The sequence below is a fragment of the Acomys russatus genome, chromosome X, assembly GCF_903995435.1.
Source record: "Acomys russatus chromosome X, mAcoRus1.1, whole genome shotgun sequence".
In the NCBI taxonomy this organism is placed as follows: Eukaryota; Metazoa; Chordata; class Mammalia; order Rodentia; family Muridae; genus Acomys; species Acomys russatus.
In genome coordinates, this window is record NC_067169.1 from 61,318,590 (window position 1) to 61,390,678 (window position 72,089).

Genomic DNA, 72,089 nt, shown 5'->3' on the forward strand with positions numbered 1-72,089 from the left:
ATTCTGAGTAGTAAACCACTGTCAGGTACATAGACAGCAGAGATTTTTTTCATGATTTTTGTGGGCCTCCTTTTCACCATATTGATTGTTTCCCCTATTGTGCAGAAGATCTTTAGTTTCATGTAATTTTATTTGCCAATTGTTTGCCTTAATTCTTGGCCAAATGGGGTCCTATCCAAATGACTATGTTTTCTTATAAAATTTTCAGTGTTTCAGATTTCAGAATTTGATCCATTCGGTGTTAGTGTTTGTGCAAGCTGATAGATATGGGTCTAAATATTTTTGCCAGCCCAAAATTTTTATTTTTTATGTTTTTCAAACTTTTTACTGATTATCTGTGAATTTCAAATCATGTACTCCAATCCCACTTTTCTCTCCGTTTCCTCATATCTACCCTTTGTCCTTGTACCCTTCTCCCAAAAGAAAATTAAATATAAATATGAATGTGTCTAATTTTAATTTGCATATGGACATCTACTTTTCCAAAGACAATTTTTGAAGATAACTTTCCTTTTTTATGATATTTTTTTTATATCTTTGTCAAATATTAAGTGGTTGAAATATTGGTTCTTCAATTTTGCTCTGTTGGTCTACATGGTCTACATGTCTATTTTTGTGTCAATGCCATATTGGTTCTATTACTATGGCTATGTTATATATCTTAAGATCTGGAATTGTAAACGCTCCAGCATTGTTTTGTTATTTTTCTTGTTTTGGTTTTGGTTTTTTTGTTTGTTTGTTTGTTTTTTTTTTTTGGTCAGGAATGTGTAGGCCAGTCTGGGTCTTTTGTGGTTTCATATGAATTTTAGGATAGCCTTTTTTTTTTCTATTTCTATGAAGAATGAGATGCAGATTTTTGACTGGAATTGTATTGAGCCTGTTTATAGTTTTAGTAGAGTGGCCATTTTTATTATGTTAATTCTACCACTCAATGAGCTTGTGATTGTCTTTCCATTTTCTTGTCTTTTTCTCTTTCTTCATAATGTTTAAAGTTTTCATTGTAGAGGTCATTCTCTTCCTTTGGTGTGTTTATTCCTGGATAATATATTTTCTTTGATGTTAAAATAGGAGTGTGTCCATGATCTCCTTCTGTGTGTGTTTGTTAGTTGTGTATATTAAACCAATTGATCTGTGCAAATTAATTCGGTATCCTGCCACATTCCTAAATTTATTATCGCTAGTTTTTTTTTTTTTAAAGAATTTTGGGATCACTAATGTAAAATATATAACTTGCAAATAGTGATGGTTTGCCTTCTTTCACTATTTGTATCCCTTTAATTTCCTTATATTGCCTTCATTGCCTCAACTAGTATCAGCATCATAATCACCACCATCACCACCACCATCATCATCATCATCATCATCATCATCATCATCATCATGTTTCTTCTTCTCCCTCTCCTTTGCCTTCTTCCCTTCCTCTTCCTTCTGTGCCTTCTTCTTTCATGTTCTTGATTAATTTAAGAAGGACTAGTTGTACGTTTTCTTTGAATATTTAGAAGAATTCTTCTGTGAAATTTTTCTTTTAGCTAGAAGGCTTTGTATTGGTATGTCAATCTTGTTATTTATTATGGTTCTGTTTAGATTGTTGACTTCTTGGTTTAATTTTTGTGCTTTGGATAAATCATCCATTTATTTTATAGTTTTCAGCATATAGTACAGGTTTTTATGTTTCCTTATAATACTCTTAACTTCTTCTGTATTTGTTAAATGTTTCCCTGTTCATTTTGGATTCTGTTAATTTGGATACTCAGGCCTTCTTTGGCTGTCCTGGATTCACTTTGTAGACCAGGCTGGCCTCAAACTCACAGAGATCCACCTGCCTCTGCCTCCCCAAGTGTTGGGATAACAAGAGTGCACCACTGTACCCACCTGAGAAGTTTGTTTCTAGGACCTTTTTGGAGAAATGGGCTATGCCATTGACTTGGATTCTTTTCTCTCATCTATGCCTATAATTTAAATATTTCTTTTTTCATGGTATCCCACATTGTGTCTTTGGGACCTAATATTCAGTCTACTTTAAATACTTAGTTTGTCTGTTAGGTTTCTCAATTATGTCCTTTATTTCAACTTGAGTCTTCTTCTATATTTCTATTTCCTGATTGAATTCCATTCTCAAGTCCTGGATTGTCTCCATTTTTTCTATCAGCCTTTTGTTTGTATTTTTCTTAGGTATCACAAGGGTGTTTATTATCTTTAAATACTTTTTCTTTGATTTCATTGAGCCATTTCTTTGTGTCTCCTTTGAATTCTAGGAAGAGGCTTATGGTTGGTTTTTAAATTTATGTGTCCTGAATGTCATCTAGGTAATTGCAGTGCCAAACATTTCTTTAGCATTAGTAGGATTTGATGAGAACATATTGGCTTTATCTTTTTATATTGCTGTGATTTTTGTGATGTGATCTGGGTATGTGGACTTTTTTAGTTTTAATTTTGTACTAGATGGAGCATATTGTAGGAAAAGAGAAAATGTGTGGGAAGATTAGGTCTAGAGGTTGGAAATTGGGGAGAATTAAGTCATTTGAGCAGTTGAGATTGGGATGGTATATAGTATATGCTTCCTGTTCAATACTGGGAGTGTGGGAGTAAATAGTTGTGAGTAGAAAGGTTGTATGTAACATGGGAAAGCCCTGTGGAAAGGTAGGGAAGATAGTGGCCAAGCCTACAGCTCCTCTGAAGTGAAAGCAGGTAAGGCAAGACTAAGTAGGTGCACTAGTTGTGGGACCCAGGCTAAATCTGCTAGATTTGAGCAAATGTCATGGATTAAAAGGTCAGGGATACTCACCAAGCTAGACCCAGAAGGATTAAGTGGGAAGTATGACTTTATAGTGAGGTGGTTGAGGCTGCTCAAAGAATCCTGTGGGTAGGTTCTGTTTGTATGGTGTGTACTGTATCCCAGATGCTGGCTACAGTGCAGGAGGAGGTGGTTGTCTCTTTTAGTTCTTTATATATTCAGGATATTAATCCTTTATATTAATCTTCTAAAACATATAATTAATCAAGCCTTTTCTCATTCTGTCACTTTGCTCAAATGATGGTATCCTTTGCTGTATAGAAACCTGTAGCTTCATGAGGTCATATTTACTAAGTGTTTGTTCTAATACCTATGCTATCAGTGTCCTGTTAAGAAATTTTTCCCCTGTGACAATGAATTGAAGCTTACTCTTTACTTTCTTTTCTATCAGATTCAGAGATATGTTCTTTTGTTGGGGCTCTTGATATATTTGGAGTTGAGTTTTGCACAGGGTGATAGTTATAGCTCTACTTTCATTCTTCTACATGCAGCTCATCCAATTTGACCAGCACTATTTCTTGAAAATACTATTTTTTCTTCAGTGTATGTTTGCTTCTTTGTGAAAATTGGGTGTCTGTAACTTTGTAGAATTATATCTAGTTCTTCAGTTCAATTCTATAGATCAATATGTCTGTTTTTTAAATGTCAATACCATACTGTTTTTATTACTATAGCTCTGTAACACAGATTGAAATCTGGACTGATGATGCCTCCAACAGTTCTTTTATTATTTAGGATTCTTTTAGATGTCCTGGGGTTTTTATGTTTTCATATGATGTTGGAGATGGTTTTGTTGTTGTTGTTTTGGTTTTTTTCCATTTATGTGAAAAAACATTTTGGTATTTTGATAAAGATTGAATGAATTAGAGGTTGCTTTTGGTGGATAACCATTTTCATAAAAATTAATCATACTGATCTATGAGCAAGGGAGATATTTCAATCTTCTACTACCTTCCTCAGTTTCTTTTTTCATGTCATATTCACATACTTTAATTTATCCCAAAATATTTTTGAGGCTATTGTTAAAGTTGCTATTTCTTTGTTTTTCAGTATGTTTGTCATTTGTATATAGGAAAGCCACTAATCTTTATGCGTGAATTTTGTATCCTGCTAATACGCTGAAAGCATGTTTTAGTTTGTGAAGATTCCTGGTAGGATTTTTAGGGTTTTGTATATACATACAAAGTATGTATTTAAATTATATTATCATCAAATTAGAATATGTAGACTTCATCTTTTCTGATTTGTATCCACTTGATCTCTTTGGTTTTCTTTTTATTTAAATAATTTATTCAGATTGCATCCCAATTGTTATCCCCTCACTTGTATCTTCCCGTTCCCCCTCCCTCCCTCTTTCACCCTATTCCCCTCCCCTAGACCTCTGACAGAAGGGGACCTTCTCCCCCACCATATAATCGCAGCTGATCAGGCCTCATCCAGGCAGCCTGCTTTCCCTTCCTCTGAGTGCCACCAGGCCTCCCCACCAAGGGAAAGTGGTCAGATTGGGGGCACCAGAGTTCAAGTCAGAGTTCAAGTCAGAGTCAGTCCCCACTTTCCACACAACTGTGGAGAATGTCCTGTCTATGGGCTAGGTCTGAATATGGGGTCTTTATTTACTTCGTACATTGTCCTTGGTTGGTACAGCAGTTTGAGCAGACCCCCCACAGGTCCAGACCCTCCAGCCTTGATTGTCTTGTAGGGTTCCAGGACCCTCTAGGTCCTTCTCTCAGGATGATCTCTTCAGGTTCCATCCAATGCCTGCATATTTCAAGATTTCCTTGTTTTTAATAGCTGAGTAATATTCCATAGTGTAAATGTACCACAGTTTCTTTATCCATTCTTCGACTGAGGGACACTTAGGCTCTTTCCATGTTCTGGCTATTATGAATAAGGCTGCTATGAATATGGTTGAGCATATGTCCCTGTTGGGTGGTGGAGCACCTTCTGGGTATATTCCAAGGAGTGGAATCCCAGTATTGTGAGAAAGCGCCATATTGATGTCCAAAATGGTTGTACAAGTTTGCACTCCCACTAGCATGTTCCCCTTTCTCCACATCCTCACTAGCATGTTTTGTCACTTGAGGTTTTGATCTCAAGCTGTACTATAGAACAGCAGTAATTAAAACAGCATGGCACTTCTATGGTTTTCTTGCTTCTCTGAGTACTATTTTGAGTTAGTATGTAGAGAATGTATTCTTACTCTAGTCCTGATTTTACTGGCAGTGTTTTGAGTCTTTCCATTAAGAATGATGTTGGTTGTGGGATTGCAGTTACTATGTCATAGTCACTTCTTGCTATTATTTACTGAAATATTAGAGACATTTTCAGAAAGTTCTTACCTTTGCTTGCCTATGTGTTGAAGTGCCTGCTTCTACTATATATTACTCTAGCAGTTTCAAGGTTTCAAATAAAACTCAAAATGTAGACATGACATATGTTCCAGGTACATATTTCATATGGCACTATTCCTAATATCCAAATTATAGGATTAACCTATATGTTGATCATCAGATGAATGGATAAAAAAGATGTGGTATCGATACACTCATCCATAAGGAAGAATAAGACTATATCATTTGCTGTAAAATGGGTGGAGCTTGTAATAGTCATATTAAGTGAAATAATTCACATTTTCTCATAGGAGGGAAATATATCATGAAAATAAAGTAAAAGAGGACTAATTAATGAGATGGATAATTGAAAACAGGACAGGAGAGGGTGATGCAGTGGATATAGTCAAAGTATTTAAAGAGAAATACCATTTAAATTTGTCACTTTGTACTACTGTATACTAATAAAACATTTTAGAACAGAAAAGAATCAATAAAACAAAATAATCAAAATTAGCAATTGAGAAATTGAAGTTTAATGGCTTTTACTATATACAGTTTGATTGTAGGAGTCAGAGAAATTCTGAGTTTTTGCACTTTTTAGATAAATATGTAGAAGAATATAAATTGCAATTTCTATCAACTTCTGTAATGTGGAAATTTTAATGTTTTTCTTGTTTATTTACCTTATAAACATTATCTTTAATTTGTGAGTCATTTGCATTTTATAATTCTTTTGAGATTGTAAAAAAAGTTTCTTCTAAATATCTTGTTTGAGTCTCCCAGTTATCTTCTGAGAAAGTAGATTTAAAACTTGTATTACCATCAATTCTGAAATATAGGAGATAATATGGAATTTTTCTTAGTATCTGAAAGCCACATTTAGTACATGTTATTTTACTTTCAGACTTGTATTTAATACTGGCTGTATCCTTCTCTCTTGATGAGTCATTGTGATTGAAAGGAACAAAACTTATTTTATACTCGAGGAAGGAAAAATAGACAGGTTGTGGAGATTTAATTCAGTAATCTATTATCACCTTAAAAACATTGAAGGATAAGAAATAGAGTTAATATTTGAAGAAAGAAAAAAGTGAAATAGAAACTGAAAAAAATATCAAGACCTTGACAGAAAATATTTCCATCTCTTGTTTTCTTAAATGCATATGGTCACTTGTGTATACTTCTCTATGTATGACTGTCTTATTTTTCTATAAAGGTTGTTTGTTATACTCCTTTAAGCATATGACAGAATTAGTTTTTACATAGAGACTAAGATTACTAATTTACACTAATTTCATACAACCAGCAGGGAAATTTTTCTGAGTACAAACTCTAAATATCTAACAAAAAGAATCTGGTTATTCTAATTTGAATCAAATGCCAAAGACTGATTTGCATGGTAACATTCTGGTATTGAGAGTGGAGATTAGTTTATAGGAACATAGTTGATGAACAAATATCTCATAATGTGTCTATCATGTGTTCCCTTGTATTTAAATATTAATTCTGAGGTTTTACTCAGAGAGATTGTATAAATCCTATCAAGCACAAGTTTGTAATTAATCAAGCTAACATTTTTCTAGTTTAAATGCTTTAGTATGCTGTGCTTTGTGTTTGACTTAAAAAGCTATAACTTTATGATTTATTTGTTTTTCAGCCAATAACTACAACCATCTTATCATGTGGAACTTCCATACAATATACATCCCTTCCAAACCAAGGAGTATCTGGGAGTTATTCATCTTCACAAAGAGTTAACACTCCAAGGTAAATCTCACTAATAATCAGGTCTACCTATATACAATTTTCATCTAGACTTAAATTTAAAAATATTCTACTCTCAATTTACAGTACACAGTAAGCATGATACTTGATGAATAAATTTTGATATATTGACTAGATGGAAACAAGAAAATTGCATATTAACAAGGAAGTATCCTACTCAGGGAGATAATTATAGGTCCATTGGAAAATAGTTAATGTGAGGGAAAGATGCCAATGAGTTTAAAATATACACACTATTATACTTTTCCACAAAATTCTTAGGGTTGTCTTTTTCTTTATATAGTGAACAAATAGGACTATGTGCTCCATAGTATGTTCTTACAGAAAATTTCAATAGAACCATAAATATCTGAACATGTATTCATGTTTATTTTTCTTTAAGTGATGAAGAAGCAGTTGCACTGGAACATGATAAAGGAAACATATCTGAAACACAAATTCCTGATACAGAAGCATCTGATACTTTAGGGGGTTCTTTTTCTTATAAAACTCTCCAAGACCTAACAATAATTGAAAGTGATACTCCTCTTATAGACTCTGGTTCTGAACAATGTGTGATTGGGTCTGACTCTGACAGAGGAGTTGTCTCAGATTTTGAGTTAGAAGAACTATCTAAAGATTTTGGATCAATAATATGGGGAATGGACTCTGACTCAGAAAGGTCTCCTAGTGATTCAGAGTCTACAGAGCACCTGTTAAAAGGAGAAACTTATCAGCTGGATTCAGTCTTTGGTGAAGACTTGACCAACACTGGAAAACACCTGGTGAGAATTGAACAATGTCAGGTGGAATCAGGATCTCTGAGACATTGGGTGGCTTCGGGCTCAGAAAAGTTACTGGGAGATTCTGACTCTGAAATATACTCTGACTCTGACAATGAAAGGAAGAAAGAAGAAGAAATGCGCCAAATGTCTTCAGATTCTATAAAACGAATGATGGAATCTGAAAATACAATGATGGAGAATGAAAACTTCTGGATGATCCCTGATTCTGAAAGTTATTCAGTGGGCTCATACACAGAAAAAGGTGGAGCATCAGTATCTAAGGTACATCTAACACAAATTGATAAAACAGAAAAACCTAGAATTAAGAGATATGTGATAGACTCTGACTCTGACTCAAGTGAGATGGACTCAGATTCAGAAAGACGTGAGCTAGCTTCAGCAGCTGTTATGTGTTTCATGGATACAAAAACATTTCACCGGAGCACTGCTGGCAACAATTTCCCAAAGGATTCTTGGTCTGAAAGAAGAACAGTGAACTCAGACTCTGAAAACCCTGTGATGTCCTCTGATTCCGTGAAGCACATGAAGAAGGCTGAAACATGCAAAAGTACCTGTAATTTGGGAAGACTCAAGGTGGCCCGCAGGTCTGAGTCTCTACAGCATTGGTTAGATGCTAAAAGAAAAGAGTTAGATTCTGATTATGGTGGACATTTGGATAGCTCTGGAAAGTATCACTGTAAATCTATAGTACCTAGCTTTGGAAAAAGCCAGCATGACCTTCAAACATTTCAGAGCATCACTGAAGAAGATCAAGTAGGCGCCAGCTCTGAAAAACATCAGACACAACCTGGAAATGAAAGAGATAGAAATGAACCTGAAAGTAAAAGACACCTTATAAAGACAGAGAAGAGATTAGACAATAAGGAGTTTCAAATGGATAGGGAAAGAGAAGGATATCTTGTGGAATCTGACCGCCATGATTCAGAAAATGAAGCACACCTGCTTGAAGCACACCGGCTTGGTGCTCGCAGAAAGGATAATCGTCCTCCAGGTAAGTTAAAATGTATGTGGCCTTTGGAAGTATGTATTTTTATAATATTATTAATAACATCATATCATTTCCAAAAATGTCAGTAGTTTTGATAGATTTGGGACTGAAACCACTTAAGAAACCCCATAAGAAATTTAGAGACTAAACATAATCCCAGATTTTTATTTCACTTTTAAAATCAGGGAATATCTTGCTTTAGGAAATTTTTATCTCTATTTTAAAAGGAGGAAAGTTAAAATGCTTATAGAACCAATCTCTATTCTGACAAAAGAAAATAACGTAAAATTTAACTCCCAGCATTCTGGAATACATAAAAGATTTTTCCTGTTTAGTTGTTGTAAAATGCTTTAAAATGTAATATGTTTAGAGTAGTTCATAGCTGTTCTATGTAAAGCATATACTTATAAAGAGTTAACTAAATTGTCTAGGGCAGTGATTGTCAACCTTCCTAATGCTTTGACCCTTTAATATAATTCTCATATTGTGGTGACTCCCAATCATAAAATTATTTTCATTGATACTTCGTAATTGTAATTTTGCAACTGTTATGAATCATATTGTAAGTATCTGATATGCAGTATACCCCCAAAGGGGTCACAACCCACAAGTTGAGAACCACTAGTCTAAGGGCTAGAGAATTATGATATATTATGATAAAATAAACATGAGTAACAGATAAATGAAAACTATCCAGTGAAAGTTATGGAATTGAGGAAAACCTTTATGAGAGAACAAAGGTAATTTGAAAGCTGATGTAGTTAGGCTTCTATACTTAAAACTGGTGTTTTCTCAAATATAGCTGTGAATTTAGGAAGTTTATTATTGAATGTCTTAGGGTTACTATTGCTATGCTAAAATACCATTACTAACGTAACTTATAAAAGGAAGCATTTAACTGTAGTGTACTTAAAATGTCAGGGTGTTAGTCTGTTATCATAGTGAGGAGCTTAGGTAGGCAGGCAGGAATAGTGCTAGATCAGTAGCTCACATCTGATCCAAAGTTTCCAGGGTAAAAGTCACAGCAAATGTAGCCTGATATGGGCTTTTGAAACCTCAGCGCACACACCCCAGTATACATATCCTCCAAAAAGGCCAAACCTACTTCAACAAGGCCACACCTCATAATCCTTCTCAAGCAATCCCCCAACTAGGTACCAACCATCCAAACATGAGCCTATAGAGGCCATTCTCATTGAAACCACAACACTAAGAAAATATGATTTGCTCTGAAACTAATTAGTTAAGTATACTTTCTCTTAGTTTGCTTGCATCTTAATATTTGAAATTGGATAGAAATTATCAAATTTCTTAATAATTAACATAAAGTACGCATTGGTATATGTCCAATCAGAAGATAGAAACACTTTCAAACATTAAAATAATTTTTCTAAATGTTATTACTCACTTTTATTATTTTTTAATACTGAAAATAGTTTTGCATAAGTAATCATATTAACTGCAATATGTCAATAGTTTTCTTAAGTATTAAGTATTCATTAAAATGTATTCTTACATTTAGGAAATGTGACACATTAAAATTCTGGTGCCTCATATTTGACCACATCCCCTGGATGGGGAGGCCTGGTGGCACTCAAAGGAAGGATATCAGGCTACCAAGAAGAGACTTGATGCCCTATGAGCATATACGGGGGGAGGAAATCCCCCTCAGTCACAGTCATAGGGGAGGGGAGTAATGGGAAAATGGGAGGGAGGGAAGAATAGGAGGATACAAGGGATGGGATAACCATTGAGATGTAACAAGAATAAATTAATAAAAAATTTAAAAAATTCTCTCTAAACACAGTTCACAACTTAACCTACAATGCCTCAAATAAAACTGTCAACTCTTATGGTCTAGAAATCTATATAAATTTTGGATTTTGACAAAAGTGTTCTTTAATTTTACAGATACCATGCTCTATCTGTACTGATTGTTGCCTGTTGAATGCTTAATCACAATTTATCTCTCAATTTATGTTGATAATAATAGGCTTTTTGGTTTACTTGGCAAAGGTACCATGCACTTAAAAGTTCAGAAAGGTCTGAGCATGGTGGCACACACTAATTCCCAGTACTCAGGGAGGAAGAGGAAAGCTGGTTGTTATGAGTTCAAGGCCAGCCTGCTCTATAAAGCTAGTCCAGGGCTGCCAAGCCTACATAGAGAAATCCTATCTCAAAAATAAAAACAAAAGCAAAAACAAACAAACAAAACCCCACCAAGTTCAGAAATAGTCAAAAGACAGACTTGTCGGGAGTATCTGGGATTCCTCACTCATTTTTACCTATTATATATTTAAAATATAGACTGATGCAACAAATGTGATTTTAAAACCTACAATTAAATTGAGATTTATAAGTATAAGGAAACGTTTCTTAGTCACTTAGATGTCTTCTCTATCAAAATTTCTGTTCATAAGTTTACTCAGTTTTTATATGTACCTGATATTCCCTTTTTATTAATAAAATATATTACAAAGACAAAAGATTGTTCTTTTGCTACACATACCCTGTTCATTTCCAAGTGAGCAATAATTCTTTTTTTTTTCTGGATACAGGGTTTCTCTGTGTAGCCTTGCCTATTCTGAACTCACTTTGTAGAACAGGCTGACCTCAAACTCACAGAGATCAACCTACCTCTACCTCCCCAAGTGCTAGGATTATAGGTATGTGCCACTGTGCTTGGTGAGCAATAAATCTTAAAGGCAGCCTTTACCTTGTGTGGTCATTCTCATCATAACTGTAAAGAGATGTAAGGAAAAGAGTTTGCTGTATATCCAATACCCAAAACTAAGTCACTATCCTTCTGTGACTATGCATACTAATTAGATTGATTTTTTAAAATATATTTTATTAATTTATTCATATTACGTCTCAATTGTTATCCCATCCCTTGTATCCTCCCATTCCTCCCTCCGTCCCATTTTCCCTACTCCCTTCCCCTATGACTGTGACTGAGAGGGACCTCTATCCCCTGTATATGTTCATAGAGTATCAAGTCTCTTCTTGGTAGCCTGCTTACGTTGATTTTTTTTTTAGCCAACTAGTAACCCTATTATTATTAACTTGCTACAAAGTTTTTAGAGCTATGTTTTTAGTTGTTACATAGAGTTACACATGCCACAACATTTTAAAGTTAATTTTTCATATGATTTTTTTAAGTTTCATGAAATTTTGGAATAGCAATACCACTACAAGTAAGTATATTTTAAAAAGGATATTATAGTATTAAACACGATTTTTATTTCAGAATTATCATTTTATTAGTAATTTGAAAGTAACTCAGTGCATGTAATATGATTCTAGGTTTTTGGAGGCCAGTTACCTTGCCTCCCAAGCTTGAACACGAAAAGAAAACTGAAGAGCAAAAGTCTGTACAGCAGAAAGATAGCAGAGGTGAGTATACTCAATAGAATTTGTCTAAAATTTTAATCATGCTATTTGTTAATATTTGAAAAATGAATTTAGAATCTGGTATTAGTTATAAGATAATAGCCAAATACAATGATTCTGTAGGAGAATTCATTGGACCTAACACATAGTAATACTTAAGTTTATGATTTACTACAAAGAAATTCAACACAACAAAAAGATACATGAAGTATAATCTAGGTACATTATATATATAATCAACCCAGAAACATTTTTGACAACATGTATGTTGTTTGCCTATAATACTGGTTAGATTACCAATGTCTATAATGTATTTTTAATGGTTTGGATATAATTCACTAAGCAAAGTATGAAACTCAGTGATTTTTAATATTTTCACAGATATATGTAACAGTCTACTCAGTTAAATTGAAGCATTTTTATTAGTAAAATGACAACTCTGCAATTATTACCTATGAATCTTTCCCTACTTCACTTTCCCTAAGAAACAACTAATCTATCTGTAAATGTCCCTAACTTACATTTATATGAATTGAATCATGTGATTAATGCCACTTTGTGACAGCATTCAATTAGTATAATGCCTCCTATAGTACAGTGTGTATCATATTAGTCATTATCACATTTTATATATAAACCTATCAATTGATATTCATTTGTATTCATTCAACTTCAGGTACCATAAATAATAAGGCTACTTTAAATATTTTTATAAGATTCTATGAGGATATAAGTTTCATTTCTTGCTGGCAATATGCCTAGAAGTAAAAATGTATCAAACCCCAATTTTTTTTTGTTTAAAGAACTGTCATACTATTTCCAAAGCTTTATATTCTTACCAACACTATATTAAAGTTTTTATTACTCCACATTCACATCATTTCTTAGTATCTTATTTTATTTTCACCACTCTGTGTAAAGTGTAAAGTGGTATCATATTTAAATTTTTATTTATAATTATTATATCAAATAATTTATTTACAATTATTTGAAAACTACCTTTTTATGATGTTTCAGCCATTTATATCATCCTTAAATAAATATAAACTTGGAGTCTGGATCATTTTAATTGGTTTATATAGTTTATTATTGAATTGTAAGACTCCTTGTTACATTAAAAGTATATCTATACAGCTGGGGTCTTGTGAGGCCCAACTCCATCCATTCTACAGAAAGAACTACAGACAACTAAAAAATATTGAAAGCTTTAAAACAGTTTTTCAAAGGAAGGCAAATCACTGTGATTTCAAGGCCAGCTTGGTTTACAAAGCAAGTCCAGGTCAGCCAAGGCTAACACAGAGAAACCCTGGAGAGAGAGGGAGGGGTACAGGGAGTGAGGGAGGATATGGGGGGTAGAGAAATAGAAAGAAATAGTTTTCTCTAGAAAAGGTCACACTAATTGGTTCTCCAATACCGACTGGTCAGTCCTGGAAACATATGCATACAAATAACATTTTATAGATAAACAAGGTGCACTTATGTATTTAGGAACACACATATATAAAAATGATTAAATAAAAAAGAGACAAGGAATTTAAAAGAGAAGAAGGAGGAATACGTGAAAGGATTTGGATTGAGGAAAAGGAAGGGAAAATTATGTAAATATGTTATAATCTCAAAAAATTTTAAAAGTATATGTATAAATTAGGAATATGACATGAGCATACTTTCATATTGTATGAACTATATTTTCTTGGCATCAAAATGAAAATTTAATTTGATAAACATCATTGCTATAGTTATATATTTTCATATTATCTATAATTAATACCAGTTTTCCTTTTTGTTCTTTGTATGTTGAGTCTTATAAGAAAACTTTGCCAATTTCAAGGTTGCAAAACTTTCTACATTTTTTTTTTTTTTTTTACCAAGAGTTGCATAGGATTGAATCTTATATTTAACTGATTAGTCTATTCGGGGTATTTTTTGTATAGTGTGATGTAAGAGAAACTTTCTTTTCCTTTCAAGTGGCTGTACCTGGTCCTAGTATTATTTGCTGATAAGAGTATTCTTTTTCTCTGGAATGGTCTTGACACCTTTGTTAAAAATTTGTTTAAATTAATCCATAATTTTATGTTTAGATTGTAGTTTTTGCCATTTACGCAATCTGCTCATCATTGTAACAACACTACACATCGTTTAAAAAAATACTACTGTGTGGACACCTCAGCACGTCAGAAAGACCCTCTGTGAACCACACTCTCAGGAAACTCTGAGTAAATGTCATGGGACTGAAATTTTGCCAGCAGAATACCATTAAATTAGGAGTGGTGCATTAAGACTACATAGTACTAAAATAGGTAAAAACTTGTTAGGATCTGTCTGATCAGCTGTATGCAGTACACCAGATATTGGGAAGGATTGCTTAGGGACAGAGACAGCATTCACAACTGAATTCCTAAGAAAACACACAAAGGTATGACCATATTCTGGGATGCTGTCTTTGAAACAAAGTCCACAGACTGCCCCAGCATCTGTAATCTTATCTTCTAGTGGAAGACCCAGAAGAAAGAACAGGACTACTGTTGGCAGTGAAATTCATAGAAGCAAGACAAAGTTCTTGAGACAAAACAAAATATGAGAATCTTAAGTCTGAAATCAGCAAATTTTCATATCCTATATCCTCATCCTTAGCTTTCTCCCTTTCATATCTATTCTCTTATATTTATTACCCAGTGTCACTTTATCAGGCTAAGTTGGTACTTTTCTGGCTCTGCACAATATTATTTCACTCTTTACTATTTCATTTTTCCCTCCAAAAACATAGACTTGAGTGATGAGTAGGAACAACCTCCTGAGAAATAGACCCATGATGTTGTCATGTCAGTATCTTCATGCCAGTTACTTTTCAGCCTACTTTTAAACAGAAACTGTCCCTACTATCTCCTATTCTTCATATTATTCCTACTTCTATGTATATTACCAGCCTCAAAACTCATTTATTGTGTCCTTTCAAAGTATTCCCAAGATTGCAGAAATTCTGTTCACAGTCTCTTGTTAATTTTTCTTTGACTTTGCTTAAACATTCCAAGTCCTCTAACTTCTCTTTGTGCCCTGATACTCTGTCCTCCTGCTTATCCATTCTTTTTGTGATGTTCACAATTAGCTATTTGATTTATTAAATTCTCCATTTTCAGCACTTCTGCTTTGGGACTTCTTCAATAACTCTTTATGGAACATCATTTTCATATTATGTATTACTTATTTCATTCAGCTGTTTTTCCTGGATTCTCTTGGAATTTGTTGATGGATTTGTGTCCTCTTTTCTTTATATACTTTTTATTAGTTAATTTCATAATTTTCCTGTACCTCTAAGGTAAAAATCTGTTTCTGGCTAGGTCGTAGGCCCTGGGTAAGAAGCTATTACTATTTTTTGTGCTAAATGGATATTGTATTAAACTGTCTTCTATGTTCTTATCTTCATACCCATTGGTTAGTGCATCTCTAAATCCTCATCAAAAGGATTTTTTTCCATAGATGACAGCATAAAGACTAACAACTTATCAGTGTGCACAGAATAATAGACTGTGGAGTCCTCAGCTCTAACTGGGACTTTATGTCACATTGACTTCCCCCAAGGTTCAGGGATCATTACAGAAGAGGGGATTAAAAAATATAAAAGGCAGAGTGAGTGACTGCCTAACATGAGAGCACAGTTATTCATGTGAACTCAGTGTCTATGACTCCACATGATGCGAAGCTAGCCATACTCCAATAAATGGTCCTATACACATAAACATTCTGACAGTACTAAATGGACTCAGAGGATATTAAGTTTAAAAGACAGAAAATGTACATGAAGTTGGGGGGAATGCTGATGGTATAAAAGATGTATTGCAAGGGAGAGAATTAGAAGTAGGCTTGTTCCAACAAATGATATGATGTATGAATATAAAATATAATACTTATTAATAAGCATATTTTAACAAACGTTACTTTTTAAAATTTAGTCACAATATGTCTCTATTTCATTCTTGTAAGTCCTTTCCAAATTCAATCTGGTCACCTGCCAAGAGCCAAGGAAGCCTTTCTAATAAGTTTAAAGAATGGCTTTACTAAATCTGTTGTTCAGTTTCTTCCATTATGCCTTCTCCAAGTAGGCTCTTCAGGAAAATTATTATTAATAAACCCCCATATGTCTTGTAGGTTTCCAGGACCCTGTGGGTCCTACTATTTCCCCATTCTTTTGTTCCCTGGATGGGGAGACCTGGTGGCACTCAGAGGAAGGATAGCAAGTTACCAAGAAGAAACCCGATATTCTAAGAGCATATATAGGGGGAGGAGGTCTCCCTCAATCACAGACATAGGGGAGGGGAGAAAGGGGGAAGTGGGAGGGAGGGAAGAATGGGAGGAAACGGGGGAAGAGCTAACAATCAAGATGTAATATGAATAAATTAATAAAAAATATTGTTCTGTAAAAAAACCCATATGTCATGACATCAAATGCATAAATAATCTCATGTTATGCTTCTTAATCTTCCCTCGTCTAGTTAGAACAAAATCCCCTCATTAGAAAGCTCTATCTTAAAATTTGTCTCAGGCCATCAGTTCAGGCATAGTGTAACTCCAGCTACTAAGTTTGAGCTAACATGATATCCCTACAGGCTCAGAGCTTATTATAATAGAGTATACACACCAGAAGTATGGTCTCAGAAGGCACATTTGATGCTCTTGGAAGCACATCTCAAACAAAATGTATATTAGTCAGACAATCCAGGTCAACAGGATTCCCACCATGGGATATACTTTGGTAGGATTTTCAGCATAGTCCTCAGTATAGTCTAATTAAGTTAGTTCTGTCTGACTTCAGAACAACTGCCTAAAAAGCTAACAGTTCCAGGTAGTTTTGCTTGACTAGCATACTAGTCAACACCTCAACATCTTACTTTATTTTCCATCTATATGTGTGTAATGTACTGGAATTTAAGCTATCTGTCCCTTAAAATCTCATACTCATTGCTGCCCAGTATGATTTTAGTGTTAGCAGCCAAATAAATTCAAAGAACCTAAAGTACCTCAAACAGTCAGCTAAGGAAGTTTCCCTTCAGAAAGGGGTGGAAATTTACAGAAACTGTTATGAAAAGCAAAGATCATTAGTTCTTTATTAGAAGCTCGTTTGTAAAGCTTATATTCTATTGTTATAAAATTAGTATGTGCCGTTTATGTTTTATTTTCCGTTATGTAGTACTTTAACAAGATCTTTGTCTTGATTGGGTTGTATGCGAATGTAACAAACAGCATTTTTAAAGAATATTTGTATACACCTTAACCAGAAATACAAATCGTGAATCTTTAAAATCCTGAAAAATGGCTTTACATAATATTTTACAGTTCTTACTATGATATGCTGGCTAGCCTAAAAAAGATCAAATCCTTTCTGGGGATAGCTGAATTTAGCAATCAAATTTCTATATTAAGAAGTGAAACCAGCCGACATCAAAGAAGAAGATGAGCATCAAAGAGCCTCCTTACGGATATGGCTTCAAAGGTGGCAAAATAGCCACTGGACAAAATGTCCTCATTCCTGCTACAAACAGAATCTGCCTAAAAATGGGCTACTTAGATGCAGGCAGAGTTGACAGCCGCACTCTTCCAAGTCAGGGTAGGCAAGTCCTCAATAGTTCCTGCCCTGCAAACAAGTCTGGCAGAAAGATTAGGCCAGAAAGCTAAAGATGAGGCTCCAACGTTATAAAGTGTATTGGGTGACTGGTGTACATTTTGGAAGCTGCTAACCCACACTGCTGGTTCACTCAGGAATTTAAGTTTTATTCCTTCTCAAGTCTCAAGTCTCTGAGGGGCATTGGAGGCAAGATAGTATAGTTTTACAACCAAGTTTAGTTGGTTAGGGGACAAATCTGTTTTAGATCAAGATAAAGAAGTTAAGCTATTAGAGTTGAGATAGGATGAATATTGAATATCATTCGGAAAGTTAGACCCAACAAGACTGGAAAAACACTTCAAACAAGACGAATGCAGATGACCAAGTCATTATGAATGTAACATGTATAGAACTCATTATTCTCATGACTGTCACATGGTTCTCCCTGCTGTATGTAGTTTGTTTTATACATGTGTAATAATATAAAAGTATTAAAAAAAAGGGAAACCAGCCAGGTGTTGTGGCGCACACCTTTAATCCCAGCGCTTGGGAGGCAGAGACAGGTGGATCTCTGTGAGTTCAAAGCCACCCTGGTCTACAAAGCGAGTCCAGGACAGCCAAGACTACACAAAGAAACCCTGTCTCAAAAAGCAAAAAAAGCCCCCTACCTCCAAACAACAAAACAAAACAAAAATCAAAAGACAAAAGATGTGAAACCATTAGATAAATAAATGAAATCTGGCTCTTAGTGCATTGCTATATACCACTCTATTCTTGAAACTGGATACAAGGCAACATTAGTGAGACATGCCCCAGAGATAACCCAAACAGAAAAAAAAAATCAGGAGTGATTACATTCCTTGCAGTTTGGTCTGCCTCCATTGTGCAGTATAGGTAAGAATTGTAAGTTAGGAATGCAATCTGTCTCTGTGTTACAAATATAAAAGTTATTAGAATCTTGTTTTCAGACTAATTAAAAGACAAATGCTTTCCTGTGAGCATTTGCACATGACACAGAAACAATGCAGCTCTCATCATGTTTTTTCACTTTGCAGTACAAATAGTTTTCAAATTCTAACACACACAGTGCTGATTCTGAATTATTTTCATTGAGTAGTGTTATTTCTCATAGACACAGCTGAGTATTAGGTGTGTTGAATATAATTAAATAGCAGGTGTATTAGAGTTTCACTGTAGATCCAGGTCAGGTCATACGAAATCAGTAATAATAAGAACAAAATAAAAACAAAATAAAAAACAAAACAAGCCAATAACTTTCTTTTATAAAACCAAAGCCAAGACAGTTTAGAACCAGATAATTTCCAAATCTCAATTACAAATAAGAATTCCAAAATCACTTTTTGTCTTCCAACTTTTAGAGTTCAAATTTACCTGCCCCCAAAGTATTTAAACAAGGTGATAAAATCATCAGATATTACAAATAGACATATGATGTGGCAAGTGCTTGTCTAAAACAGTTTTTACATGAATAAAATTGAAAAATAAAAGATTTTCAGTATATCTACATCAGGAAATTATATGCACTTTTTTGAGGGGGGTTTGTCTTACAAGACAGGGTTTCTCCGTGTAGCCTTTGTTTTCCTGGACTCCCTTTGTAAACCAGGCTGGCATTGAACTCACATAGATCCACCTGCCTCTGTCTCCCCAGCTACTGTGATTAAAAGTGTGCATCAACATGCCCAGCTAACTTTTGTTTGTTTGTTTATATCACTATTTTTTTATGAATTTGAAAAATGTATTTTAATTTATGCATATTACATCCCCATTGTCATCCCCTCAGTTGTATCTTCCCTTTTCTAAGCTCCTGCCCTTTCCCCATTATTCCCCTCCCCTAGACCTCTGATGGAAGGGGCCCTCTTCCCTAACCATATGACCAAACACCCTACCAGGTCTCATTAGAGTAGCCTGCATTCCCTTTCTCTGTGTACCCTCAAGGCCTCCCCTCCAAGGGGAAGTGATCAAATTGGGGGCACCAGAGTTCATGTCAGAGGCAGTCCCTGCTCTCCCCACAACTGTGGAGAATGAGCTGTCCATTGGCTATATCTGAATGGAGGTGGGAGTGAGTAGATTTACTGCATACATTGACCTTGGTTGGTGCAACAGTTTATGCAGGCCCCCTTGGATCCAGATCTGCCCACCTTGATGGTCTCCTTGTGGGGCTTCTGATCTCTCTGGGATCTTCCATTCCCTCAGTCTTCCACACCACTCTCAGCACTTAAGTCAAAGCAGGTATTGATTGATTCTCCAACAAGCTTTATGGCATCATTACACTCAGTGTATCTTGGAGGCAGGCCACCATGGTAGATCTAAGGGTTTGTAGCTGTGCTGATGTTTACCTTTCTCCTATGGTACAAGCAGAGTACCATGACATTAGCCCATAAGAGTGAAGGCTGTAAGATAGGCATCAGCCTGACTTCTCCATGCTCAATTGAGTCATTTAGGTGCTGTCTTTAGCAACTGGACCTTAGAATCAGTTTGTGAAAAAGAAAAAAGCCTTGACAATAGTTGGGTTGTTTGCAGTTTCACACAGGACTCCTTTGGTTAACAGCTTTGTTAGATGAAACCCATTCCTGCTACTAGAAGCTTAACTTGGTGATGGGGTATCCACCTGGGGCTCTGTCTCTCTCATTATTTTGTGAATTCATTTATATTGCCTTCATATATGCATACAGTATATAAAGCTTCTACTAAATTGGGTTTCCATATGGTCCGTCAAATGACCCTTAGTTTTAGCTGTTCCTTTCTCCTTCCTTGGTTTGTTGTTCTGTTCCAGCCATACACCCTGTCTTGTCCATTCACAACTATCTATTCTATTTTTTTCCTCCATAGGCCTAGTTCTTTACTAAACTTCTGTGATTCTATAGATTGTCTTTTGCGTATCAGTGACTTAACAGCTAGCATCTAGTATAAGCAAATACATAATATATTTGACTTTCTGGGTCTGGGTTACTTCACTCTGTATTTTGTTTTCTAGTTCTACCCTCTGACCTGCAGATTTATAGGTTTTATTTTTAATAGATGAGTAATATTCTTTTGTGTAAATGAATCACATTTTCTTTAATTATTCATTTATTAACGGACATCTAGGTTGTTTCCAGCTTCTATTATGAATTAAGCTATTACGAGCATGGTTGAGCAAGTGTCTCTGTAGTGGGATGTCGAGTCCTTTGGGTGTATGCCCAAGAATGACATAGCTAGGTCTTGAGGTAGCTTGATTCCCATCTTTCTGATGAACTGCCACACTTATTTTCAAAACTTCTAGAAAAGTTTGTGTTCCCAACAGCAATGGATGAGTGTTTCCCTTATTCTACAGGCTGAAGAGTCACTTGGTTATTGATCTTAGCCATTCTGATGGGTGTAAGATAGAATTTCAAAGTAGCTTTGAATTGAACTTCCCTAATGGCTAAGGAATTTGAGTATGTATGTGCTTCCCAGCCATTTGAGTTTCCTCTACTGAGAATTCTGTTTAGATCTGTACCTCATTTTTAATTGTGCTGTTCCCTTGATGTCTAGGGGTTTTCTTTTTAGTTCTTTATATATTTTTGATGTTAGCCATCTATCAGATATGTAGTTGGTAACAAAAATATTTCCCATTCTGTAGCCTGCTACTTTGTCTGAATTATGGTATCATGTGCCATTCAGAAGCTTTTCAGTTTCAAGAGGTCTTATTTATTTAACATTGTTTTTAGTGCCTATGCTAATAGTACTCACTGTTCAGAAAGTCTTTTTCTGTACCAATGAGTTCAAGACTATTTTCTACTTTCTCTGTGTCAGATTCAGTGTATTTGGCCTTATGTTGAAAGCTTTGATCTATTTGGAGTTGAGTTTTTCGCAGGGTAGTAAGTATGAATCTATTTTTCATCCTTCTACATGCTACAAATTTAATTTTTGTTGCTCATAGATTCCTGGCTTTGTGGCCTACCACTGTGATGTGGTCAACTTTTTTTTAATTTATTTATATTTTTTACTTTTTTCCTTTTATTTTTAATTTATTCACTGTACATCCCGATTGTAGCCCCCTCCCTCATCTCCCAGTTCCACTCTCTCTCCCTAATCTTCCCTCCCCCCTGCCCAAGTCCTCAGAAAGGATGAGCCATCCTCCCCTATCATCTGAACCCAGCCTCGCAAGTCTCATCTGGACTGCCTGCATCTTTTCCCTCTGTGACCTGGCAAGGCCGCTCTCTCAGGGAGAAATAATCAATAAGTAGACACCAGAGTGCATGTCAGAGATAGCCTCTGGTCCCCATATTATGAGACCCACAAGGAGACTGTGATGCCTATCTACTACATCTGAATAGAGGGTCTAGGTCTTCACCATGCATGGTCCTTGTCCCTCTCCTCTGCCACCACCTCCCCCAGGCCTGGATTTGTCAGCTCCATTGATGTCCTTGGGCAGCTCCTGTCCTCTCCAGGTCCTTCTATCCTCTACCTATTAAATAAGACTCCCCATGTTTTACCCCAAAGTTTGGCTGTGAGTCTCAGCATCTGTTTCTCTTGGCTGCTGGGTAGAGTTTTTCAGAGGAACTTTATGGTAAGCTCTCTTCCTGTTTCTTCTCTTCAGTCACTTCCAGTGTCTATTCTAATTTCCCTTCTGAATAAGCATTAAAGATCCTCTGTAGGGGTCTCCTTGTTATTTAGCCTCTTTAGGTATGTGGATTGCAGTGTGGGTATCCTGTATGATATGGCTAATGTCCATTTATAAGTGAGTATATACCATGCTTGCCTTTCTGGCTCTGAGTTACCTCACTCAGGATGATCATTTCTCGTTCCATGCATTTGCCTGCAAATTTCAAGATTTTCTTGTTTTTAATAGCTGAATAGTATTCCATTGTGTAAATGTACCACAATTTCTTTATCCATTCTTCGGTTGAGGGACATCTAGGTTGTTTTCAGATCCTGGATATTACAAATAAAGTTGTATGAACATAATGGAGGAAATGTCCTTGTTGTATGGTGGAGCATCTTTCAGATATGCCCAGGAGTGCTATAGCTGGGTCTTGCGGTAGCACTATTTCCAATTAAAGAAAACTAACTCCCATCTTCCAGCAGCTGTCAACTTGTCAATATCTCCTTAGCTATGGGTGGTACTTTGCTGGGATTTTATCTAGCTTGAGCATATCTAGCTTATGCATGTTGTTATAATCTCTGTGAGCTTGTATATGCAACTGCCTTGTTGTGTTAAACTGTTTCTTTGTATTTTTCTAGAACATCTGTTTCTTACAATACTTCTTCCCATCTTCTGCAATGAGATCTGAGCCTTGGAGAAGGCAATGTAATATGAATGGTTTATTTAAGATTGAGCATTTCACAGTCTTATTTTCATCTTAACCACTTGTGGGTCTCTGTGTTAATCTAATTATATTGTCTTTTTCATAGAAGATGGCAGAGGATTTATTTGGATAGTAAACCCACATGTGATGAAAGAATTTGGTAACTTGAGTTTAGTAATGGAAAATGTAATTTTAAAAAATTATTTCTCATATTTTGGAGAATTAAATTATAATTACATTGTTTCTCCTTTCCTTCACTCCCTCTAAACCTTATTATATATCACTATTTGTTCTCTTCCAAATTCATTGTTTTCTTTTTTGTTAATTGCTGTTAATATGTGTATATGCCACATAGTCCTAAATATATAAATATTAACTTTATAACTATATATTTTTTATAATTATGTGTTCAGTACTTCTTTTTCCTCTCATAATCTTCTCAGTATTGGCCTTAATCTATGGTACAGACAGACTAGATTTACAAATAAGCACATAAATATCCAGAAGTATTGACTAAATTGGATGTTTGAATTTAAAAAGTATCAAATGGCAGCTATTCCTGGGCTCAGAGTGCTTTGGACTGTTCCTATATCTTTAACCAATATACAAAGCACCCAAGTTATTTTTTTAAGCATCTATCTGCATCCATCCATTATACATTTTAAGGGCCTAAAAACTAACAAGTCTCATTTCACTATTGTTATGATTCTTTGTTGATACAATATATAATGGAATGATAGGAAAATTTTTTAAAAACTATTTTTAAAATTCATTTGTAGGTATCCATTATTTACATTTTTGAAAGGTTGCATTGCATTTAGGTTTTAACTCACTAATATTTTAAGTCATATGCTAATAAATAAATTTTTAAGAAAACTATTGTATTAATAACAATTACCTGATTAAATTTTTGAGTGATAGTCTTCATATAGTTTTAACAGTATGAAAATTTAAGAAACCAGTTAGTTACCTTAGAATGCAGGTATCTAAAATAATAGTGATGATGATGATGATGATGATGAAGATAACAATGACAACAACAAAATAAAGCTAGACTAGAACAAAAGAGAAAAAAGAGCCAAAAAAGCAGAAGAAATGCATACAGATGCCAACACATATACATGTGCATAAACCAAAAGCCCATAAAACGAAAATCAGAAACCATAATACGTAACCAAAAGATCTGTAAGGTGAAAAGTAAAACCTCCTCCAAAATACCACTGAGTTAATTTTGTATTGACTATCTACTGCTGGACATGGAGTCTTCCCTTAAAACACAGCGATGATTTAATCATGTAACATCACACTTACAAAAGGGAGTGAAACCAAGTATTGTAATAGATTGTTCTTTTTCTGCTAAAGAAAACTATACATATTTTGATGGTTGGTTGTAAAATTCTGTAGGGCCTATGTGGACCTTACAATGTTTAACTCCATTCTTTCATACTGATTCTCTGTTTTGATGTTCCATCTACTGCATAAAATGCACTATTAAATATTAGTATTATATTTCTTTTTTCTGTCATTTCTGTCTATGCTTTCAAGTCTATGATAGTATATAATTCATGATTATATATATATATATATATATATATATATATATACACACACCAATAGATGATAAATAAGGAGTCAGTATTACTATCTTTTTATGGTGAGCACTATTAGTATTTTTATAATAATTTTAATACTCTTAAGGTTGTCTTATATACTGGGATTAAATGTCATTTACTCATCATAGATATGGTATTACAATATGCTGTATTATCTCATATATATACTCTTACATGTATGTTTATAATTTCATGTTTTTATATTTAACATACTTATTTCAATTTGGAGACGTTTCTTCATCATTTCCTATAAAGCAATTCAAAATTAGACTCTGTACATTTTTGTTTGCCAGATAAAGTATTTCTCTTTATTTACTTTTTAAAAAGTTTTGCATGACATAATACCCTTGGTTAGCACTTTTTATTACTTCTATTACTTTGAATATATAAAGTGATTCTTAGTTTGCCTTGAATCTTTCTGTTGAGAACTCTACTAACAGTGATTCTCCTATGCAACACAAATAATTTTCCTATTGTTTTATTTGCTATTTTGATTATGTGTCTTTGTATGGATTGCTTTGGATTTATGTTTGATTTATGTAACTTTATTTAGTTTCATATATATGGTTTATATTGAGTTTATATGATGTCATAGATCACTTTCTTTCCCTGATTTGGGGATTTTTGTCCATAATTCTTCACGCAATAATTTTCTTTGTTCTCTCCTTATCCTTCTTGAGTTTCCTAAAATGTGTATACTGTTGCTGTCATATAGCTTCCTTATAATTTCATCACTCTTTTTTTCTAGCTAGGTAATTGCCAATTGTCTATCTTCAAATTATTTGAAATTTCTTCATGATTAGTTTGCTACTAATCTACTTTAGTGAATTTTCATTTAAATAATTATTTTTCCTATTTGATACATTTTAACATGTTCTCTTTGAAACTCTCATTATGTCTTTTCCCTTATCATGCTAGTCATATATATGAACATTATTTTGATTTATGTTTTAAGTAAATCTATATCTCAATTTTATTATAATCAATTTCTATATGTCTATCTGGTTCCTTTATTTTGAACCTAATTCTCTATTTCATTGTGCTCTTTGACTTTTCATACTGTTATCTGCACATTAAAATAATAGTCACCTCTTCTCGATTTCATATGAATGGCTTTATTCAAGAGACAATACACACTAAGTTGCTATAACTCTCAGTATCCCACAGACATTTCTAATATGCTAGGTCTCTCTAAAAGACTAACTTCTCATTTTTTTAAGATTCATTTTCTTTTTTAAAATTTTTATTACATTTCTTTTTTTAATATACACATTTATATTAGTATACATGGGTAAAATAAACTACATACAGCAGGAAGAACCATGAAACAATCAGGAATTATATAAATGTTACATTCTTAATGATTTGGCTATTTATATTTGGCAAACATGAAGTAAACATCTTTCTTGTCTTGTTGGGTCTGAATTTCTGAATGGAGATTAATACCTATCATATCTCATCTCTATTAACTTAAGGCATCTATCTTGATCTAAAAATATCTTAACCCCTAACCTACTAATCTTAATTGACAGATTAACTGTCTGGTCTTCAAACCCATCAGAGACTTGAGAATGGATAAAACTTAATTACTTGAGTAAACCCAGAGTTCAGGTTAGCAGCTTCCAGAATGAAAAAATGACTGAGATAGTTTACTCCCTAAACAGTCACCCAACACTCTCTATACTGTTGGCGCATCATCTTCAGCTTTATGGTCCAATATCTCTGGCAGACATATTTGTGAGGCAGGAACTATTGAGGACTTTCTTACCCTGTCTTGGCAGAGTATGGCTATTGACTCTGCCTGGATCTAAGCAGAATTTTTAAGCAGATTCTTTTTTTTTTTTTTTTTTAAATTTATTCTTGTTACATCTCAATGTTTATCCCATCCCTTGTATCCTCCTATTCCTCCCCCCCCCCCATTTTCCCATTATTCCCCTCCCCTATGACTGTTCTTGAGGGGGATTACCTCCCCCTATATATTCTCATAGGGTATCAAGTCTCTTCTTGGCTACTTGCTGTCCTTCCTCTGAGTGCCACCAGGTCTCCCCCTCCAGGGGACATGGTCAAATGTGAGGCACCAGAGTACGTGAGAAAGTCGTATCACACTCTCCACTCAACTGTGGAGAATATTCTGACCATTGGCTAGATCTGGGAAGGGGTTTAAAGTTTACCTCCTGTATTGTCCTTGGCTGGTGTCTTAGTTTGAGCGGGACCCCTGGGCCCAAATCTGCCTATCATAAGCCACTTAGAAGAAAAAGTGGGAAAGAGCCTGGAACATATTGGCACAGGAGACAACTTCCTGAACAGAACACCAACGGCCCAGGCCTTAATGTCAACCATTAATAAATGGGACCTCATGAGGCTGAGAAGCTTCTGTAAGGCAGGAGACACTGTCAAGAGAACAAAGCGACAGCCTACAGACTGGGAAAAAATCTTCACCAACCCTACATCTGACAAAGGTCTAATATCCAAAATATATAAAGAACTCAAGAAATTAAACACCACCAAACCACATAACCCAATAGAGAAATGGAGCTTGGAACTAAACAGAGAATTCTCAACAGAGGAATATCAAATGGCTGAGAAACACTTAAAGAAATGCTCAACCTCCTTAGTCATCAGGGAAATGCAAATCAAAACAACTCTGAGATTCCATCTTACACCCATCAGAATGGCTAAGATCAAAAATTCAAGTGACACCACATGCTGGCGAGGATGTGGGGAGAGAGGAACACTCCTTTAAGCAGATTCTTAAGCAGAATTCTGTCTGTGGCAGAAACGAGGGCATTTTGCTCAGTGGCTTGTTTGCCACATTTGAAGCCATCTCCATAAGGAGGTTCTTTGATGCTCATCATTTTCTTTGAGCCAGGCTGGGTGTTGCTAGAAGTTAGCTTGTCTTGTTGTCAAAGAATCTTTAGAATATTAAAAATATCTTTAAATGCCATATTCTGTAGGTCTCTGAGGTTTTTGAATACCTTATTTAACTATTTTACCTCATATATCTATAGAATCATATTTATCTATTAGACCTGGAATATATTTTTTGTGATAAATTAGACTAGCTTTCGACATGAGCATGATTTGCATCAATATATAAAATTCAATACCAATGAATTAAAAAATAACCTTATTTGTGAGTATCAGTTAGGGCCTGGAGATGAGGAGTAGATTCAATAATCTACCTTTTGTTCTATCCTCCCTCTATATTTCTATATCCCCCCTTTCTTTCTTTTCAGTTCCTATCTCCTTACCTACAAAAGAAAGATAAATGAAAAGAGATATGTCCCTGAGTCAAATCTAGTTACCTCTTTATAAAACTCCTGTAACACTTATAACCAACTCCCAATGAAAATAAACATCTGTAGACCAAGAGAGTAAGCAGAAACCTATCTATCCCCCCTTAGAGGAAATGGGACATCATTCTCTTAAAGTTTCTTCAGGTTGATTAGGGTGAATAATTCCTTTGAAATCCCCCCAAATTTTTTCTTAAAGATACATGAAAGCATTTGTAACAAAAGCCTAACAACCTGAGTTCTGAGCTTTAGAAATTAAATAAAAGCCAGAAAGAGGAATACTTATCTTTAATCCCACCACTCCCAAAATAACGAAGGCAGAGACAGTAAAGTCACGTGTCCTCATTCATACAAATAAACATACATGCATATGGGCATGCACACATGCAAGCTTCATTTACACACAAAATCATATATTTAAAATATTAAATTTCATTATAGAATATTTTCCTACAATTCTGTGATCAGTGCTAGATTTCTAATGTTAATATAGCATTGCTTATAACTGTAGTATAGCTATCAGTTTCTTAAGGACAGCAAGAATTTTGCATACTCATCTCTGTATCTAAACACTATAGTGGCTACCTCGGAAATGGTTTCTAAAATAGTGGCTAATTTAGTTGAATAGTAATAATTAGTAAATAATAAAAACAACCAAACAAGTCTATGAATAAAAGCAATGTGGTGGGAAGTAATTAAATAGTAGAAAATAGTAAAAATAAAAGTCCTATCTAAAATAGTATAACACATGGTAATATCACTTATATGTTATTAGAATACTGTTTAGGTAAATGCATGAATCACATATAGATACATCTTTATGATAGTATAATCATAAACAAGAGTTATGAGAGGTAACTGTGAACCATAGGTTCAATGAGAGACTCTGTCTTAGAAAACTTAAGGTGAAAAACAATAGAGACAAATGCTTAACACTGACTATAATCTCCACATAGGTTTGCAGAGCTGAGCATGTATATATATGTCAGAAAAATAAAATAAAATAATAAAATAATTAATAAAATAAAATAATAAAATAATAAAATAATTTCAAAAGTAAACACAGACAAGCCAAAGTACATTATCATATTTTCATGTCACTCATAGTTAGATATCTCATTTATTATCTTATGGCAAAATTTAAAACCACTTATCATAAAGTCATATGCTTATATGCCCTTTTGCAAGTAATATAATTTTTATGTTAATAGTGCTATAAATCTTTAATACCTCTATAACTATTATTTGCTTGCCAGACATTGTTTTTTACTGTTCTACACTATTCCACTGTTACCCTACATTTGAAATGTTATTACAGACAGCTACACTGTCTTATTTTTTGTGTTTCTGCTATACAATTACATTTTATCACTAATTTATAATAATAGCACTATATAATTAAAGTATATCGATACATATGCTCAAAAAATATAACCATTAAAAATAATAATGACACTTATACTATTTCTGAAACCTGGCTTGTTATAGGGGAGGGGAATAATGGGGAAATGGGGGGGGAGGGAGGAATGGGAGGATACAAGAGATGGGATAAACATTGAGATGTAACAAGAATAAATTAATAAAAAAGGAAATAAAGAAATAAAAATAAATGGAAATGGGAAAAAAGAAATTAGTTAATTTACTTTTATATTTATTATAAAGCATATGAATTTGGAGTCCTGATCTGTCTTCACCATTAGGCAAATATCATTTAATGTCATTGTGTTACCAAAAGCATCATTATAAATTCATGTACTTATCAGAATGTACTGTCTTTTTCTTAGAAATAAAATCTTGTAAAAGTCTTTACAAGAAAAAAATGTCTCATTATAGGCAAATGATATATACCCTACACTAGTGAATATCTTTCAGAGTATACCTACTTGAGTGTGTAACTGTTTTAAATAGTAAAAAAAGAGGAAAAATTATAACCATTATTTATTGACTCTTATGATGATGATAGAAATTTTATGAGAAAACTTACATTTTTGTAAAATTCTATTACCATATTCTAAATGGAAATTACTATTCAGTACTCCTAAACTCTTTCTAAAATATTATTTCATGTTTAGCCATTAAAACTGTGCTTGAAATCTGGAGGGAATAATAAAAGAGATCATTATATTTGTTTTTAAAATTAAATCATGTACCTGCCTATGTACCTTGATGACAAGGTTATCCATAATGAAATTTAATGACTTTGTTCAATTTTGAAGCTAAGATATTGGTAAATACCGACATTCTAGAATTACATAACATTTGAGTTCTTGATAGCTAAAGAAGTTATCATTGTTATTAACCAGAATATATATCAAGCACAATGGTATATTATTTTTATCTCTACGAATAGAAATTTTGTACATTATGAAGGTTGTAGCCTGAGCAAATGAAGATTTAATATTTATAGAAATATAATGGAAAACGTAGATAGATTTGTCATAACAAATTTGTAAACTCATAGTCTTATATTGGCCACATTGTTCTGTGAACATCTCAAATGTTATCCCATCCCTTGTATCCTCCCATTCCTCCCTCCCTCCCACTTTCCCCCTACTCCCTTCTTCTATGACTGTGACTGAGGGGGACCTTCTCCCCCTATATATGCTCATAGGGTATCAAATCTCTTCTTGGTAGCCTGCTAGCCTTCCTCTGAGTGCCACCAGTCCTCCCCATCAAGGACACATGGTCAAATATGGGGCACCAGAGTTTGTGTGAAAGTCAGTCCCCATTCTCCACTCAACTGTGGAAAATGTCCTGTTCATTGGCTAGATCTGGGTAGGGGTTCGTAGTTTACTGTACATAGTTTAAGCAGGACCCCTGGACCCATATCGGCTCATCATAATGTTCTTCTTGTAGATTTTAAGGATTCTCTAGATCCTTCTATTTCCCCATTTCCCATGCTTCTCTCACCTAGAATCCCAATAGGATGTCCTCCCCTCTGTCCCAGTTTCATGGTAAGTGAAAACTTTCATGGGACATGCCCCTTGGGCTAGTGTCCATATATAAGCGAGTATATACCATTTGAGACTTTCTGCTTCTGGGTGAGCTCACTCAGTATGATCATTTCTAGTTCAATCCATTTATCCACAAATTTCGGGAATTCCTTGTTTTTAATAGCTGAGTAGTATTAGATAGTGTATAGGTACCACAGTTTCTTTATCCATTCTTCTACTGAGGGACACTTAGGCTGTTTCCATGTTCTGGCTATTATGAATAAGGCTGCTATGAACATAGTTGAGCAAATTTTCTTGTTGTGTGCTGAAGCATCTTCTGGGTATATTCCAAGGAGTGGAATAGCTGGGTCTTGAGGAAGCCCTATTCCCAGTTTTCTCAGATAGCACCAGATAGATTTCCATAGTGGCTGTACTAGTGTGCATTCCCACCAGCAATGAAGGAGTGTTCCTCTCTCCCCACATCGTGGCCAGCATGTGGTGTCTCTTGAGTTTTTGATCTTAGCCATTCTGATGTGTAAAGATGGAATCTCAGTGTTGTTTTGATTTGCATTTCCCTGATGACTAAGGAGGTTGAGCATTTCTTTAAGTGTTTCTCAGCCATTTGATATTCCTCTGTTGAGAATTCTCTGTTTAGTTCCAAGTCCCATTTCTCAATTGGGTTATTTGGTTTGGTGGTGTTTAATTTCTTGAGTTCTTTATATATTTTGAATATTAGACCTTTGTCAGATGTAGGGTTGGTGAAGATCTTTTCCCAGTCTGTAGGCTGTCGCTTTGTTTTCTTGACAGTGTCTCCTGCCTTACAGAAGCTTCTCAGCCTCATGAGGTCCCATTTATTAATTGTTGACATTAAGGCCTGGGCCGTTGGTGTTCTGTTCAGAAAGTTGTCTCCTGTGCCAATGTGTTCCGTGTTCTTCCTCACTTTTTCTTCTAAGTGACTTAGTGTCTCTGGTTTTATGCTGAGGTCTTTAATCCACTTGGATTTGAGTTTTGTGCAAGGTGACAAATATGGGTCCAGTTTCATTTTTTTACACATAGACCTCCAGTTAGACCAGCACCATTTGTTGAAGATGCTATCCTTTTTTCGTTGAATGGATTTGGCTTCTTTGTCAAAAATCAGGTGACCATATATGTGTAGATTCATATCTGGGTCTTTGATTCGATTCCAATGATCAACCAGCCTATTGTTGTGCCAGTACCATGCTGTTTTAATTACTGTTTCTCTATAGTACAGCTTGAGATCGGGTATGGAGATTCTTCCGGAGGATCTGTTATTGTACAAGATTGTTTTAGCTATTCTGGGTTTTTTGATTTTTCCATATGAAGTTGAGAATTGAACTTTCAATTTCTTTAAACAATTGTGTAGGTATTTTGATAGGGATTGCATTGAATCTGTAAATTGATTTTGGTAAGATGGCCATTTTTACTATGTTAATTCTCCCAATCCACGAACAAGGGAGATCATTCCAACTTCTCATATCATCTTCAATATCTTTCTTCAGAGTTTTGAAGTTTTTTTCCAAATAAGTCCTTCACTTGCTTGGTTAGAGTAACTCCTAAATATTTTGTATTACTTGTGACTGACATGAAGGGTGTAGTTTTCCTAATTTCTTCCTCTGCATCATTGTCATTTTTATATAGGAAGGCTACTGACTTTTTTATTTAATCTTGTATCCAGCCAATTTGCTGTAGGCGTTTATCAGATGTAGTAGTTCTCTGGTGGAATTTTGGGGGTCACTTATGTACACTATTATATCATCCTCAAATAGAGATAATTTGACTTCCTCCTTTCCCATTTCAATCCCCTTGATCTCCTTTTGTTGTCTTATTGCTCCATCTAGAACTTCCAGTACTATACTGAAGGGATATGGAGAGAGTGGGCAGCCTTGCCTTGTTCTCGATTTTAGTGGTATTTCCTTGAGTATCTCTCCATTTAATCTGTTTTTGACTTTTGGCTTGCTGTATATAGCCTTTATTATGTTGAGGTATTTGCCTTTTTCCCTGATTTCTCCAAAATTTTAAACATGAATAGGTGTTAGATTTTATCAAATGCTTTCTCTGCATCTAAGGAGATGATCATGTGATTTTTTATTTTTACTTTGTTTATTGATGGATTACATTGATGGATTTCTGTATATTAAACCATCTCTGCATGCCTAGAATGTAGCCTACCTGGTCATGGTGAATGATATCTTTGATGTGCTCTTGTATTCGTTTTGCGAGTATTTTATTTAGTATTTTTGCATCTATGTTCATAAGAGAAATTGGTCTGAAATTCTGTTTCTTTGTTGAGTCTTTGTGAGGTTTAGCTATCAATGTGACTATGGCCTCATTGAATGAATTTGGTAATGTTCCATCCATTTCTATCTTTTGGAGTAGCTTGAAGAATATCGGTATTATCACATCCTTGAAGGTCTGGTAGAATTCTGCACTGAAATCATCTGGCCCTGGGCTTTTTTTGGTTGGGAGACTATCAATGGTTGCTTCTATTTCTGTAGGGGAAATGGGACTATTAACTTGTTTATCTGTTCTTCACTCAACTTTGGCAAGTGGAATCGACCAAGAAAATCGTCCATTTCCACTAGATTTTCAAATTTTGTTGCATATATGCCTTTGAAGTAGGATCTTATGATTCTTTGTATTTCTTCAGTGTCTGTTGTTATGTCTCCCTTTTCATTTCTGATTTTGGTGATTTGGATACCGTCTCTCTGCCTTTTAGTTAATTTGGCTAACCATTTGTCTATCTTGTTGATTTTCTCAAAGAACCAGCTCTTGGTTTTGTTGATTCCTTGGACTGTTCTCTTTGTTTCTAATTTATTAATTTATGCCCTGAGTTTGATTATTTCTAGGCGTCTACTCCTCTGGGGTGTCTTTGCTTCTTTTTTTTCTAGGGCTTTCAGCTATGTCATTAAGTTGCTTATGTGGGATGTTTCCAATTTCTTTATAAAGCCACTTAGTGCTATGAATTTTCCTCTTAGCACTGCTTTCAATGTATCCCACAAATTTGGGTATGTTTTTACTTCATTTTCAGTGAATTTCAGGAATTCTTCAACTTATTTCTTTATTTCTTCCCTGACCCAGGTGTCATTAAGTAGAGAGTTGTTTAGTTTCCATGTATGTGTAAGCGTTTTGTTAATTCTGTTGTTGTTGAAGTATAGCCTAAGACCATGGTGATCTGATATGATACAAGGTATTATTTCAATTCTCTTATATCTGTTGAGGCTTGCTTTGTGACCTACTATGTCATCAATTTTGGAGAAGGTTTTATGGGCTGCAGAGAAGAAGGTATATTCCTTTTTGTTTGAGTGAAAAGTTCTGTAGATATCTGTTAGATCCATTTGATTAGTGGCATTGGTTAATGATGTTATTTCTCAGCTTAGTTTCTGTTTCAATGACCTATCCTTCAGTGAGAGTGGGGTGTTGAAGTCTCCCACTATTGTTGTGTGGGGATCGATGTGTGGTTTAAGCTTCATCAATAGATCTTTTACAAATGTGGCTACCCTTGTATTGGGAGCATAAATGTCCAGAATTGTGATGTCGTCTTGGTTGATTTTACCTTTGATGAGTATGAAGTGTCCTTCCTCATCCCTTTTGATTAATTATGGTTGAAAATCTATTTTTTTAGATATTAAAATGGCTTCACCAGCTTGCTTCTTGTGACCATTTGCTTGGAATATATTATTCCAGCCTTTTACCCTGAGGTAATGTCTATCTTTATGGGTGAGATATGCTTCTTGAATGCAGAAGAATGTTGGATCTTATTTATTCATCCATTCAGTTAGGCTGTGTCTTTTTATTGGAGAATTAAGACCATTGGTGTTGAAAGATATTAATGACCAGTGATTGTTAAGAGTCTTAATTTTGATGTTGGTTCCAGTAGAGAATTTGTGTGGTTGTGTTTTTGCGATGGTGTAGTTATCTATTTCCTGTGTAGTTTTGGTTGTAGCTTGTCCCTTTGGGGTGGAGTTTTCCTTCTAGTAACTTCTGTAAAACCGGATTTGTGGATAGGCACTGCTTGAATTTGTTTTTGCCATGGAATATTTTGTTTTCTCCATCAATGGTTATTGATAGTTTTGCTGGGTAAAGTAGTCTGGCCTGGCATCTGTGGTCTCTTAGGGTTTGTAGGACCTCTGTCCAGGCCCTTCTGGCTTTTATGGTCTCTGCCGAGAAGTCAGGTGTAATTCTGATAGGTTTGCCATTAAATGTTATTTGGCCCTTTTCCCTTGCAGCTTTTTTTTTGAAATTATATGTATTTATTTTTTATTATATATGTATAAGTCAAACTACATACAGCAGGGAGAACCATGTGACAATCATGAGAGTAATGAATTCTATACATGTTACATTCATAGTGACTTGGCATTCTGCATTCATCTCGTTTGAGGTAGGTATTTTTCCTGTCTTGTTGGGTCTAACTTTCCGAATGATATTCAATATTTATCCTATCTCAACTCTAATAGCTTAACTTCTTTATCTTGATCTAAAACAGATTTGTCCCCTAACCAACTAAACTTGGTTGTAAAACTATACTATCTTGTCTTCAATGCCTCTCAGAGACTTGAGTAGGAATAAAACTTAAACTCCTGAGTGAACCAGCAGTGTGGGTTAGCAGCTTCCAAAATGTACAAATTGACTTAAGACAGTTAACTGCCTGACCAGTCACCCAAATACACTTCATAATGTTGGAGCCTCATCTTCAGCTTTCTGGCCTAATCTCTCTGCCAGACTTGTTCGCAGGGCAGGAACTATTGAGGACTTGCCTACCCTGACTTGGAAGAGTGCGGCTGTCAACTCTGCCTGCATCTAAGTAGCCCATTTTTAGGCAGATTCTGTTTGTAGCAGGAATGAGGACATTTTGTCCAGTGGCTATTTTGCCACCTTTGAAGACATATCCATAAGGAAGCTCTCTGATGCTCATCATCTTCTTTGAGTTTGGCTGGGTGTTGTCAGGAGATAACTTGTCTTGTTATCAAAGAAATTTAGGATTATAAAAACAGCTTTAAATGCCATATTCTGTGTGTCTCTGAGGCTTTTGAAGACCTTATTCAACTATTTTACCTCATGTATTGATAGAGTCATACCTATTGGTTAGACTTAGGTTATACATTCTTGTGTTAAAATCTGCAAGTATTTGACATACCCATGTTTTGTATCAATATACTAAATTCTATAGCCATGACTTAGACATAACCTTCATTATAGGTAACAATTAAAGCCTTGAGTCAAGAAATAGGTTCAATCATCTAGCTTTTGTTCCTGTCCTCCCTCTATGTTCCTAAATCTCCCTTTCTTTCTTTTCAGCTCCCATCTCCTTGCCTACGTATGTAAGATAAAGGCAGAGAGAGATATTCCTGTGTTTCCCTTTTTTTCTGTATAAGGCTAATAATGACTTTTGACCACCTCCCAATGAAAATAAGCATTTGTAGATCAAGTGAGCAAATAGCAACCTATACAACCCCCTCTTTGAGAGAATGGGCTATTGTTCTCTTAAGGTTTCTTCAGGTTCAATTGGGGCACATAATACCTTAGAGTGGGCCCCCAAATTTGGAGGGAATGGTTAAGCAATCTAGTGATTACATTTGTCGTTGAGTTTTTATATGTTGAGAGCCTCCAGGCTTAGTAGGGGGTGAAATTGTGGTCCAAATTGGATCAGAAATTTTCTACAATGTTGCCCACGAAGCTGTCCAACTTAAATGAGTAAAAGCAACAGAGTCATCTGGGGCTGGAACTAGGAGGATGCAGGATGTCAGTGTCCATCGTGCTGGGAGGAATGATTCCTGTCAGGTCTGATCCGGCTGGTTAATTTGTTCTGAAAACATAATTTCTCACAAGTATTATACAGTTCTAACATTATAATTGTATGAGGTGTGCGGGATGCACAGAACCATTAAAGCTAGTTTTCTGGTCATTGTATGGGTTGACATAAGGCATTTGCAAATCTTCCTTCTTGCCTTACTAGTAGTGGCCTCTAATAGTAAGTCACAGATAATCTGTGGTCCATATGAGGCCTCTCTAAGCCTTTACATTTATATCTCTGCCAGTCCCAGAACTATTCCCATGTAGTGGGATTATGAATATAAATTACATGCTTGTTCTGTAGTCTGAGTTCTTTATATCCCAATTCTGGCCCCCTCTCTCATCCCTTCCTGATCCCACCCCCTCCTTCATGTACCCCTTATCCCTTCCCCTCTCTCATTCCCTTTCCCTCCCTCTCCTAGTCCTTAGATAGGGGAGCTCTCCTCCCCTAACATCTGATCTTAGTTTATCTACTATCCCTTGTGCTATATATGACTTCTTCCTCTGTGGCCTGATTGGGCGACCCTATACACTCAGGACTCTGTCCAGTGTCCAGCTTTAAGTCTCTGTAACTGTCCCTGTAGTCTGCTGGGAGGAGTATCTCCTAGACTGTCTATGTTGGTTTAAAATCCACATACGAGTGAGTATATACTATGCATGTCTTTTTGGGTCTGAGTTATCTCGCATAGGATGATCATTTCTAATTCCATCCATTTGCCAGCAAAACTCAAGATTTCCTTGTTCTTAATAGCTCAATAGTATTCCATTGTGTAGATGTACCACAGTTTTTTAATCCATTCTTCAATTGAGGGATATCTCAGTTGTTTCCAGGTTCTAGCTATTATGAATAAGGCTGCTATGGACATAGTTGCACAGATGTCTTTGTTGCATGGTGGGGCATCTTTTGGGTATATGCCCAGGAGTGGTATAGCTGGGTCTTGCGGTAGAGCTATTCCCAATTTTCTGAGAAAGTGCCATATTCCTTTCCAGAGTGGTTGAACAAGTTTGCACTCCCAACAGCAGTGAAGAAGTGTTCCCCTTTCACCATACCCTCTCCAGCATGTGTTGTCATTCGAGTTATTGATCTTTGCTAAATTGGATAGGTGTAAGATAGAATCTCAGGTTGTTTTGATTTGCATTTCCCTGATGAGCAGGAATGTTGAGCATTTCTTTAAGTGTTTCTCAGCCATTCGATATTCCTCTTTTTGAGAATTCTCTGTTTAGTTCTGTAGCCCATTTTTTAATTGGTAGTGTTTAATTTCTTGAGTTCTTTATATACTTTAGATATCAGTTCTTTGTCAGATGTAGGGTTGGTAAAGATTTTTTCCCAATCTGTGGGCTGTCACTTTGTTCTGCTGACAGTGTCTTCTGCCTTGCAGGAGCTTCTAAGCTTCATAAGCTCCCATTTATTAATTGTTGATCTTAGAGCCTGAGCTGTTGGTGTTCTGTTCAGGAATGTGTCTCCTGTGCCAATGAGTTCTAGGGTCTTACCCACTTTTTCTTCTAACAGATTTAGTGTGTCTGGTTTTTTGTTGGTCTTTAATCCACTTGGACTTTAGATTCATGCAGGATGGTAAATATGGATCTATTTGCATTTTTTACATGTAGACACCCAGTTAGACCGGCACCGTATGTTGAAGATGCTTTCTTTTTTCCATTGTATCATTTTGGCTTCTTTGTCGAACATCACATGGACATATGTGTGTGGATGTATATCTGGGTTCTCAGTTCAATTCCATTGGTCACCTGGCCTATTTCTATACCAATACCATGCTGTTTTTATTACTGTTGCTCTATAGTACACCTTGAGATCTGGGATGGAGATTCCTCTGGTAGATCTTTTATTGTATAGGATTGACTTAGCTATCCTGGGTTTTTTGTTTTTCCATATGAAATTGAGGATTGATCTTTCCAGTTCTGTAAAATGGTGTATGGGTATTTTGATAAATATTGCATTAAATCTGTACATTGCTTTTGGTAAGATGGCCATTTTTACTATGTTGATTCTCCCAATCCATGAGCATGGGAGATCTTTCCATTTTCTTAGATCTTCTTCAATTTCTTTATGTTGAGACTTGAAATTTTTTTCACAAAGGTCTTTCACTTGCTTGGCTAGATTTATACCCAGATATTTTATATTGTTTGAGGCTATTTTGAAGGGAGTGGTTTCCCTAATTTCTTTCTCTGCCTTTTTGTCTTCTGTATTCAGGAAGACTACTGACTTTTTCGTGTTAATTTTGTATCCTGCCACTTTGCTGAAGCTGCCTAGGAGTTCTTTGGTTGACTTTTGGGGATCGCTGCTGTATATTACCATATCATCTGCAAATAGTGAACCTTTAACTTCTTCCTTTCCTATATGTGTCCCCTTGATCTCCTTTAGCTGTCTTATTGCTCTAGCTAGGACATTTAATACTATATTGAAGAGCAATGGAGAGAGTGGGCAGCCTTGTCGTGTCCCTGAATTCAGTGGGCTTGACTTAAGTTTCTCACCATTTAGCTTGATGTTGGCTATAGGTTTCCTGTATATTGCCTTTACTATGTTTAGGTATATGCCTTATATCCCTGATCTCTCTAAGACTTTTAACATAAAACAAAAAGATACCTCAGGGTCTTAGCTAGATAAAATCAGTTACTCTTCCAGTGTTCAAACACAAAAAGAAGTCTTTGATTTCTTTCTTTATTTCATCCCTGACCCAGTTGTCATTGACTAGAAGATTGACTAGAAGATTGTTCGGTTTCTATGTGTTTGTAGGCTTTTTGTTATTTCTATTGTTGTTGATGCTCAGCTTTAGGCCATGGTAGTCTGATAGGATGCAAGGGATTATTTGAATTTTTTGGTATCTATTGAGGCTTGTTTTTGTCCCATTATATGGTCTATTTTGGATAAGGTTCCATGTGGTGCAGAGAAGAAAGTATAATCTTTTCTATTTGGGTAAAAAGCTCTGTGAATGTCTGTTAGGTCCATTTGATTCATGACCTCTGTTAACTTGATTATTTCTCTATATAATTTCTTCCTTGAGGATCTGCCATTGGTGATAGTGGGGTGTTGAGGTCTCCCACTATTATTGTGTTGGGATCAATGAGTGATTTAAACTTTAAAAGTATTTCTTTTACAAATGTAGGTGCCCTAATATTTGGGACATACATATTTAGGATGGTGATATCCTCTTGGTGGATATTTCCTTTGATTAGAACAAAGTGTCCTTCTCCATCTTTCTTGATCAATTTTAATTGAAAGTCTATTTTGTCAGATATTAAAATGGCTACTTCTGCTTGCTTCCTGAGACCATTTGCTTGAATATTTTTTCCAGCCTTTTATTCTCAGGTAATGTCTATCTTTTTTGATGAGATGTGTTTCTTGAATGGAACAAACTGAAGGATCTTGTTTTTGCATCCATTTTGTTACCCTGTGCCTTTTTACTGGTGAGTTTAAGCCATTGATGTTGACAGATATTATTGACCAATCGTTATTGGATCCTTTTATTGTGGAGTTAGTGGTGATTGTGTGTGGCAGTGTCTGTTTTGGTTCTGCTGATGTGCGATTATCTGTATGCTGCATTTTCTTGGGTGTGGCTGCTCTTGGGTTTTTTTTTTTTTTTTATTAATTTACTCTTGTTACATCTCAGTGTTTATCCCATCCTTTGTATCCTCCCGTTCTTCCCTCCCCCCCATTTTCCCATTATTCCCCTCCCCTATGACTGTTCCTGAGGGGGATTACCTCCCCCTGTATATGCTCATAGGGTATCAAGTCTTTTCTTGGCAACCTGCTGTCCTTCCTCTGAGTGCTACCAGGTCTCCCCCTCCAAGGGACATGGTCAGATGTGAGGCACCAGAGTACGTGAGAAAGTCATATCCCACTCTCCACTCAACTGTGGAGAATGTTCTGACCGTTGGCTAGATCTGGGTAGGGGCTTAAAGTTTACCGCCTGTATTGTCCTTGGCTGGTGCCTTAGTTTGAGCGGGATCCCTGGGCCCAAATCTGCCTATCATAATGTTCTACTTGTAGGTGTCTAGGACCATCTGGATCCTTCTACTTTGCTATTCTCCCATGCTTCTCTCATTTAGAGTCCCAATAGGATGTCCTCCCCTCTGTGCCAGTTTCCTGGTAAGTGAAGGCTTTCGTGGGACATGCCCCTTGGGCTAGTATGCAGATATAAGTGAGTATATACCATTTGATTCTTTCTGCTTCTGGGTTAACTCACTCATTATGATCATTTCTAGCTCAATCCATTTATCCACAAATTTCGGGAATTCCTTGTTTTTAATAGCTGAGTAGTATTCCATAGTGTATAGGTACCACAGTTTCTTTATCCATTCTTCTACTGAGGGACACTTAGGTTGTTTCCATGTTCTGGCTATTATGAAGAACGCTGCTATGAACATGGTTGACCATATGTCCCTGTTGTGTGGTGGAGCATTTTCTGTGTATATTCCAAGGAGTGGAATAGCTGGGTCTTGAGGAAACCCTATTCCCATTTTTCTGAGATAGCACCAGATGGATTTCCAAAGTGGCTGTACTAGTTTGCATTCCCACCAGCAATAAAGGAGTGTTCCTCTCTCTCCACATCCTCACCAGCGTGTGGTGTCACTTGAATTTTTTATCTTAGCCATTCTGATGAGTGTAAGATGGAGTCTCAGAGTTGTTTTGATTTGCATTTCCCTGATGACTAAGGAGGTTGAGCATTTCTTTAAGTGTTTCTCAGCCATTTGATACTCCTCTGTTGAGAATTCTCTGATTAGTTCCAAGCCCCATTTCTCAATTGGGTTATTTGGTTTGGTGGTGTTTAATTTCTTGAGTTCTTTATATATTTTGGATATTAGACCTTTGTCAGATGTAGGGTTGGTGAAGATCTTTTCCCAGTCTGTAGGCTGTCGCTTTGTTCTCTTGACAGTGTCTCCTGCCTTACAGAAGCTTCTCAGCCTCATGAGGTCCCATTTATTAATTGGTGACATTAAGGCCTGGGCCGTTGGTGTTCTGTTCAGGAAGTTGTCTCCTGTGCCAATATGTTCCAGGCTCCTTCCCACTTTTTGTTCTAAGTGACTTAGTGTCTCTGGTTTTATGCTGAGGTCTTTAATCCACTTGGATTTGAGTTTTGTGCAAGGTGACAAATATGGGTCCAGGTGCATTTTTTTACACATAGACCTCCAGTTAGACCAGCACCATTTGTTGAAGATGCTATCCTTTTTCCATTGAATGGATTTGGCTTCTTTGTCAAAAATCAGGTGACCATATGTGTGTGGATTCATATCTGGGTCTTCGATTTGATTCCACTGATCAACCAGCCTGTTGCTGTGCCAGTACCATGCTGTTTTAATTACTATTGCTTTATAGTACAGTTTGAGATCAGGTATGGAGATTCCTCCGGAGCACCTTTTATTGTACAAGATTGTTTTAGCTATTCTGGGTTTTTTGTTTGTCCATATGAAGTTCAGAATCGAACTTTCAATGTCTTTAAAAAATTGTGTAGGTATTATGATAGGGATTGCATTTAATCTGTAGATTGCTTTTGGTAGGATGGCCATTTTTACTATGTTAATTCTCCCGATCCATGGCTGCTCTCATTTTGATGATGTTTTCCTTCTACTGTTTTCTGTAGAGCGGAGTTGGTGTTTAGATACTGTTTAAATTTGGTTTTGTCATGGAATATCTTGTTTTCTCCATCTGTGTTGATTGAAAGTTTTGCTGGATATAGTAGTCTAGGTTTGCATCTGTGGTCTCTTAGAGTCTGCATAATCTCAGTCTAGGCTCTTCTGGCTTTCATTGTTTCTGTTGAAAAGTCATGTGTAATTCTGATGGGTCTACCATTATTTGTTATTTTGCCTTTCTCTCTTGCAGCCTGTAGTATCTTTTCTTTATTCTGCAGGTTTAGTGTTTTGATTATTATGTGCCGGGATGAATTTCTTTTCTGGTCTAGCATATTTGGTGTTCTGTAGGCCTCTTGTATGTTCAAGGGTATCTCTTTCTGTAGATTGGGGGAGTTTTCTTGTATTATTTTCTTGAAGATATTCCCTGGTCCTTGAGACTTTGCATCTTCCTTTTCATCAACTCCTATAATCCTGAGGTTACTCTTTTTCATGGTGTCCTTGATTTCTTGGATGCTTTGTGTCACTAATTTTTCTGTTTTAAGATTCTCTTTGAGAGATGTATCAATTTCTTCTATTGTATCTTCAGCACCAGAGATTCTCTCTTCCATGTGTTGGATTCTGATAGTTATACTTGTCTGTTGGATTCCTGCTTCCTCTTTTTAATTGTTTTTCTAGATTTGTGATTTTTTAATATTGTCTAGTTCTGTTTTCATGTCTTGAATTGTTTTATTTAATTCCTTCACTTCTTTGCATGTGGTTTCCTGTTTCTCCTGCATTGCTTCTACTCATTTGTTTGTGCTATCCTGGAATTCCTGTAAGGATCTATTCATTTCCTCTTTATAGTTTTCGAATAGCTGTATAAGCATGGTTTTGAGGTCATCTTCCTGTGACTCTGCCATAGTAGGAAATCTGTTGGTTTCTGAGCTTTCTGGTGGAGCCATATGTCTTGATTTTTGTTATTAGACCTCTTATTCTTTCCTTTAGGCATCTGCTTACAAGGCTTGGACTTTCTGAGCTGGTATTCTCGGGGGTGAGTACCTTTGATACGGTGCTATTTTATATACTGGGTTCTCAGATTCTGCCTTCCTGTATCTATATTTGTTTGAGCTCTGCCCCCTGGATTCTGTGGTTTTATAGGGCTCCTCTGGCTGCTTGTCTCCTCTGAGAGATTCACCACACAATGAATTTGTGTTTTGGATGTCAGATGCTGTGTGACTTCTGTTTTGTTAATCTATTGCTCTGTAGACAGGCCCCTCTGTTTTGGTGTATTGATCCATCCAGCAGTCTAACCTCTTTCTCCCTGCTGGTTGCAGGCCTCCACTGAAACAAGGCGCTGGTCCACTCTCTGTTACCCACCTTTGCTGCTCACAGTCCCTTGCAGCCCCTGTTGCTTGCCACTTCCCGCTACTGATCTCAGGAATCCTTCCCACAAATCACCACTATGGGTGTTTTGTTTCCCGCGGCCTACCTCAGCAAGTGCCGCTGATGTTGCTGGCGCCACAGCAGCCACCGATGTTGCTATCACTGTCGCTGCAGCTCTAGCTGCTGCTGCCTCCACTGCTGTGGATGCTCTGTTCCCCAGGGGGTCCATGCTTTTTTTCTCCATGTTTGGGGGTGCACAAGTTTGTCCTTATTTTGTTCTTGGTGCACTATGGTTTCTTCTGCTGTAGTGGTGTGGAGAGCTTAGTGTTCCTGCTTAAGAAATAAGTCCAGTTTCCTGCCTTGATTTCTCTGGCATCTAAACAAGATCCACACTGATCGCTGCCATCTTGGAATCCCTGCAGCTTTTAATATTTGTTCTGTATATTTTGTGTTTTGATTATTATGTGATGGGAAGTTTTTCTTTTCTGGTCTATTCTATTTGGTGGTCTGTAGGCCTCTTGTATGTTAATAGGCATGTCTTTCTTATTTTTAATCTCAATTTTTTAATTATTATTTTTACTTATACATTTATGTTATTACACATATATAAAACAAACTGCATACAGCAAGAGGACCCACAGGACAATGGGGAATTATGTTCATGCTACATTTATAGTGTTTTCTTATATGATTTCTTTTTCCAAGAGTAAGCTCTATCAACCTAAGGAGAATGACTATCTGAAGTAAATGACTATGATTCATTTATATCTTGAAAAGTTTAAGATGACATTTATTTGAGCAGAAAATTTAGGGTTTTGGTTTCCCACTTGAAAAATCGAATAAATCTCACCATAATACTTTGAATGAAATTATATTTTGTTTGAATGATTTGTATTGTAATGTGAACATTAAAAGATTTATTATATATTTTTGCCTACTTTTGCTCATATTTTATTCTTCTCTTTCAGTTTGCAGAATTCAGTGTAGAAAATACAGGAGTGAAGACAAAACTGTGAGATCCAAAGAGACTTCAAATCTCAGCTACAAGCAAGTTTCACGGGAAAAATTAAAGGAAAGGCACACCTATAGCTCATTAACAGATGAAAAGATTCACAGAAAAGCCAGCCAGAAAGTATCTGTCTATAAGCGTCATTCCAAGGAGTATGGCTATACCCATAGCTGTGAGAGTTTTAGGTATCAAGTTACTCCCAATCCTCTAAGTTCTGAGACTTGCATCTCTAATATTTCGTCACTTGTTGACAGCCCAACTTGTGAGAGTCCTAAGTCTGTCACAAGACAGAAGGCTCGAAGAAGTATTACATTTTCTTTGGATGTAGGAACTCAACAATGTACCAGATGTTTTATGGAAATCGGTACCTCTTCTTTTCATAAATGCCCCATGAATTCTGATGATTCTGACTCTGATTCTTCTTTCCATGGCCAGAGTTCATCACATTGCAAATATTCTCTGAGCTCTAAAACTGTTAGACACTACAAGACTTCTCGAAATCGCCCTTTATCTCAATCCCTAGATCCTAAGTATCATGTGGGCATCCGCTGCTCGCTGCACAGGGAAGATTCTAAATGTTCTATGGATTCCAGCTCTTATTTACATTGTGAAAGTTGTTCAGCTCTCCAAAAACATAGGGGCTCTTCTTCTACCCACACTATCTCTACAGACACTAAAAAAATCAGGGACCAGGGTCACATAATGTCAACACCAGTAAGATTGTCTCAAAGTGAAAGCAAGTTCAACCTTACTACCCAACTTCAAAATAAAGATAATCCTGAGGACAGCAATATTAAATTTATTAGCGCTAAAAGTGTCAAAGCTAAGGCTAATATACTTGTTTCTAAAGATGATACAGACCATGAAGATGAAACAACTACTGAAGATGAAACAGAGGTTGAATATGAAACAGACACTGAAGATGAAGATGACACCAAAGATAAGAAAGATCCCAAAGACAAATCGGACCCTGATGGCAGCAGTTATCCTGAAGGTGGCAACTCTGAAAATAATACTGACAGCAACAATGGGTCTAATCCTAGTGGTGCTTCCGGGCCTACAGGTGGACCTGATTCCAGCAATGATGGTGACTCTAAAAATATAACTGATAACAATAAATCTGACCCTGCCGTTGAAAATGCCACCAATAGTGACATTAACTTGAAATATAGCACTGATGAGATATGTACCAACAATTTAGACAATGCTTCTGATCAGGAAGAATATTTCAATCAATGCAATGATGCTAACTTCAAGGCTGACACAAACCAAACCTGTGCCTCTGGAAATGAAAATAGAACTGTGATGGACTGTGTTTCTGGTTGCAACAATGACACTGACCCTAAAAATGCCACTGGACAAGAAAGATATAATGTTCACTCTGAGATAATTAGATCACTTTCCAACAATCCTGACTTCATCAAAAATGAGAATGCTCCTAGCATCAACCCCAGCTCCCAAAACAGCCATGGCCCCCTAAAAGATCTTGACTCTAACTCTATTAGCAAACCCAGTAGTGCTACTAGTCATGATGTTGTTAGTACTAACAACATTGCAGACCCTTACTATGGCACAAAACCTACTAGCACTGCTATTTACAAATATACAGCTATGCTAAACTATTATTCAGACCTTAATGATGTCATAGTGTTTAAATATAAAGTAAGTTCAAGTTTTATAGTCAACTCAAAGTATTTTGACAGAAAGAAATACGCTATGAGACCCAACATTACACCTAGCACTGTCAATGCTGTTAATACTAGCAAAATTACCAGCTGTACTAGTGCTATTACTGCTGGAAAAAACTATGCCACAGACACTAAACATTTCCCTCGATTTAGTCATATAAATAGTTTCAACATTATCATCAATGCTAATAATTCTACTAGTACAAGCGATATTAACAATGCCCCTGTTACTGAATTAGAAATCAATTCCACATCATCTGTCCTTAAAATTGTTTATGGAAGTATCTCAAACTTTGTTTTTGGCACAAACTATACTTATCCTGATTTTTTGATAACCTCCAAATTTTATGACCCACTTGAGCTTAGTAGAGCTTATACAATTTTTGATAACCAAAATATTGGTGCTCAATTCCAATACTCTGCTGTATACATGGACTCTCATAATTGTAAATATGCCACTGGGTCCATAGATGCCATTGATGCCAAAGAATCTGGATTTGTAAAAGATTTTTCTAGGGTCCAGAATCCAATTGGCATCAAGGGCCCTTCCCCTTTCAAGATTCTTTCATATCAAAATGTTCCACTCCCTAGTATTGATGTTATAGTGGAAGCTGAACTGCCAGATATTTTGAAGTTTGCTCTATCATCAGGTGCTATGAAGCAATCATTTGAGGTAAGTTTAACATAAATATCCATTTCAAATTTATTTTCCATTTCTTGTAATTTTTACTGTTAGGTTACTGAAACATAGTTTTACATTATGTTACGTAGTTGGATATGTAAACTTTGGAATAGAGGAGACAATGTACCTGGTATTACTTATTTGACACCTGAAAGTCAAAAGTAAAATTTTCAATAGGAAATAGTCATATTCTATACATTTGGTGAATGAAAAAATACCATTCATTACACTGTAATTGACAGCTCTACTTCTCTGCTTTCTTAATAATGTTTGAATAGCTCATAATGTAAACCTAGTCACAGGCAAACCAGGATATTTTCATGCATGTATTACTAACATATACCATGGTTTTGGTTATAGTCCTCTTCAGTGATATAGGAAAGATGAATGTAGGCATGAGGGCAAATGTAGGAATGTAGGAATGAAGGAAGAAGGGCAAAAGAGAAGAATGATCCAAATTCATCTTAAATATTATGAATGAAACTAACCCAAAATCAACTTTGAAAACACTGATCTTTTAAAGATGAGTATCTGAAGTAGCTGTGGCATTGTAAATGCATTTATTCTTAAATAAATAGCTCTTGAGTTAAATTGATGATAAATAAGAAAGCAAAGTTACCCACCAATAGCTTTTCTTTTTTAAATTTTTATTAATTTATTCAGATTACATCTCAATTGTGACCCCTTCACTTGTATCCTCCCATTCCTCCCTCCTTCCCTCTTTCACCCTATTCCCCTCCCCTAGGTCTGTGGCAGATGGGGATCTCCTCCCCCACCATATGGTAACAGCCTATCAGGTCTCATCTTGGTAGCCTGCTTATTCTTTCTTTGAGTGCCACCAGGCCTCCCCACCCAGGGGAAGTGGTCAAAAATGGGGCACCAGTGTTCATGTCAGAGTCAGTCCCCACTCTCCACACAACTGTGGATAATGTCTTGTCCATTGGCTAGATCCGAGTAAGGTTCAATGCTTACTTCATGTTCATGCTTACTCCTTGGTTGGTACAGTAGTTTAAGCAGATACCCCTTGGCCCAGATCTGCCTGTCAAGATGTTCTTCTTGTAGGTTTCTAGGACCCTCTGGATCCTTCTATTTCCCCATTCTCCCATACTTCTCTCACCTAGAATCCCAATAGGAGCTTTTCTACTTTTAATTTAAGACCTGTTTATCTTATTTTTCTTTACAATAAGTAAGCCTATATTTTAATCAAAATTTTCTCTAGTGGTCTGAATTATGTGGACAGATTGAGGTTGCTAAAGTATTTGGAAAACTATTTTTGACAATAGCAAATTACCATTATTTTTTATGTAACTTACCAACATGTTATCAATGAAGAATAATTACATTAATATACATTGAATTTTAGAACTTTTATACATTAGACAAAGTAAATAAACTTAAATTTGACTTTAGTGTCTATGTGTAAATGTTTAACTCCCTATAGCTTGCTTGCCATAAAATAATTAAATGAATATAATACATTTAAAATGCAGCACAGATTTGAAACCAAAATAGAAATGCCAACTTATCTCCTTCATGCTTTTACCTTAATAGAGAACAGTTTTATGTTTTTTTCGAAGAAGCAACATCTTCATAGAAAACAGCAAGTATAGTTTTTATGTTTTGCTTATATAAGGAAAATTAGCTGGTTATAAGTAGTAGAGAATTTCTCAGATAAAATCTTTCAAATTAAAAGTTTAGTTTTTTTCTCAGTTATTTCAAGTTAACCTTTGTTTTCATTGTATGATAAAATAAATAAGTTTTATTTTATTCTTTTGGTATTTATGGCCAAATCAACACATGTTTTTAAAGTTTATAAATTCTGAAGAATGTAGTTATCATTTTGTGTTTTATATTTAAAACTATGGCATTGAAGAACTATGTTTCCTAACTAAGGGTAACAAGATGAAATATGCCTATAAAATTGACTGCATGTACATAGGAAACAAATTTTCAAATACAAACCATTGATTTCTCTTAAAGAAAATAACAAAATTAGCTTTTAATAAACTGTATATAAATAAATACTATACCTACGAATGTGTTTTCTAATATTTATGCCAAGACTAGACAATTGAAATATTTGCAACCAATTACAGTATTTTCAATGGAACTGAGCAGACTTCACAGTAAATTGTGAATAGCTTTAGAAAACAATGTATTTTTGAGTCTTCCAAAGCAACGTATTTTCTGTAAGAGTGACTGCCTTCCCTTAGACATTTGGTGTTTGATATTTGCCTAGTTTTAGTACATTTGTGTTCATATTTGCCCAGTGAAAACAATTAAGAGGGTATGGGTGCTTTTTATACCTACAGTTAATTAAATGAGAAATTCTCACTTAAAGAAATAACATTTGTCATAAATAAACCAAAATAACCCACTCAACTCCAGCATACATAGTCAAGCCACTTGCACATTTTTATTCAATCATTTAATAGACATTTAATGATTAAACAGTGCTGTAAGGTAAAAAAATAAAAATAAAAATAACAAGAATAGACTAAGTAAAAAACATAACTGCTAGCCCCTGAAGAAGTCATAGTCTAGTAACCTTCATAGGAAGCAAGTAGGCATTTGAGACAGCAGGTAAATCAAAACAAATTTAACAGCGTCTGAATTTCAAGAGTGACTGGATATGCTTCCAATGTATTTAACTTACTTTGAAGTATAGGTATAGGTTATTTTGTGCTACAAGTTTTACAAATACTTACTGAGATCCCAATTTCAAAAGTTATCTTTTTTTTGTGGTAATGGTTAATTTGTTTACAGTAAAGCTAGAACTACGTTACTAAATGACTAGTGTCACTTAATAAATTATCTAAAAGTTAGATTATAAAAGCAGAAGTAATACAATTCCCAATCTGATGACAATTTTAATGACTTGTAAGAATTGTATTAGAACCAGTCAGAGTTAACCATGTTGTATTTACAGCAGAATGGTTGAAGTATAAAATTATTCAGTAATAACCCTGAACAATTCAGTAGTTTCATATAGTTAATTAAAGCAAAAAAAACTTATATAGAATAGGCATTTCCATTAACAAATGTCTGCACACAACTATCGAAATACTCTTTTTGTACTAAAGTTCACTTAATATCTCTAATAAGTACCTCAAAAATTAGTAAGTAAACATGTTCTTGAATTTATAAGTACTTTGAATATTTAAGGATGCAAAGGAAAGTCTCTGTTTTTGGAAGACTGAACGTTACAATATAACAATGTAAAAAGAAAGATAGTCTGAAGTAGACAAAAGCTGTAGGACTTGTACTTTAAGTGCTATTCCTAGTATAACAAGTCCTTCCTTATTGCATAACCATGGAGGGATATTTATTAGCTTAATTAGTGTGATAAAATAAATGTTAAAGGTACATATAGTCCAGAGAATGCAGTATCCTCCTAAAAATAAAAGACTCCCTATTATATTTACACAGAGATAATGAAATTGCCCACTCCTGACATTTTATGAGTATACTATATTTTCTTACAGTGGAAGATGTGTTTCTTAGAGATTTTCAGTCTGAGATACCATCAAAGATCTTCTGTTCAAAGATAATGGCAACTTGTTCAAGGTCTGTTAATTGTTCAACTTCTTTACTAAGAGCACCATCAGTGTACCAGACATTCTTAGAAAGTATCTATTTTATATATCAATTTACTATTTTTCACATTAAAACGGTGCTTTGATGGTCTCTTAGTGTTCTATTACTTATCAGATAAGGATTTTTATCTTTAATATTTTATAGTGCTGAGTTATTGAACCAGGACCAATGTTGTGTTAAACAAGTGAGCTATCATTTAACTGCACCTGTAAGTAAGATGGGGACTTGGAAGTGTTCAGTTGAGATCTAGTAAACTGAACTAGATTTTCCTTTTGGTATAGTTAAAGGTTTCAAATTGGATATAATTAAAGTATTCTCTCAAAGAATTCTGAGAGAAAAAGTAAGTGATTGAAAAAAGAGAGAACATACAAAATGTCCTGCATAATTTGGGAGAATATTATCATTAATCTTCTAAAAGATAAAAATGTTACCAGCTGAGGTTGCACATGTCTTTAATTCTAGAACTCCAGAGGCAAAGATAAGCAAACCTCTGTAAGTTCAGCATATCCTTTTCTATATAGCAAGTTCCAGGTAGACTAGTCAAGGTTACAGACAAAGACTATCACAGAAAAGAAAAAAAATATCTAAAATTTGCTTTAAATGCTATTCTATATTTATGTAATGTGTAATTTTCCAAGAAACCTATAAAGACACAGGTGAGGAATCCGAAGAGAACCAGATGTCTCAAATACCAAATAAGGAATACCTTTGTTACTGCTCCAGTGTGTAGACAAATCAGTGTCCATGACCTTTCTGTAGGAAATTCAGAATCACAGTTTTCCTGATTATTCAGGGTTTCTCATACAGCTTTCTCTTTATTATAGTACCAGAGGTACATTTTTTCATCTAATAAATTGTATACTACCAATAGAAACTGGTAGCAACTAAATAAAATATGTAATGATAGAAAGAGAAGTTATGTTGTAGTTCATGAAATGACAATCTCTAGATAATTATATAAGATTCTCAACCAGAAAAAAATGACTAAGAAAGCAATTGTGAGAGTTTTAAGCAAATCTGAGAAAAATTCATTATTTAATTCCTTCAAAATATTCTTCAATACAAATTTTAAATAGTACGTGATGTACAACAAAAGGTTGAGAATGATGAAATTAGAAGCTAAATAAAATTTGGGGTTATTCAAGCCCTTAGTAATACAAAATAGTCACAATTTTATGTGGTTATGTTACCTCCATTTTCCAGATGAGGAAATAGAAGCATAGTATAGTTAAGTTATATTTCCATGTTTACAAAACTATAAAATGAAATAGCCTATGGTTAATCATATAGAGTTAACTTATATATTAGATAAAACATAATATTGTATCAATCAAATGTGGTAAGCATAATATTAGCCTAATATAGCATACACATAGATTATGAAATAAATATCACTGTGGTCCCATCTTATTATTTGAAGAAACAGTATTATCCCTGTGATTGTAAGGTAATCGTAGGAGTTACTTGGGTAAGGAGTTGAACCTTTCAAGGGTTGTGATATCCAAACATTTTCAATTAAATAAATTAAAGTATTCAAAGGAAAATATATTTTTATTTTATTATCACTTATAACTCCCTAGTTTCTTTTTATTCTGTTGTTGCAGCTCAGCCTCAAAACAGTTAGCAGACAAAACGTTGGCCATTGATTAATGAAAAGAATACGTTGAGATGGAAAAGACAAAAGTACAACCAAGAAGGTTCTGAGAATATGAGCAGATAACTTCAAAAGAACTACAGAGATCCCCAGTGTTTATTTTATGTTTATTCTTAGACATTCTCCCCACTTATGTCTATGCTTTTATTGTCTATTAATACTTCAAAGCACCATGTGACAATTGCCCCATTCATATTACTTACTTGTGGCAGAATCTGTAATTAGGAAAAAGACACACTGTAGTCCTTTTCTCAACATCATAGAAAAATACTTTTAAGTATTCAGACATGCTTTTCAACTAGAAATTCTTCCATGTATTCTCTGTATTCCAAAGAAGATGGCTTTAACTTGAAAAAAAATTTTAAAACTGATAGTCCTATTTAGTATTGTGGTGCCAATTCTAGAGAAGAACCCATACTAAATTCATATTTTATTGTTAATCTTGATTGCTGTTGTTACTGCTTTGTGAGTATGGAGCTCAAAATTAAAATAGTTAATATGGATCAGTATTGTGCAGTGTTTAACTTTTTATTTATCTCATTCAAGTGAAACTATCTATGGATCATCCTGAAAGAAAAAACAGATATAGGACTTAACAAGATTGAGCTGAAAAATATCAATTGAAATAAAGGAAAATTTATTTCCCTTGTAGTTAGAAGGCAGAACTAGCTTTCTATGCAATCTAAAATAAGCATGTCCAGGTACATTGCATTCATAGGCAATCAAACCATGATAATTTGACAAACTTTTATATCAGATATACTCAAGACACTGTGTTCTAGTATTCATTACTTAAATCTAAGTTTCTTCTTCAGCTACCCAAGTTTTCCAAGTTTTTGCCTTGCTTTGTGTGTATGTATGTATGCGTGTGTGTGTGTGTGTGTGTGTGTGTGTAAACACCATGTTCTTTTCACACTTTCCCTCAACATAAAACTTACCTCCTTCATAGGCTGCATATAAACAATATTGATTGACTCTATCAAATTTCTAGTCATCCAGGGTAGATGTTAGTATATTTGGGGAAACACCAGTAGTATAGTATGCATAGAGTTCATGGTGTAGATAATGTGATGGTAGTAAACTCATGTTGGAAACCGATGCAAGAACCTTGTTTACCTTAATAGAAAAGTAAGACAATTCTCAGAAAACAACTGTTAAAGCAAGGTAACAATGTGACCTAATTTAGCTGCAAAGAAATCAGTTTATTGGTGGTATGGAGGATTTATTTGAGAGGAACATGAGAGTGGGACTATTACTATCTCCCTGCATTATTCTAGACTCCAACTCAAATGGTCTTGAAATAAGTCAGTAAGCATTAAAAATGGAAAAGATAAAGTGTGCTTGACATACTAAAATAAGAATGACTCAAAATTGCTAGATAACTGGATGCAGGAAGAAAGAAGGAAATAGTTAAGGGAACTTATGGTTCTAATGTAAATGATAGTGTGGTATGATGCCTGAGGAAATGGAGTTACCTGTTTGACTTGAGATTTCTTAGTAACATCTAAAAATGTTATCCCTGGACCTTCAAGATTGCTCAACAATTATCAGGTGCCCACTATCAGGCATGATGATCTGAGTTTGATTCCTGGGACTTATATGATGGAAGGAAAGAACAACTTTCATAAGTTGTCCTATGACCTTCACATATGTACCAGAAGATGTGTACATGCATGCATGCACATACATTCACATGCACACACACAAATCATTTAAAAACATAATTGAATAAAAATTTTAAAAAAATGTTTCAAAATTAAGAGTAGAACACTAATTGCCTGCAGTGAAGAACAATACTCATCACAATGGTAAGGATGCCTTGTTTTTAATGTTTTAAGTTTCCAGAACCTTACATCTTAATTTTTATATTAATTGGGTCAATGAAGACATGAATTCTGGGGCCCCAGATTTGATCACTTCCCCTTGGTGATGACTCTGTTTCTTAGCAACTAAACTTTATTATACAACCCAACTAGCTTATACAAGAAGGAAAAAGGTTAAAGGGACAAAAGAGTGAACCTTCCAGTAGCTGTTCCACGGGACGGGTCTTTAGGTGTCTCTCTGGCCTGCGTGCTGGTCCGCTGCCCCCACACGCTCTCTCTACAGCCGATTTTGTTATTCTCTCTTCCCCAACTGTCTGAGTCACGTGGGAAGGACCAGCTCCTTCTCCCGGTGAGGGTCCATTAGAAAGACAATAGTCCAGGTGGAGTTCCCAGGTCTGCTTCCTGAATTCCAGACCCAGGATGGCTCCACTCAGTCTGTCACAAGGTATTCATGGGGTCCCCCAAGGGTAAAGCCCGCCAAGACTGCTCCCACCTGTGACAAAGCTTAATCTTTCCCACACCTTGGTAGGGAGCCTCAGCCAGCACACAAAAGAAGTGGAAGCAGGCTATCTGGATGAGCCCCTCTTAGGCTGTGGTAATATGGTGGGGAAGGAGGTCTCCTTCTGTCAAAGGTCTATGAGAAAGGAATAGGGCAGAAGAGGAAAGGAGGGAGGGAGGAAGAGAATGGGATGATACAAGCAAGGGGATAACAATCAGGAGGTAATATGAGCAAATTATAATTTAAAACAAGCAAAAAATCTCTAAAGAACAAAGAAACAAACTACATGCTTACATTGAACATAAAATAAATATTGATTTCTGAGCCTTTTCTGCATAATCATAAATTACATAAAATATGTTTAATTTGTTTTATTCAGTAGGAAATTTCTATGAAATGTGTCCTCTAGTTTTTAATATCAAAGCACACACTGAATATATAGGTTTTTTAAAATTCAGTAAATTGTACAAGTTTTCAGAGTTACTCAACTTTGTCTCCTTGAAAATACTACAAGATACTATTTATTGCTTAAAATAAACCCACAAAGTTGTCAATATATAAGAAAAATATGGCATAAAGCACTCTAGAGCTCTCCTTATTTTTACTTGCTTGCCTAGCTATTGAAGTTGCCATAAGTTATATATTCACATCTGAAGAGTTGGAGATAGGTCCACATATGAGGAAAAAGTATTTGGTATTTGGCTTTCTGAATCTGAGTTACCACGTTGAATATCTATTTTCTACAGATATTATTATTATTATTATTTCTGCTGTTGAATACCATTCCACAGTGTATATGCACCATATTTTCATTTTCTGTTTTCCAAATGAACATTTAGGTTGATTACATTTCCTAGATATTGGGAATAGAGCAGCAGTGAACATTAGGATGTAAATTTATTTGGACACTTGCCAAGCAACAGTATAGCTGGGACATATAATAGACTTATTTTTAGCTTTTTGAGAATTATCCACACTGATTTGCAGAGTTACTGTACTAGTTTGCAGTCCTACCAACAGTAAATGTTACTCTCTTTTGAGTTTGCAATTTTGTGCTATTTGTCTACATGCCATTTTTGTGCCAGTACCATACAGTTTTTTATAACTATATCACAATAATATATCTTAAAACCTGGAATGGTAATATCTCCAGGAATGTTTGATTTGTTCAGATTATCTTGTGGTTCCAAATTAATAATAGAATGGTTTTTTATTTCTATGAAGAACAGGGAATTTTTAAATTGGGTTACATTGAGTCTGAATAACTTTTTGTTCAGTAGTCACTTTTTTCTTTTTTGCCTTTGCTTTTTTCTTTTTTTTTATTAGACATTTAAAATTTTTACATAAACGTTTATATTATTACACATATATACAAAACATATTACCTATATCAAAAAGAACCATGACTTAATCAGGAATTATATAAATGTTACATTCTTAGTGTTTTGGCTATTTATATTTGACAACCTTGAAAAAAACATCTTTCCATGTTGGTGTGTCTAAAATTCTGAATGTAAATCAATCTCCATCACATATTGTTGGTATCAACTAAAAACATCTATCTAGACCTAACAACATCTTAATCCCTAAACAACTAAGCTTCACTATAAAACTAAGCTACCTGACCTTCAAGTCCATCAGAGACTTGAAAAGGAATAAACTTGATTACGCCAGGAGTGCAGGTGAGTAGCTTTCCAAATGAGAAGATGACCGAGATGGCTTGCTACATGAATAGTCACCCAAAACTCGCTATAATTTTGGAGCATCATCTTCAGCCTTCTGGCCCAATATATCTGACAGACATATTTGTGAGGCAGGAACTATTGAGGACTTGCTTACCCTTTCTTTGTAGAGTTTGACTGTCAACTCTGCCTGCATCCAAGTGTGCCTTTTTTTAGACAGAATTCTGTCTGTGGCAGAAATGAGGACCTTTTGCCCAGTGGCTTGTTTGCCACATTTAAAGCTGTCTCCACAAGGAGGTTCTTTGATGTTCATCCTCCTCTTTGAGGTAGGCTGGGTATTACCAGGAGCTAACCTGTCTCATTGTCAGTGAATCTTTAAAATTAAAAAAAAAAAAAAATTTAAAATGGCATATTCTGCATGTCTCTGAGGTTTTTGAAGGCCTTATCTAACTATCCTAACTTTTTATAGAATCATATCAGAATCACAGCAGAATTCTTCAAGAAGGATGTAAAGCCAGCATTTACTAGATTGTTTAAAAATACATAAACAGAAGGGCTACTTCCAAATTTCTTCTATTAATCCAGTATTATTTTAATACCCAAACCAGACAAATACATACCAAAACAAAGAACTACTGTCCTAATAAACCTGATGAACACATTTTTTAAAATTCTCAATAAATTACTTGAAAAATACAGGCATATATCAAAAAAGGTTATTCACTAGGACCAAACTGGCTATATTCCTGAGATGCCAGGATGATCCAGTAGATGTAAGACATTAAATGTATTAAACCACAAAGATTGTCTTAAAGACAAAAAATATCCACATAATCTCAATAGCTCTGAGGTAATGTTTATCTTTATTGCTGAGGTGTGTTTCTTGTATGCAGCAGAATGATGGATCCTGTTTTCACATCCCTTCTGTCAGCCTGTGTCTTTTTTCTGGGGAGATGAGGCCATTGATGTTAAGAGATATTAATGACCAGTGGTTGTTAATTCCTTTTGTTTTAATAGTGGTGGTGGTAGAGTATATGTGTTTCTGTGTTTTGGATTTATGGATGTGGAGTTATTTATTTCCTGTGTTTTCCTGCCTTCTTGAGTTGGAGTTTTCCTTCTAGTACCTTCCTTGGGGTGCTGTGATTCCTTCTGGGTCTGGGATTTTTCTTTCCTCCTCCTCCTCCTCCTCCTCCTCCTCCTCCTCCTCCTCCTCCTCCTCCTCCTCCTCCTCCTGTTGCTGCTCCTCCTCCTGCAGCTGCTCCTCCTCCTCCTGCTGCTGCTGCTCCTCCTCCTGCTGCTCCTCCTCCTGCTGCTGCTGCTCCTCCTGCTGCTGCTCCTCCTCCTCCTCCTGCTCCTCCTCCTCCTCCTTCTTCTCCTCCTCCTCCTCCAAGGGGCTTTTTTATTGTTTGCTCAAGTTCTTCATTTTTTTCTGAGTCAATTTAGGTTGTTGATCTCTTCTTAGTTTATCTTTAGTAACTTGGCTGAATCTTGAAATCCATTGATTTCTTTTAGGTTTTCTAGCTTAATGAAGTACAGGTTTGTAAAATACTCCTTTTTAATATTATGGATTTCTTTGGAGTCTGTTCTAATGTTTCTTTTTTTATTTTGTATTCTACTAATTTGGGTCATTTCTTTCTTTTGCTTAGTTGGGCCAGGATCTGTCAATTTTGTTTATCTTCTTAAAGAACCACCTTTTAGACTCATTTATTCTTTGTATTGTTTTGTTTTAGTTTATTATTTTCTGTCCTGAGAGTTATTATTTCTTACTGTCTACTACTTGTCTTCCAAATGCTTAGTTGTATCATTAAGTCTTTAATGTGTCCCAGGAAATTTTCTGAATTGTGATTTCATTTTCATTCAATTCTAAGAAATTTTTATTTTTTTAAAAAAATTATTATGTTTCTTTTTTTAATGTACATTTATATTATCACACATGAGTAAAGCAAACTGCATACAGCAGAAAGAAGCATGAGACAATCATGAGTTACACAAATGTTACAGTCATAGTGATTTGGCTATTTGTATTTGTCAAACTTGAAGTTGACATCTTTCCTATCTTGTTGGGTCTAAATTTCTGAGTTAAAATCAATTTCTATTATGTCTCATATCTATTAATTAAATCAGCTATCTTGATCTAAAATTATCTTATCCCCTAACCAACTAAACTTGATTGTAAGACTAAGCTATATTGTTTTCAACCCCCATCAGAAACTTGAGAAGGAATAAAGCTCAATGACTGTGTGAACTGGAAGTGCATGTTAGCAGCTTCCAAAAAAAAAAGCAAAAAAAAAAAGGCTGAGGCAGTTTACTGCCTAAACAGTCACCCAACACTCTCTGTAATGTTGGAGCATCATCTTCAGCCTTCTAGCCCACTTGTCTGCCAGACATATTCATGAGACAGGAACTATTGAGGACTCACTTACTCAGTCTTGGCAGAGTTTGGCCTTTGACCCTGCCTACATCTAAGCTTGCCCAATTTTAGGCAGAATCCTGTCTGTGGTAGAAATGAAGACATTTTGACCAGTGGCTAGTTTGCCACATTTGAAGCCAACTCCATAAGTAGGTTCTTTGTGGATCATCATCTTTCTTTGAGGTAGGCTGGGTGTTGCCAGAAGTTAACTTGTCTTGTTGTTAAAGAATCTTTAAAATAATAAAATCATCTTTAAATACCATATTCTGTAGGTCTCTGAGGCTTTTGAAGACCTTATTTTAACTATTTTACCTTATATATCTACAGAATTATATCTATCTGTTAGACCTAGGATATATATTCTTGTGATAAACAGACTAGTATTTGGCATGACCATGATTTGCATCAATATAAAAAATTCTATACCAATAAATTAAAAATAACCTCCTTTGTGAGTAACAATTAAGGCCTTGAGTTAAAGAGTAGGTTCAATCATCTATCTTTTGTTTTATCCTCCCTCTATATTTCTATATCCCCCTTTCTTTCTTTTCAGCTCCTCTCTCCTTACCTACAAAAGGAAGATAAAGGAAAAGAGAGATGTCCCTGAGTCCACCTAGTTTTCTCTCTGTATAAGACCAATAATAACTTATAACCACCTTGTGATGAAAATAAACATCTGCAAACCAAGAAAGCAAACAGAAACTTGCCCGAATCCCCTTAGAGGAAATGGGACATCACTCTCTTAAGGTTTCTTTAGGCTGAATTGGGGCAATTAATACCTTAAAAAGGGCCAAAATTTGGGGAAAATCGTTAAGCAAGTCAGAGATTGCATTTGTGGTCTAGCTTCTAAATGTTGAGAGATTACAGGATTAACAGTCATGTGTAGGACAGACTGAAATGCTTGACCAAATGGGATCAGAAGCTTTCTACAACCCTGTCCAGGAACCTGTCCAATTTTGATGGGTAACAGAAACTGGGGTACCTGGGACTGGAACAAGTAGGGTGCAGGATGTCAGCGTGCAGCATGCTGTGAGGAATGAATCCTGTCAGGTCTGATCCAACATTAGTGTCCAGTTCTTTTTTTTCTGAAAAATAATTTCTCACAAGCATTATACAGTTCTAACATTATAATTGTATGTGGAATGTACAGAGCAATTAAGGCTGATTCTCTGCTCATTGTATGAGCCAAAATAAGACAAAAATCTTCATGCCATACTAAGAATGGTCTCTAGTAATAAGTCACAGAGAATCTGTGACCAACATGAAGCCTTCTCTATGCATATACATTGGTCTTTTAACCAGTTTCAGAACTATTCCCATGTAGTGTAATTAGTAATATAAATTACCTGCTTGTTCTGCAGTTTAAATTCTTTGCATCCCAATTGTAGCCCTCTCTCTCAACACTTCCCAATTGCACCCCCTCCCTCACCACCTTCTGATCCCATCCCCTCCCACATCCTCTTTCACTTCCTCCCATAGTACTTAGAAAGTGGAGCCCTCCTCCACTAACATCTGACATTAGCTTATCCAGTGTCCCATGTCCTATATATAACCTCTTTCTCTGTGGCCTGGCAGGGCCACCCTGCCAGTGACAAGGTGAACAGCATTAGGCAGGCCCAAGTCCATGTCAGAGGTAGTCCCTACTCCCCATACTATGGAATCCACAAGGAGACTGTTCTGCCTATCTACTACAATTGAGCTGAGAGTCTAGATCCTCACCTTGCATGGTCCTTGGTTGGTGTATCTGTCTCGACAGCAACCCTCTCCTTCAGTAAGATTTTTTTTTGGTAAAAAACAATTTTATTACTAGGAAAATAAGGATGACACACAACTCCAAGTAACCAAAGTTGCAAGAGGATCAGAGATCTTTGATGCTTGTTCCATTCATGCACTTCATGCTTTTTTCAGACCTCACTTCAGCCCGCTCTGAGTGAATACATGCTTAGCTTTCCTGGCCTTGAGGCCAGATAGAAGATCTGTGTGCAAACCCAATTATGGCATTGCTAATGGAACCTGGGGAAAAGAGAGCAAACTACTGAACAGAAGGCTGGGTACAGGAATCTTGGCCCCACACTGTACTTTCCAGATTTTTAAAGTGCATATTTTATTATAATTTATTCACTTTACCTCCCGTTTGTTGTCCCTTCCCTCTCATCTTCCCATTGCCACGCTCCCATCCTCTTCTGCTTTTTACCTTCCTCTAGACCTCTGGGAACAGCCTATCATCATGGTAGTCTACATCCCCTTCCACTGTGTACCCACCAGGCCATCTTGCCAAGGGACAGAGACCAAGTAGTGGGCCCCCAAGTACATGGCAGAGGTTTAGCAGCTGTTCCCCACTTCCTGCCCCCATGCTCAGAATCTGCAGTTTATTAGCTACATATGAAAAGGGGAGTCTTAGTTCTTTGCATGTGTTGACCTTGATTGGATCATCAGTTTGTGGAGACCCCTCTGTGCCTCAACCCACAGGCCTTGGTGGTCACCCTGTGGAGCGCCCTCCCAGACCTTCCAATCCCACACTCTTACCTATACTCTCAGCACTCTGCCCAGTGTCCAGCTTCAAGTCTTGGTAACTGTCCCTATCCCCTGCTGGGTGGAGTCTCTCAGAGAACATCTATGTTGGGCTAAAATCCACTGATAAGTGAGTATATACCATGTGTGTCTGGGTTATCTCACTTAGGATGACCATTTCTAGCTCTATCCATTTGCCTGCAAAATTCAAGATTTCCTTGTTTTTAATAGCTGATTAGTATTCTATTCTGTAGATGTACCACAGTTTCTCTATCCATTCTTTGGTTGAGGGACATATAGGATGTTTCCATATTCTGACTATTATGAATAAAACTGCTATGAACCTAGTTGAGCAAATGTCCTTGTTGTGTGGTGTAGCATCTGTCGGGTATATTCCCAGGAGTTGTATGGCTGGGTCCTGAGGTAAAGTTATTAACAATTTCCTGAGAAAGCACCAGATTCATTCCAATGTGTTTGTACAAGTTTGCACTCCCACCAGCAATGGAGGAGTGTTCCCCTTTCTCCACATCCTCTTCAGCATGAGCTGTCACTCATGTTTTTGATCTTCACCATTCAGATACTTCTGAAATGGAATCTCAAGGTTGTTTTGATTTGCATTTCCCTGATGACTAGGGATGTTGAGCATTTCTTTTTAAATTTATTTTATTAATTTATTCAGATTACAACTCAATTGTTATACCATCACTTGTATCCTTCAGTTCCTCCCTCCTGCTTTCACCCTATTCTCCTCCCATATGTCTATGACCAAGGGGGACCTCCTCCCCCACTATATGGTCATAGGCTATCAAGTCTCATCTAGGTAGCCTGTTTATCTGTTTATTCTTTCTCTGAGTGCCACCAGGCCTCCCCACCAAGAGGAGGTGGTCAAATTTGTAGCACCAGACTTAAGGTCAGAATCAGTTCCCACTCTCCACATAACTGTGGAGAATGTCCTGTCCACTGAGTAGATAAGAGTAGGGGTTCAATGTTTACTATTTGTATTGTCCTTGTTCAGTGCAATAGTTTGAGTAGACCACCCTGAACACCGATCCACGTATCACGATGTTCTTCTTGTATGTTTCTAGGACCCTCTGGGTCCTTCTATTTCCCCATCTCCCATACTTGGCTTACCTAGAGTCCCAGTGGGATATCCTCACATTTGTTCCAATCTCCTGGTAAGTAAAGACTTTCATGGGACATGTCTTTTGGGCTAATGCCCAATTATAAATGAGTATATACTATGTAAGTCTTTCTGCTTCTGGGTTAACTCACTCAGTATGGTCATTTCTAGTTCCCTCCATTTGTCAATAAATTTTGGAATTTCCTTGTTTTTAATAGCTGAGTAGTATTCTATAGTGTAAATGTACCAGTTTCTTTATCCATTCTTTGAGGGACATTTAGGCTGTTTCCATGTTCTGGCTATTATGAATAAGGCTGCTATGAACATGGTTGAGCATATGTCCTTGTTGTGTAGTGGAGCATCTTCTGGGTATATTCCAAGAAGTGTAATAGCTGGGTCTTGAGGAAGCCCTATTCCCAGTTTTCTGAGACAGCACCAGATGGATTTCCAAAGTGGCTGTACTAGTTTGCATTCCCACCAGCAATGAAGGAGTGTTCCTCTCTCCCCACATCCTCGCCAGCATGTGGTGTCGCTTGAGTTTTTGATCTTAGCCATTCTGATGGGTGTAAGATGGAATCTCAGAGTTGTTTTGATTTGCATTTCGCTGATGACTAAAGACACTGAGCATTTCATTAAGAGTTTCTCAGCCATTCAATATTTGTCTGTTGAGAATTCTCTGTTTTGTTCTGAGCCCCATTTCTCAATTGGGTTATTTGGTTTGGTGCTGTTGAATTTCTTGAGTTCTTTATATATTTTGGATATTAGACCTTTGTCAGATGTAGGGTTGGTGAAGATCTTTTCCCAGTCTGTAGGCTGTCGCTTTGTTCTGCTGAAAGTGTCTCCTGCCTTACAGAAGCTTCTCAGCCTCATGAGGTCCCATTTAGTAATTGTTGACATTAAGGCCTGGGCTATTGATGTTCTATTCAGGAAGTTGTCTCCTGTGTCAATGTGTTCCAGGCTCTTCTCCATATTTTCTTCTAACCGATTTAGTGTCTCTGGTTTTATGTTGAGGTCTTTAATCCACTTGGACTTGAGTTTTGTGCAAGGTGACAAATATGGGTCTAATTGCATTTTTCTACATGTAGACATCCAGTTAGAACAGCACCATTTGTTGAAGATGCTATCCTTTTTCTATGAAATAGATTTGGCTTCTTTGTCAAAAATCAAGTAACTATATGTGTGTGGATTCATTCCTGGGTCTTCGATTCAATTCCATTGATCAACCAGCCATTTGCTGTGCCAGTACCATGCTGCTTTAATTACTATTGCTCTATAGTATAGCTTGAGATCAGGTATGGAGATTCGTCTGGAGAATCTTTTATTGTATAGGATTGTTTTAGCTATTCTGGGTTTTCATTTTTCCGTATAAGTTGAGAATTGATCTTTCAATGTCTTTAAAAATTGTTTAGATATTTTGATAGAGATTGCAGTGAATCTGTACATTGCTTTTGGCAAGAGGGTCCCGCTCAAACTAAGGCACCAGCCAAGGACAATACAGGCTGTAAACTTTAAACCCCTACCCAGATCTAGCCAATGGTCAGAATATTCACCACAGTTGAGTGAAGAGTGGGATATGACTTTCTCACGTACTCTGGTGCCTCACATTTGGCCATGTCCCCTGGAGGGGGAGACCTGGTGGCACTCAGAGGAAAGACAGCAGGTTACCAAGAAGAGACTTGATACCCTATGAGAATATACAGGGGGAGGTAATCCCCCTCAGGAACAGTCATAGGGGAGGGGAATAAGGGAAAAAGGGGAGGGAGGGAAGAATGGGAGGATACAAAGGATGGGATAACCATTGAGATGTAACAAGAATAAATTAATAAAAAAACATAAGTAGGAAAAAAAGATGGCCATTTTTACTATGTTAATTATTCTAATTCATGAACTAGGGAGATCCTTCCACTTTCTGATGGCATTGTCAATCTCTTTCTTCAGAAATTTAAAGTTTTTTTCAAACAAGTCCTTCATTTGCTTGGTTAAAGTTACTCCCAGATATTTTATATTGCTTGTGGCTATCATGAAGGGTGTAGTTTCTTTAAGAGTTTCTCAGCCGCTCAATATTCATCTGTTGAGAATTCTCTGTTTAGTTCTGTACCCCATTTTTTAATTGGGTTATTTGATTTGGTGGCATTTAATTTCTTGAGTTATTTATATATTTTAGATATTAACCCTTTTTCAGATGTAGGCTTGGTAAAGATATTTTCCCAATCTGTAAATTTTGATTTATTCTGTTGACAATGTCTTTTGCCTTGCAGAAACTTTTAAGTTTCATAATGTTGCATTTATTAATTGTTGATCTTAGAGCCTGGACAGTTGGTGTTCTGTTCAAGAAGTTGTCTTCTATGACACCTTTTCGCTAAAAGATTTAGTGTGTCTGGTTTTATGATGAGGTTTTTAATCCACTTGGACTTTAGTTTTGTACAGGGTGATAAATATGGATCTATTTGCCTTTTTTCTTTTTACAAGTAGATATCCAGATAAACCAGCACCATTTGTTGAAGATGCTGTCTTTTTTTCCATTGTAAGGTTTTGGTTTCTTTTAAAAATCAAATGATCTCACTGGCAACCTGCTGTCCTTCCTCTGAGTGCCACCAGGTCTCCCCCTCCAGGGGACATGGTCAAATGTGAGGCTCCAGAGTACATGAGAAAGTCATATCACACTCTCCACTCAACTGTGGAGAATGTTCTGATCATTGGCTAGATCTGGGTAGGGGTTTAAAGTTTACCGCCTATATTGTCCTTGGCTGATACCCTATGAGCATATACAGGGGGAGGTAATCCCCCCTCAGGAACAGTCATAGGGGAGGGGAATAATGGGAAAATGGGAGGGAGGGAAGAATGGGAGGATACAAGGGATGGGATAAACATTGAGATGTAACAAGAATAAATTAATAAATAAAAAAATTTTAAATCAAATGATCATAGGTGTGTGGATTTATTTCTTGGTCTTCAATTTGATTCTATTGGTCAACTGGCCTATTTCTATGCCAGTACCATGCCATTTTTATTACTGTTACCCTATAGTACAAGTTGAGATCAGGGATGGAGATTCCTCCAACAGATCTTTTATTGTACAAGATTGTTTTAACTATCCTGAGTTTTTTGTTTTTCCACATGAAGTTGAGAATTTATCTTTCCAGTTCTGTAAAATATTGTGTTTGTATTTTGATAGGGATTGCATTTAATCTGTAGATTGCTTTTGGTAGGATGGCCATTTTTACTATGTTGATTCTCCCAATCCATGAGCATTGGAGATCTTTCCATTTTCTGATATCTTCAATTTCCTTCTGCAGAGACTTGAAATTGTGTTCATATACATCTTTCACTTGCTTGGTTAGATTTACACCAAGATACTTTATATTATTAGAGGTGATTATGAAGTGACTAGTTTCCCTAATTTCTTTATCGGCCCATTTGTCATCTGTATACAGGAAGACTACTGACTTTTCCACGTTTATTTTGTATCCTGCCACTTTGCTAAAGTTGTTTATCAGCTGTAGGAGTTCTTTAGTAGAATTTTGACGGTCATTGATGTATACCATCGTATCATCTGCTAATGGTGAAACTTTAACTTCTTCCTTTCCTATTTGTATCCCCTTGATCTTCTTTAGCTATCTTTTAGCTCTAGCTAGGACTTTAAGTACTGTACTGAAGAGAAATGGAGAGAGTGTACAGCCTTGTCATGTCTCTAATTTCAATGGGATTGATTTAAGTTTCTCTCCATTTAGTTTGATGTTGGCTATTGCCTTTACTATGTTTTGGTATGTGCCTTGTATCTCTAATCTCTCTAAGACCTTTAACATGAAAGGGTGTGGATTTTATTAAATGCTTTTTCAGAATTTAAAGAGATGATCATGTTTTTTTCCTTCATTTTTTATATGGTAGATTACATTGACGGATTTCCATATATTATATCTTCCCCTAAATGCCTGGTATGAAGCCTACTTGGGCAGGATGGATGAGATTTTTTAATGTAATCTTGGATTCAGTTTTCCAGGATTTTATTCAGTATTTTTGCATCTACATTCACAAGGGAAATTGGTCTCAAATTCTCTTTCTTTGTTGGGTCTTTCTGTGGCTTATGTATTATGGTGACTGTGGCTTCATAGAACGAGTTTGGTAGTGATCCTTCTGTTTCTATTTTGTGGACTATTTTGAGGAGTATTGATATTAGTTCTTCTTTGAAGGTCTGGTAGAATTCTGCACTGAATCCATCTGGCCCAGGGTGCTTTTTTTTGGGGGGGGGATAATTTTGATGGCTGCTTCTGTTCCTGTAGTGGATATAGGACTGTTTATTTCCCTGATCTTGATCCAACTTTGGTAAGCGGAATTTATCAAGGAATTGTCTATATCGTTTAGATTTTCAAATTTTGTGGCACATAGACCTTTGAAACCTGATGACTCTTTGCATTTCCTCAGAATCTGTTGTTATCTCTCCTTTTTTATTTCTGATTTTGTTAATTTGGGCACTCTCCCTTTGCATTTTAGTTAGTTTGACTAAGGATTTGTCTCTCTTGCTGATTTTCTAAAGAACCAGCTCTTGGTTTTGTTGATTCTTTGCATTGATTTCTCTCTTTCTAATTCATTGATTTCAGCCCTGGGTTTGATCATTTCCAGACATCTACTCCTCTTGGGTGTGTTTGCTTCTTTTTTTCTAGAGTTTTCAGGTGTTCCATTAAGTTGTTACTCTGTGAAGACTCCAATTTCTTTATGAAGGCACCTAGTCCTCTGAACTTTCCTGTAGCATTGCTTTCATTGTGTCCCAAAGGTTTGGATATGTTGTGCCTTCATTTTCATTGAATTCTAGGAAGTCTTTAATTTCTTTCTTTATTTCGTTCCTGACCCAGTTGTCACTGAGTAAAGTATCATTCAGTTTCCATGTGTTTATAGGCTTTTTGTTAATTCTATTGTTGTTGATGCTCAGCTTTAGGCCACGGTGGTCTAATAAGATACAGGAGATTATTTCAACTTTTGTATCTATTGAGGCTTGTTTTGTGACCAATTGTATTGTCAATTTTAGAGACGGTTCCATGTAGAGTGGAGAAGGAGGTATATTCTTTTCTGTTTGGGTAAAATGTTCTGTCGATGTCTGTTAGGTCTATTTGGTTCATGACCTCTGTTAACTTAATTATTTCTCTATTTAGTTTCTGTCTTGAAGATCTGTACATTGGTGAGAGAGGGGGTGTTGAGGTCTCCTACTATTATTGTGTTAGGATCGATGTGTGATTTAAACTTTAAAACTATTTTATGAATACGGGTGCCTCAGTATTGGGAGCATAAATATGCAGGATAGAATGTCCTCTTGGATTTTTCCTTTGATGAGAACAAAGCGCCCTTCTACATCTTTCTTGATCAATTTTAATTGAAAGTCTACATTATCAGATATTAGAATGGCTACTCCCACTTGCTTCCTGGGTCCATTTAGTTTGCTTGGAAAATCTTTTTCCAGCCCTTTACTCTAAGGTAATGTCTATCTTTGTTGCTGAGATGTTTCTTGAATGCAGCAGAATGATGGATCTTGTTTTTGCATCCATTTTTACTGGGGAGTTCAAGCCATTGATGTTGAGAGATATTAGTGATCAATGGTTAATGGATCTTTTTATTGTGGAGTTGCTGGTGATTGTGTATGGCAGTGTCTGTTTTTGGTTTTGCTATTGTGAGATTATCTATATGCTGCATTTTCTCAGGTGTGGTTGACTTCGTTGTGAAGAAGTTTTCCTTCTACTATCTTCTGTAAAGCTGGGTTGGTGTTTGGATATTGTTTAACTTTGGTTTTGTCATGGAATATCTTGCTTTCTCCATCTATGGTGATTGTACGTTTTGCTGGATATAGTAGTCTGGGTTGGCATCTGTGGTCTCTTAGTGTATGAATGACCTCATCCAGGCCCTTCTTGGTTTCCTGGTCTTTGTTGAAAAGTCCAGGATAATTCTGATGGGTCTGCCTTTATATGTTACTTGGCCTTTTCCCCTTGCTGCCTTTAATATCTTTTCTTCATTCTGAAGATTTAGTGTTTTGATTATTAAGTGGCTGGAGAAATTTCTTTTCTGGTCTAGCCTATTTGGTATTCTGTAGGCCTCTTGTATGTTCAAGGGTATCTCTTTCTCTAGATTGGGTAAATTTTCTTCTATGATTTTCTTGAAAACTTTTTCTGGTCCTTGGGACTTTGCATCCTCTTTTTCATCTACTCCTATAATCCTGAGGTTAAGTCTTCTCATGGTATCCTTGACTTCTTGGATGCTTTGTGTCACAAATGTGTCTGCTTTAATATTTTCGTTGAAGGATGTATCAATTTCTTCTATTGTATCTTCAGCCCCTGAGAGTCTCTCCTCCATATGTTGAATTCTGTTGCATGTACTTGTCTGTTGGATTCCTGCTTCCTTCTTTAATTGTTCCACTTGAAGGGTTTTCTCAATTTGAGATTTTTTTTTAATGCTGTCTAATTCTGTTTTCATGTCTTAAATCATTTTACTCATTTCCTTCACCTGTTTGATTGTGGTTTCTTGTTTGTCCTGGATGACTTTTATTCATTTGTTTGTATTTTCCTGGAATTCTTGGAAGGATCTGTTCATTTCCTCTTTACAATTCTCAACTAACTGTACAAGTATAGTTCTGTGGTCATTTTCCTGAGATTCATCTGTATTAAGGTATCTGCTGATGTCTGAGCTTTCTGGTGGAGGCATGTTTTGATTTTTGTTACTTGTCCTCTTACTCTTTCTTTTAGGCATCTACTAAGAGGGCTCATGCTTTCTAAGCTGGTTTTCACAGGGGTGAGTACCTTTGGAAGGGTGCTGCTTCCTATATTAGCTTGGCAGACACTGTCTTCCTGTGTCTATATTCCTTCAAGCTCTGCCACCTTGGATCTGTGATTTTGTAGGGTTTCTCTGGCTACTTATTCTCCTTAGAGGAATCAGCCACAAAGTAAAACAGTGGCTTGGATGCCAGATGCTGTATGCCTTCCAGCATGTTAATCCTTTGTTTCTCAAGGGGACTATTCTTCTCTAATACTCAAAAGAGTGCAGTGTGCTTGGAGCTTGTGGTTCCCAACCCCGGGGAAGTCCAGCCACTCTGGGCATAGGGGTGAGGACTTATTTTTAGCCTCTCCACTTGTTTAGACTGAGGAGTCCCCAAGTCTGTGTTTTGGATAGTGCCCTGTTCCTTTACTAACCTGTGTTGATGTGCCCGCTGCTGTAGCTGCTGCTGCCTGCTGCTGTTTCTGCAGCCTCTGCAGCAGACTCTCTGTTTCCGTGGAGGCCCACGCTTTTTCCTGTATTCGGAGGAACACAGGGTGTTGGAAGTTTGTACCTTCTGACCTGCCAGTTATCCAGTTGTAATGAGGGAGCAGCATGGTACTGCTGATTATATCCTTTCAGTCCATTTCCTAGCCTCAGAAACTCTGCCTACTAGACATGGTCCATACTGTGTGCCGCCATCTTGTCTTCCTCCTGAGATTCCTCTACAGCCCATCACCTCCTACACAATTCTATGAATTTTTAATTTTTATTTCTTCTTTGACTCATTCATCATTAAGTGATGACTGTTTAAAAATCTCCATGGGTTGTATATTTACTAGAGATTGGTTTGTTGTCAATTTTAAGTTGTATTGCATTATGGTAAGATAGGATAAAGAAAGTTATTTCAATTTTGGTGAATTTGTTAAAGTGTATTTTTTTTGTCCCAGAATGTGCTCTATTTTAGAGATGCTTCTGTAAGCTGCTGAGTAAAATGAATGTTCCTTGGTGTTGTAAGACTATTCTGTAGATCTGTTAAGTCTATTTGATGTATGGGGGTCATTCAATTCTGATGCTTTTCTTTGTTCAGATGATCTGTCTATTAGACAAAGTGTCCTATTGGTTCATCTCCTATTAACTATTTGCTGTCAGTATTTGTCTTTAATTTCAGTAGTGTAATATTCATGAAATTAGGTACACTAGAGTTTGGTGCATATACATTTGGGATCGTAATATCTTCTTGGGTGACTTTTTTCTTAATTAGAATGAAGGATCCCACTTTATCTCTTCTGATTAGTTATAGTTTGAAGTCTGTTTTCTCAGCTATAAGCTAGAAACATTTGTTTGTTTTCTGGTCTGACTTGATTAGTCTAGTTTTTGTCCTTCCTTTCACTTTAAGATGGTACCTGCATTTGAAGCTAATTTTCTTGTAAATAACAAAGAGCTTAATCCATTCAGCTAGTCTGTGAAGATTGAGGCCACTAATGTTTTAAGGATATTATTGAAGGTGTGTGTTGATTGAAGCCTTTTAGTTGTTTGTTTGTTTTTGTTTGTTTGTTTGTTTGTTTGAGGGTGGTTTCCTGTTTGTGATCTTGGGGGTACTTTGTATTTCAGTAATTATAGACGTATTTGTTTTCTTCCTACAGTTTCTTGGTCTCTTGACTATGCTTATTACTCTCTTCAATCTAAAGTATTGCTTCCTGCATTTTCTTTAAGGTAACTCTGCTAGGTATACATTCATTTAGTCTGCTTTGATCGTGGAACTTTTTTTCTTTCCACTATAAAAAGGTGTTCTGCTGGATATAATAGTCAAGTTTGGCAGTCATGGTTTATGAGGACTTGGAGTTCATTACTCCAGGCTCATTTTTTCTGTCAATGTTTCCACTGAGAAATACACTTTTACTCTAATGGGTTTTACTTTGTTAGTGACTTGTGTTTTGTTGTGGCTCTTACTGTTTTTGTAGCCTTCAATAGTCTTTCTTTGTTCTGTGTATTTATTGTTTTAACTATGAAATGCCATGTGGAGTATCCTTTCTGATCTCCATTTGGAGTTCTCTACACCTCTTATGTCTATATGAATATGTCTTTCCTTAGTTTGAGGAAGTTTTCTTCCATAAACTTTAAGATCTGGTTTGTGCTATTGACCTAAATTCTTCTCCTTCTATTTATAAACTTTAGACTCAGGAGCTAGAGAGGCAACTTGGAAATTAGTAGTGTACACTGCTCTTGTAAAGGACATGAACTTGATTCCCAGCACCCATGTTGAGCTGCTCACAGCCACTAAAGACGCCAACTTCTCCTCTGACTTCTATGAGCATCTGCACTCATGTGCACATGCCTAATAATTGCAAATAAAATAAATATTTAAGTGTCCATCAGTAGAAGAATGGATAAAGAAACTGTGGTACATATACACTATGGAATACTACTCAGCTATTAAAAACAAGGAATTCCCGAAATTTGTGGATAAATGAATTGAGCTAGAAATGATCATAATGAGTGAGTTAACCCAGAAGCAGAAAGAATCAAATGGTATATACTCACTTATATCTGTATACTAGCCCAAGGGGCATGTCCCACGAAAGCCTTCACTTACCAGAAACTGGGAGAGAGGGGAGGACATCCTATTGGGACTCTAAATGGGAGAATAGCAAAGTAGAAGGATCCAGAGGGTCCTAGACACCTACAAGTAGAACATTATGATAGGCAGATTTGGGCCCAGGGATCCCGCTCAAACTAAGGCACCAGCCAAGGACAATACAGGTGGTAAACTTTAAACCCCTACCCAGATCTAGCCAATGGTCAGAACATTCTCCACAGTTGAGTGGAGAGTGTGATATGACTTTCTCACGTACTCTGGTGCCTCACATTTGACCATGTCCCCTGGAGAGGGAGACCTGGTGGCACTCAGAGGAAGGACAGCAGGTTGCCAAGAAGAGACTTGATACCCTATGAGCATATACAGGGGGAGGTAATCCCCCTCAGGAACAGTCATAGGGGAGGGGAATAATGGGAAAATGGGGGTGAGGGAAGAATGGGAGGATACAAGGGATGGGATAACCATTGAGATGTAACAAGAATAAATTAATAAAAAAATTAAATTAAATAAAAAA

At 36.0% G+C, this 72,089-nt stretch overlaps 1 protein-coding gene across 1 annotated transcript; it reads left to right on the plus strand.

Moving 5' to 3' along the window:
- Positions 1-7,847: 7,847 nt before the first annotated feature.
- Positions 7,848-52,191, plus strand: LOC127185309 (uncharacterized protein DDB_G0287625-like). The gene is made up of 4 exons (XM_051141819.1): positions 7,848-8,688; positions 11,992-12,081; positions 44,538-46,939; positions 52,150-52,191. The coding sequence occupies exons 1-4, from the start codon at positions 7,848-7,850 to the stop codon at positions 52,189-52,191; spliced, it is 3,375 nt and encodes a 1,124-aa protein (XP_050997776.1).
- The last annotated feature ends 19,898 nt before the right edge of the window (positions 52,192-72,089 follow it).

What these genes read in the sequence shown, in the direction of transcription:
- LOC127185309 (XM_051141819.1), top strand. Translation starts at nt 7,848, where the DNA reads ATGGAATCTGAAAATACAATGATGGAGAATGAAAACTTCTGGATGATC. An exon ending in AAAGGATAATCGTCCTCCAG is followed by an intron (nt 8,689 to 11,991) that starts GTAAGTTAAAAT and finishes ATATGATTCTAG; the next exon opens with GTTTTTGGAGGCCAGTTACC. An exon ending in CTATGAAGCAATCATTTGAG is followed by an intron (nt 46,940 to 52,149) that starts GTAAGTTTAACA and finishes CTGTTGTTGCAG; the next exon opens with CTCAGCCTCAAAACAGTTAG.